This window comes from Malaclemys terrapin, chromosome 3, assembly GCF_027887155.1.
Source record: "Malaclemys terrapin pileata isolate rMalTer1 chromosome 3, rMalTer1.hap1, whole genome shotgun sequence".
Taxonomy (NCBI): domain Eukaryota; kingdom Metazoa; phylum Chordata; order Testudines; family Emydidae; genus Malaclemys; species Malaclemys terrapin.
The window spans coordinates 15,961,191-16,033,279 of NC_071507.1; the positions used below are offsets into that span (position 1 = coordinate 15,961,191).

A 72,089-nucleotide genomic window follows, 5' to 3' on the forward strand; every position below is an offset into this window, starting at 1 on the left:
CTCATTGCCATGAGAAGATGTTGAGGCCAAGAATGTTAGAAGATTCCAGAAAGGGATTGGATATTATTATAAACTAGACTATCCAGACTCCTCACAACTAATTATAACAGCTTTTGAAGAGATATTAAATCTCATGCTTCAGAGTTAATTCTATCTCTAACTATTAGAGATTAGGAAGAGACAGATTGAGGCAATTATCCCACATCTGCCTCCTGAGGGTTTCTTACACCTTCCTGAGAAGTACCTGGCACTGGCCACTAGGTGGACCTCAGGTTTGATTCAGTCTGGCAATTCCTATGTTCCTAAAAGGGTACAGAATTAAAGTAATGCAGTAGTTACCATCTACAAGTTACCACACTGAGCGTGGTATTAGAGACACTGTAGTCATTTCCCCATAGTTAAAAAGAGGAAAATGACTGTGATGGCTCAAATCCCTTTTAAATGGCAATCATTACACTGCACGTGGATGAGTGAAAGCTAAAACCTTTCGTAAAGGGAGTTCAGAAGAGAAGAGATTGCACTATATGGGCTCAGTCCCGCAAGGTGCTGCGCAGTCTGGCCTTGATCCAGCCATGTGCTTAAAGTTAAGCAAGAAAGTACTCCCAGTGACGACAACGGGACAACACACGTTTAAAGTTAAGCTTGAGCTCAAGTGCTTTGCTGTAGTAAGGCCAATGTGCTCCACACCTTGCAGGATTGAGCTCTCGGATATTCCCAGGACATCCAGTTCTCCGAATGATCACTACCTCTATCTCCTGGTATTGTCCTGAGAGACAGGAAAGCTAGCAAGTGGCTTGAATCAGCACATTCGGATCGGAATTTCCCTCAGGCTTCAGGGGTCTGTGGATCAGAGCTTTTGATTTCTGCACCTCTATGTAGGGCCCAATCGTGGAGTCAGCTGGAGCTGAGGTTCCTCAGCAACTTGCAGAATTGGGCCCATGAAGACAAAGTTGTCTGAGCCAGAAAGACTTTATCCTGCTTACTGTGACGGGGAAGAGACGTGATACAAAACTCAAGGGTGGGATCTTACTAGGACAAGAACAAAATGGAAGATGAATGTCTTCGGGGACTGCACAGAGCGAAATCCTGTCAAAGCTCCCACAGACTTCAAGTGTGGGGGTGGGGCAGCATTTCACCTATCTAGTCTCTGCTCAGCATGGTGTGTAGTTTTCCTCTTAGGGGATATTACGATGTGCTCACATTCAGGGGAGCATACATGCAGCTTTTTTTGCTTCTTCTCTGGAAGTACCCGGAGAGTTAGGTGCTGTTCTGAGTTAGGCTCAAAGGGCTGGATACTTCTCCCATTGACTCAGTCTGGCTTGAAGTGATTCATTATTCGGGGCAGGGAGGGAGGGAAGCAGTAATAGTTGCGCAGCTGATTGGTTTAAACTGTTGCTAGCCTAGTAAAGGAATACTGAGCACTAGCACATGGGAAGCGGGTGGGAGGATGTCAGGGATCAGGGTTGCTCACCGCCTAGGAGGCAGATGTCACATTGGAGAGACAGCGAACTGAAGCTGTTGTAACTGTGAGCTCCCAGCGAGTCTGGACTGTACTGATTCTGTCTTGTCTCTGAGCTGGGTGTGTGTAAGGAAAACATCTTCAAAGGGTGCCAGGAACTAGCTTGGTATTTGTTTCTCCCGCATGCGGTGTGGGGAACAACATTTTCCTGACAAGGATGTGCCGTTCCTCTGACAGGAAAGGAGGGAAGCTTGTGAAAGAAGTTACTGAAACGGCAGCTTGTTGTAGATCTAAGCAGAATAAGAAAGGTAAAAATAGTCGTGGAAAGATGGCTGTGTCTCAGTGGTCAGCTCCTGACAACCAGCATTCACCTAGTCCCAAAATGCAGAGGAGCCACCACCAGGCCTATGCCTTCAAAACCTTGGGGCCCAATCCTGCAATCAATTTGTGCAGGCAGATCCCAGCACTTTTGTAGGGTCCCCACCGACTTCACTGGGGCTCTCTGCAAGGGCAGGGGTCTGCCTATGCATCTCCAATTGCACAGGCTTTGTGCTGGCTCTGTGCCAGTAGTGCATAGTGAGCGAGTACAGTGCAATGTCCTCAGTGCAGTACGTCACACGTACTTCTCACCACTGTGGTTGGTAGTTTCCTTTTCTAACCAAAGATGTTTATTGCACCACTCCACTATTGAGGAGTTGATATTGTGGTTGATATCGTTATGGCAGGCACCAACAGGTGGCGCTGTTACACATTGTTTTCTAAGTTATTTTTCTCGGCATATGAGCAATTTTGACTCTTAGGAAGACAGGCTGTGGCGTGGTTATATTTGCTGAGTTTTGCGAAGAGGCAGCTTTGGGAGAGAGGGAGCGATGTGAGCAGCAGGAGAGTTGGCTGTCTGCCTTGGGCTCTGATTAGAGTCAATTGGCAAAGCTGAACTGAACCCTAGTGTTGGGCTAACATTCCTAAAGAAGGGATTGCCCTGCATGCTGTTGATCAATCTCATTTCAAGACTGGTGTATATGTGTAAATAAGACAGACTCTACCCAGACTCTGTCATGGATTTCTCCTCCACTGGGAGACAGCAAAAGCCCTGGTCTGCAAAGCCCTGGTCATCTGCTGCCACATGGCACAAGGTGAAACAGGTGTCTAAATGGGAGACAGATGTCAGAAGAAGGGGAAACAATATCAGGCAGGTATTTGGCAAGCTTGTCCATGTGGTGCTGCTAATGTACTTCACTAGTAAACTGCCCATCTGTTTTAGTGCTGGCCATCTCTTGAGCAGTCATTTGGTTAAGTGAGTGATTTGGGGCCCCAATCCCAAATTCAGGATTTCTCCTTCATTCTTACCACTTGGAAATCAAACCTACATAGTGCAGCATATCGGTTTTTCCTGCTTTGTCTTTTGTTCCCCCGGTAAACATACTTTACTTTCTCAATATTTTTCGGGTAAATATCTTCCTACTCTCTCTGCACTGGCTGGGAGCCTAGAGGTGTGGGCTGGAGGGAGAGGTAGGAGCCAGGACTTGCACAGACCGTGTTATTGGAGCTCTGCAAATTGTAGCATTAGTTTTTTGCAGGAAGGAGCCCAGGCATGGACCAAGGCCCCATTGTGCTAGGCACTATGCAAACAAGTTCACAGTCCAAGTATAAGACAGGAAACAACTCATGATTACAGAAAGAAGAGCACAAGGAAACATTCGGACAATATTGGTCAGCACGATAAGCAGTTTTCACGCTGGCCAGTGTAGTCTCATTGTTTCCTTGTGCTCCCACCACGTGTGTGTTGTACCCACCTGTTGTCTATAGTCTTACACTTTTGGGGGCGGGACTGTCTCTTTGATATGTCTGTATGGTGCCTTGCACAATGGGGCCCTGGCCTCTAAGTGCTATCATAATACATGTAATAATCATTATCATAATAATTTCCCCTATAGATCAAATAAACTCACAACAACGGTGAGCACTGGAAGTGGCCAGTTGCATTAGGATAGAATGAGACTAAACTTGTTCAGGTTGGAGCCATATTTAATTGTGGTCATTGGTGTGTACAATGTGCTCAAACCATATCTGAAAAGGATTCACCAATGGGAGGAAGTGTGAGCATCCACTAACCTGGCCTCGTTTCACTGGGCAGGGAGGACAGACCTTTTTAATAACGACTGAAGTACCAACTAAGTCCTTGCCTGAAATGAATTTGCAGCAGTGGACGTAGTCGGGTGTCACTGCTCAAGAGTGTGATATATACATTGTCATTTTCCACCCACCACTAATTGTTAGGCACGATTCCAAACAAATCTGACAGTCGAGGTTAATTGTGTGAAGACCAATCTAACAGGTCAACACAATAAAAACAGATGGCACTGGATATTGCAATGCAGCCACTTCTCTACTGCATCCTCCTAACAAGAATTTGCCCAGACTCTGTACACTTTGGTCTCATGCCACCTAGTGGCCTACCAAAGAATTACAATTTATCCTTACGCTTGTCGGACATTATTCCTTCCTTTTTGCATTTCAAGCATTTCCCTAGATCTATCTTGCATAGATTGTACTGTGCTTCACCACAAACACAGGGAGGTAGCACTTCAATAATTTACTATCCTCTTCTTATGACAGGTTTCAGAGTAGCAGCTGTCCCGTGTTAGTCTGTATCCGCAAAAAGAAGAACAGGAGTACTTGTGGCACCTTAGAGACTAACAAATGTATTAGAGCATAAGCTTTCGTGGACTACAGCCCTATTTATTCTGTTGGTGGAAGGGACAAGCTTTCGAGCTTCACAAAGCTCTTCCTCATAAGCTTGTCCCTTCCACCAAACGAAGGTGGGCCAATAAAAGATATGACCTCACTCACCTTGTCTCTCTGATATCCTGGGAGCAACATGGCTACAAGAGCACTGTATTCATATATAGCCGTTTTACAACTCAAGTCAACACAATTCTAATGACGGAACGCTTGCTGCCTCCTCAATGCAGGGGTGGTCCCTCTCCCATCAGCTTACAACAAAGGGATGGAATTCAGCACAAAATGTTCTTCTGAGTCTCAAGTGCCATTTTATTATAAAGCAAAGAGGAAAGCAGCTGGAAGTGTCTGTATCAATTATTTCTGAATGGCTGTATCAGTTACTTCTGGTGAATGATTAAGCAGTTAGAGAGGGGCACAGTCTAGCAGTCTGAAAGCATGGGACTGGCAGCCAGAAATGTCAGAGATCTAATCCTGGTTCTGATACTGGGTCAGATTCGCTGGCCCGTTAAACCTGCTCTGTGCCGCTCTGGCCGTGCGAAGCGGGCTTAAAACTGGCTTAATTGGCAACCTTGGGATTCTCCAAGGTAGGGAGATCCCTATGTTGCATAGAGTTCCCTGGCTGGCACCTACATAGGGGAGTGTGATTGGGGAAAGGGGGGCATGGCTGGGAAGCCACCATCTGATACTTGAGTGTAGGGTGACCAGATAGCAAGTGTGAAAAATCAGGATCTTTTTCAGGGGGGAGGGGGGAATGGTAATAGTTGCCTATATAAGACAAAGCCCCTAATATTGTGACGTTCCCGATAACATCAGGATGTCTGGTCCCCCTGGCAGGATGCCATGAGCCTACTCTGCCTTGCACCAGGAAGCAGGGTCAGCACTTACTGTCCCCAAGGTGGCAGAGCTATTAGAGTGGCTTAATGCCATCCTCCAGACTTGCACTGAGCATAGTTCAGCTAGTTTGGTGACTGTGGGCCATTAACTCTCTTTGGCCTTGGGCATGTGCCAAACCCTCCCTGCTTCAGGTTCTCCTGGAGATACACTGGAGATAGACAGGTAAGGAAGTACACTACCTTCCTCCTAGAAGGAAATGGGAAGATTAGCTAGCTAGAGAAGAGCTTTGAAAGCACAGGTGCTATGTATAATTCCTATTCAGGGCATCATTTTGCCATAGATCTTGCAAGAGATAGAATTTTCATGTTTGCAAAAGATCCGGTTTCATCTGGCTATTAGATAAGAACCATTAATACTTGGACAGATGATAATGCAGATCTGAAAAAGAACTAAAAACATGTTTTGATTAGAGATCTGTGCTATCAACCAAATGTGCTAGTGGTCTAGTGCCAGCAAAGACAGTGCTGGCAAGAACAGATTCTCCAAGTCCAACTGTTCCTATCTCTATGCTCTCATTGGTCAAGGGCTTTCTGGTCTTGGTTTAATGTGCTTTTCTTCGCCCAGTCAGCCTGCTCATTGGCGGCAGCTTTGGTTCTTTCCTCAGAGAAACGCAGCCATGGACCCCACTGTGGCCTCCTCCTCTTTCCCTTCGTTCCTACTACAGAACTCCCTAGGCTGGCTGAAGAGGAACTCACAGGCCACAGTCCTCTCAGTGTTTTTTCCCTAAGCTACCGTGATAACATCTTAGTACAGGACCAGCATCTCATGTACTGGTAACTTGGCAGAATATCTCAGACCAGACAGAAAAGGCTGAACATAGCTATGACAGCTCCTCTTCACATTCTCTTAAATATGTTGAGTTAGACTTTGCACAGGCACAAGAACTGCTAGATATCCAACATGCACAACGGGAAACCCATGCACATTAGAAGGGGTAGCCCTTGTAGAATCCTGCTAGGACACTTCCTTAGAGAGGAGATTGAGGGTGTAACAACAATGAGCCAGAGAGGTGAGTTGATGAAGTCCAGACTGGACTTCAGTTATGGATAGGGCCCTACCAAATTCATGAGCCATTTGGGTCAATTTCATGGTCATAAAATTTAAAAATCGTAAATTTAATGATTTCAGCTATTTCAATCTGAAATTTCACGGTGTTGTAATTGTAGGGGTCGTGACCCAAAAAGGAGTTACAGGGGGGTCACAAGGTTATTGTAGCGGGGCTTGCAGTACTGCTGCCCTTACTTCTGTGCTGCTGCTGGTGGCGGTGCTGCCTTCAGAGCTGGGCAGCTGGAGAGTGGCGGCTGCTGGCCAGGAGCCCAGCTGTGAAGGCAGAGCTGCTGCCAGCGGCACAGCAGAAGTAAGGATGGCATGGTATGGACCCCTCAGTCAGCAGCTGCTGCTCTCCGGCCACCCAGTTCTGAAGGCAGCAGTGCAGAAGTAAGGGTAGCAATACCGCAACCCCCCTGAAATAAACTTGTGATCCCCACTGCAACTCCCTTTTGGGTCAGGACCCCCAGTTTGAGAAACCCTGGTCTCCCCCCTGAAATCTGTATAGTATAGGGGAAAAGCACACAAAGGAACCGATTTCATGGTCCATGACCTGTTTTTCATGGCTGTGAATTTGGTAGGGGGGCCCTAGTTATGGACACGTAGTGCATGGATAAAGCTGCTGCTGACATCCCACCTAACAGCTAGTCTTGGTGTCCTTTCACCAACAGGACACTGCGTACAGGAGTTTGGTGCTATGGGGAAGTGCTGACTGATGGAATGTGTAAAAGCCTGTTCTCTTGTGAACTAAAACAGATTGTTCTCTGGGCCTACAGAAGCAAGACTAATTAGCCCACTGCACCACCTAGAGTAGCTAGCCAGTATTATTCGTTGTATTCTGTTCAGGATTTCTGTTGTCTGAAGACATAGCCAGAAAGGTAGCAGGAGATGAACCAACAAGGTGATAATTTCTGGGGGCTGGTACTGATGAAGGGAAAACAGATCAGCTCTAGTCACTGATCAGAGTACAACAGAAGCGCCAATTAGTGAAGTGCAGATTCTCAAAGGTATTTGGGTATCTAACTCTCTCGGGATTTCTCTCCACTAAATGGTGAAGACGGCTGAGGACTTCGACTGTATAAACCAGCCCCGGAAAGAAGATGCACACAGAACCCTCTGTCTACGTGGAACAAGGAGCACCACAAAGAAAATACCGTTTTGCGTTATATTTGTGCCTCTTTTCTCCCCGCATAGTGGCGTCTAACCCCCTCTCCAGGCTGACCAAGCATAAGAACGATGCTTCACCATCAGTAGGGCTTCCCCAAATTCCGCTCCCCCAAAAAAAAGGGATCAGAAAAAGTGCCCATGTTTAGTAAATACAATTTAGCTGTGATGGGATGGAGTTGCTGCCTGAAGTGATAAAACATAATGGATCACAATTGATCATGGGTGGAACAAGCTTCCATTTAAAACTATTAAAAGCGGTGAAATCCAGGCAGACTGGTGAGCAGAGGAGAGCACAGATGGGCTGAGCAGAGTATGTACTCACACCTCTCTCTCATTTACATGTCATGACTGGCGGAGGTGCCTGGAAAATTGTGCCTCGTTCTTTGGAACTCCTGTGGTGAAGGTGGGACGTCCTCTGCAGCAGACTTACAGAACAGGCCCTACTTCCCCTGCCTACTCTCTGTCTCTGCTCATATCCTCAGGTGCCAAGAACACAGTAACAAGATGGCCAGACTGGGGGGAGGGGGGCATATTCATGTGCCAGCACAGGGACAGAGTGGGCAGGGGGCAGCTTGCCACCTAGGGAGGCACCGCAGGAGCCAGTGTAGCCCCAGCACACATGGGGCCAGCCCTCAGGACAGCTGTAAATTGTGCCCTGCTTCCGTGGGGCCTATGGGGCTTTGCAGGGGCACAGAACTGCCCCGTCACGCTTCCTACTGCCCCCGACGTCCCCCCACCCTCCTCTGGTCTGTCCCAAGTGCCCAGGACTGCTGTATGCCTGGGCTAGGGAGAGGGCGCCAGTAGGAGGGAGACTTAGGCCTTCCCTTCAGCTGCCTTTGCCAGCCTAGCTGGCATAGAGGGGCCACAGGGCAACCATAACTCAGGCTTGCACCGTTAACTCTAAGGGCTGACTGTATAAGTTGCTATAGCCTGTAGGAGAGGGTAGTGCAGAGCCACACAAGGCCACTAGAGGGGGCACTGGGAGAAGCGGCTCCCCTCTTCCTGCATGGCTGACGTGTAGAGTAGGCTCAGGCATCCTCCACCCCTAGGTGAGCATGGCTGGAGCAAGGACTCACTTCTGCCAAACTCTTAGCACGAGAGGCTGCAGGGAGGAGATTTACTCCCCCCCCCCCCCGCCCCACATAAAGCCAGGCCCAGTCCAGCCCTTCATGACTGACCCACTTAGGAGCAGGTTGGGTTGAATATGGACAGGTTTGTGGATTGTAATTTTGGGCTAACCAGATTTTAATTCTACACGGAGCATTCCAGGGTCTGATTTCAGATGCCGCTGGACAGGAAGTACCCCGCCCATGCGTGCGAAGGCAAGAAGCTAAGACCCCTATTGTCATACTCAGGGGCCTAATCCTAGGCATCAAAACCCACATAGGCCCCTGAGGTGTGGCTTAGTATTGGAGCATTATAAGCTCCAATTAATGGGAGTCCCCATCAGCTGACTTTCAGAGGGGTGAGCCCAGGCAAGCCCACGTGGACACAAATGGGAATTGTGGCTGTTAGCAGCACCTCTGAAAAATCAGGCCACTTATTTAAGGGAGATTAGGCCCCACATTCAACTCTCTTGGTTCAACCGTGTCAGACATTTTCCTGCTAGGAGCTGGGCTTACAGGGATTCTCAGCACAGGGCCAGGCAGGGGAGGCTGGGAATTAGCTGGGAAGCAATGGCTCTGGGCTCAGTCTCTGGTGTTGCCCCCACAAGGGTCACAGCTGAAGGCTGCTGCTGTCCTGTGAGCTACTGAAGGCTGGTGCATGCAACTGAGGAGGCTGCTAGCAGTTGTTCAGGAAATGGACTCATAGGTAGGAGGGGAAAATGAAGTTGCCTCGGTATGAGGCCAGGAAAAGTAGCATGCGGCCAGCATTGATTCAGCCAGCTCTGCAACTAACGTGTGTCCCCAAAAGCCTGGCAATGAAAAACGGGTTAAGTCCATTCGGGCTACAGCCCTGCCCCATTGAAGTCTATGGCAAAGCTCCATTCACTTAACAATGGACAGTCAAGACAACTGTTTAGCAAGGGCAGTTAAACTTCTTTCAAGAAAATGTAAGACTCACCAGGAAGGGATTAATTACACCCTTGAACAAGACGGGGTAGCAGGGCCTCTCACCTCTGGGGTAACGCTTCACTTCGGGTCTGCACTGGGGAAGGGATATTTGGTATTTAAGCATAGAGGGCCCACTCCTTCCTGGTGCTAAGCAAGAGGTGCTCACTCAATTTCCATTGTTTAATGGGAGTGTAAGGGGCTCAGCTCCTGCCAAAATCAGGCCGTTGGGAAGGAGAGGCTAGACTAGAGGGAGGCGTTTTGGGGATTAACCCAGCAGCGCCACTAGGCAAAGAGCAGGTCACAGGTTCAGACTGCATCCACCTGCAGGATCGCAGCTAGACATGTGATCCATTGGTGACGGAGGCATACAACAATATAGCCCTGGGCAAACAAGAGAGCAGGGCAAGGCAGTGATGATTAAGTGGGTGTAGCTTTGTATTGCAGCATTATAAACTCCAGTTATAGGGAGTCCCCGTCAGCTGATGACGTGGCAGCTCCCTAGGAGTGCTTTAGATGGGTTTGCTGCCAAAGATTAGGTAGGAAAGAGGTGGAGGAGTTAGATTCACCGTCAGTGTATATGTTTCACCTTAACCCTTCAATTGCCCCCAAGTTATGGGCCTATCTGGAAAGGCCAATACCCCTGTGAATACGCGTCAGACGGTGCTGTCTGGATTGGTACCTGTACAGGGCCAGCATGAGGAGGTTGTGGATTTTTGCAGCCAGACAGAGAACATTAAAGGGCAAGGTTACAAGGCTGAATCACACCCACTTCAGGTGCCAGAGGCAGTCTGCCTAAGGAGTGCTGCGAGAAGCCGAAGCTCAGATGGGATGCTGAGGTACTTACATGGATTCTGTCCCCTCCGTCTCAGCAGTGCCGCATGCACTCTGAGCATCGGCCTCCTGCCATTAACTGCTGCAAAGGGGCAGGGGCGAGGCATTGGCCATGTTCCCCTACAGTCAGACCCCTCAGGAGTGTGGTCACCTCTGGCCATGCTAATTCACCCCCTTCTTGTCAGAGGGTGTAAGCACAGGTGTTCTGTCTTCCTTCCAGGTAGCTGCACAAACTGTGTAAGTGACCGTGCAGTCTAGTGTTGAATAGGGACTCAGGAGACCTGTGTTCTAGTCCTATCTCCGCCAGGGACCTGCTGTATGACCTTGGCCAAGTGGCCTCACCACTCTGTGCTTGTTTCCCCTGCCAGCCTTGTCTATGTAGAGTGTAAACGCTTTGGGTCAAGGACCGTCTCTCAGTGGGTTTGTGTACAGCACACTCTTGACTGGGGCCCCTAGGTGCTACTAGACTGTAAATGATACAAATCAAGTACTTGGAGAGGGGAAACTCTTAGAGACCTAGTCCTAAGACCAGGCTCCTACCGTGTGCACTGCACAGAAAGGGAGAATTAGCCCAGGGGATTCTACACTGCAAGAAAAGGTGGGTTGTGTTCTTAACATGGGCTAAGACAGCAGTGCAGACAGGGCCACTCAGCTTCTAACCAGGGATAGCAGCTCAAGTTCAAATCCATGCTTCCCTCTAGGCTTGAATGTGCGTGGCTATCCTGCGTAAAAAGCAGAGTGACCATGTCCTCGGTGCTATTTTAACTTGACTTAAGAACACACACACACACACACACACACACACACCTCCCCCCCGCAGGGTAGACACACCCCACGATTTAAAGGGGAAGTGTGAAACTATATAGGTAACCCGACTCCTTTACCATCTGATGGTGAGCTCTATGGCACAGAGTCAAGCCGTCCTTTGTAACGTAAATCGGGAGTTATTTCTATCAGAGCATAAGAAACCATTTCCCAGCCCCTTTAAATGAGATAGAAAAGGGAATGATGGATTGTGAAAAGCAGTTCTGCACTGTCAAGGTAATTGTGCCAGGAAAGATGTGATGATAAAATGCTTACAATTAGTTCCATCGGGGTGTGGGTTCCCTTCTCGGAATAAATCAATGACATGGATGCAATCATTAAAAATGCAGAATGCTTGTTGTTGCCCCCATTGCCAACACTCATCCTTTATTTGGAAAGAAGAGAGACAGTTATGACTCCCCAAATAAGCAGTCGGCACTGCTGCAATTCGCAAGTGGCAGGGTGCCATATGCCGCCTCTGCAGTTATTTGGGGAACTAGCAGCCACATATAGGCAGGAAGAAAACCAAAACAAGACATACAGCAATATAGGAGCGTCCTTGTTTGACTTCAAGAACCGCTTACAAGTGCAGTCCTGGGAGTAGTGAGGAAAGCAGCTAATATCTTATTTGTGAGGACAGTTCAAATCCCCACCAAGTTTACAAACGCCTGCAGGGGACCTGTCACTTCCATCTTAGTGGGCACAGGAATGAGAAAGTTCCCTGGGCTACAATATATTCCCAGCCTAGATACAGGAATTTGAGTATAACTCCCACTCGAGTTATTAGGACACACCCCTCCCTGCAATTGGACCGCATTGCTCTGTTAATACAGTACAATGTCAGTGGGTGAGAACACAACACCCATTTATAGTGAGTGGGGTTGTCCAGTCTGGATTTTAACCCTCCCTTTGCAGGGTGAGAGATACCATCCCTCTCACGGGGAACAGTTCATTTTTATGTGGTAGGCCAAAGTGAGGGCCTGAGAGTTACACCAGGGATGTAGCTGGCCCATTCTTTTGTATCAAAAACAGGGCCACCCAGAGGATTCAAGGAGCCTGGGGCAAAGCAATTTTGGGGGCCCCTTCCATAAAAAAAAGTTGCAATATTATAGAATACTATATTCTTGGGGGGCCCCTGTGGGTCTAGGGCCTGGGGCAGATTGCTCCACTTGCCCCCCCTCTGGGCAGCCCTGATCAAAAAGACACTTACACATTTCTCATTGACAAGACAGGCTCCTTGTTTGTCACACACTGCAAGAGCTGGCAAATGATATCTGTCTGATCAGGGATAGGTGGGAGGTAAACCAAGTGAGTGGATACAAATGCATGTTTTGTATTGGTATGAAACACCTTTTTTACCACATGTGGTCTCTGCACACATTGGCAGCTGGCGTGTGGCGCATGAGATCTTAGCTGATGACATTTAAATGGTTTTCATTTTCCCTCAGTTGTGCATTAAATGGAGTCGCAGAAAAATCTCACTGTTCAACCCCTTTGTTATCAACACATGGTGTAAAAATACCTTTCCATAAAACCATCCCTGATAAGGCCTGTGGTTTACACCTTAAGGAAAGAGGTCCTGTTTAACCCAGCCTTAGGTATGCAAGTCATTCATTTATGGTCTACCACCATTTTTCTGATAAACCCATTGTATCTTTCCATACTTTATTAATAATATTGATAAAATAAAAGCCAGGGTTCAGGTACACTTGACTGGATACATTTCAGAGAGAGGAATAATTACAAAGCTTCAGATTATTGGCATTATCCACCCTGACCACTTGGTTTTTTTTATCAAAGGCCTTTAAGCGCCTCAGGACATACACATTGAATAAACTATCAATCTTAATTAAGCCCATGCTCCAAGTATGTCACATGACTGGGATCTTCCCTTCATTCTCATATAGACAAGCACAACTTTGTCAGCTCAGGGCAATTAAACCCCAGGCTTCCCTATATGCTTGAACTCTAACCGTTAATGGAGTTAAAGGGGACCCAATCCTGTAAACAGGCATGCGCGTGAATAGCCTTATTCAATTCAATGACACTACTCCAGTGTATAAGAGTACTATGGTTAAGTGTGGGATCAGACCCTAAAATAGCATGTGTCCCCACTTCTACCGTCTATCACTACCCCAACAACATTAATCATTGAATATAATTAATAGCTTATAATCAGATCTGCACTCTATTGCTCATTCCAGCATCACCTGGAGGGGCTTTTGTTCGGTCTTTCCAATGAACCTGCTGAATTGATCCTCTAATAGTTTTGCCACAAAATCCAACACGACTAATTTCATCATTAATAACCTCATTCCTGCATCCCCGGTTTAACACAATACTGCCTAAAGCAGCTGGAGACTCTAAATACGTCTCCATTTCCCATTTCTTTTCAGTTAACCTAACTGCAGGTGGCAAGTAAAGAAAATGCCCCACGTAACTCCACTCACAATTCTATTGGCTTAATTCTGCACTTATCAGTATTAATGTTACAGGAACACCCAGAGGCCCTATTGTGCTATGCACTAAACGTGCACATGGTGAGAGACACACACTGGCCCAAAGAGCTTACACACAACACAGGCAGCAGCAAGGGAGGAATGAGACTTGCCCAACGTCACACAGTAAGTCAGTGGTAGAGTTGGCAATGGAATAGAACCCAGATCTCCTGACTCCTTGCCGACAGCCCTATCCACTAGACCACGCTGCCTCTCCAAATGCAGCAGCATGAGGAGGCCTTTTCTTTTCTTTTTTAAGCAAAGGGCCAAGTACATCTATAGGGTGAATATAAGAACATTAGCAAATTGCCTCCCCAAGCCCTTTCATGAAGCGTACAATAACCGAGCATGTCGCTGTCATTAGAATAATCAGCTGGAGCCACAGGGAAATTAAAATGTGACGTGTTCCATGAATTTCCTAAAGTAGAAATTACACTGAGGAGATCACTAACAGCAGACAAACAAGTTCCAACTGTCCAGTGCCGCAGAAGAGAAAGAGAAGAAACACCCGGTTCCCTGTACCCTCACCCCCAATCTGACAGCTCTCTTACTTTTACTGCTGCTCCTCATGTCCGATCAGTATCTCTTCTCTTTCACATCAGCCCTCTTGCCTCGCTGCACTCACTCTGCAAACAGATAAACACATGCAGAACATATCCGGCACCATCACATCATTCCATGTTCGCTGGAATCACAGTAACTCTCAGAAAATGTTGTAAAAAGAAGAACAGGAGTACTTGTGGCACCTTAGAGACTAACAAATTTATTAGAGCATAAGCTTTCGTGGACTACAGCCCACTTCTTCGGATGCATATAGAATGGAACATATAATGAGGAGATATATATACACACATACAGAGAGCATAAACAGGTGGGAGTTGTCTTACCAACTCTGAGAGGCCAATTAATTAAGAGAAAAAAAACTTTTGAAGTGATAATCAAGCTAGCCGAGTACAGACAGTGTGATAAGAAGTGTGAGAGTACTTACAAGGGGAGATACATTACAATCTACATATCACACAGACTATGCTGAGAGACTGTGTCACACACTCTCAAAGAAACTGCGAAACCACCTGATCAGCATCCTATACAGCAAACAGGGAAAGATTAAGAATGAGCTCTCAGAACTGGATACTCTCATAAGAAACCAACCTTCCACACAAACTTCCTCATGGATAGACTTTACAAAAAAAAGGGGAGATAGAGTCAACGTTTGTAATGGCTCAGCCATTCCCAGTCCTTATTCAAACCAGAGTTGATTGTGTCTAGTTTGCATATCAATTCTAGCTCAGCAGTCTCTCTTTGGAGTCTGTTTTTGAAGTTTTTCTGTTGTAATATAGCCACCCGCAGGTCTGTCACTGAATGACCAGACAGGTTAAAGTGTTCTCCCACTGGTTTTTGAGTATTTTGATTCCTGATGTCAGATTTGTGTCCATTAATTCTTTTGCGTAGAGACTGTCCGGTTTGGCCAATGTACATGGCAGAGGGGCATTGCTTGATATGCAAACTAGACACAATCAACTCCGGTTTGAATAAGGACAGAAAATGTTGTAGCAACACTCATGACTATTTCTGCATTTTACATTGTCCACTAGGTGACGCTATTTCCCACAGATCATCATAGGAAAACTACCTTTCCAGGGAAGGAAAAGGTAAAGTAGAACCTCAGAGTTACGAACATCTCGGGAATGGAGGTTGCTGGTAACTCTGAAATGTTCGTAACTCTGAACAAAACATTACGGTTGTTCTTTCAAACGTTTACAACTGAACATTGACTTAATACAGCTTTGAAACTTTACTATGCAGAAGAAAAATGCTGCTTTCCCTTTTATTGGTTTGTAGTTTACATTTAACACAGTACTGGACTGTATTTGCTTGTTTTTTGTCTTTGTTGCTGCCTGAGTGTGTACTTCTGATTCCAAATGAGGTGTGGGGTTGACTGGTGTTCATAACAACTCTGAGCTTCTACTGTATTTATATTCTCAGTAGCCTTTGAACTTCAGTAGACCCTCCCTTGTCTGAATAGAATGGGTTTCATGTCACTTATTTTGGGAAAGAGGGCTCAGAAGGAGTTTTCCATGTATGTGATTCACACTGGGGGCCATAGGCCATGGTAATAATAGGAGTTTTCAGTGGGATTCTACTTTATTTCAGGTCCCACAATGTTAAAATACACCAGGAAAAATATTTCAACTAAGACATCAGAACAACCTGCAGAGATACAGAACAAGCAGCATCACACGGTCAGAGGCACAGAGTAATTTACAGCCTGCCTGGAGGGACCAGGTATCCTGGTTTGCCCTGGGCTCTCCCTGCACTGAGGCTCCTGTCATAGCACAAGCATAGGGCCCAGTTCTGTGAAGTGCTACCTGGCCTCAACTCCCTGCAGGATTAGCATTAACTAGAGCTGCTTTCTAACCAGTACAGTTCTTATGTGCCTGTGCTGTCAGGGCCCCAGATACAGTCACTTCTGGGCTATTTTTAAAAATAAGACATATGCAGTGATGCCTTCTGGGTCCATCATTTAGCAGGGGGACACTGGTTAGATAGATGGAGGGTTTATTACCAGAACTAAAGGAGGAATATATTTAACAAGGAATCTCCCCAGTCTCCTAGCATAAGTTTAATGTAGTTTGTTTTAAAGTACAGTCAGTGCTTGTAAGACTGTCCATTTGTTAGCAGGGATGACTGAAGCCCGCTAGCCGCAGAACAGGTACAGCAGATGCAGCAGCTGCCAAACTACCGGGGGAAATGAACCTCAGCAAGTTCCCTTCAGACTCACTTCATGTTTAGATGTGAATCCAAAGCTTGTGGGAAGCGTCTGACTCTGCAGTTTTGGGCGGCAAGTCCTGGGGGAATCAGGGTTTCTTGCCAGATTACCAGACTTCTACTCCTGGCTGCAAATACCATGAGAACAGCCTTCCGTTCTACCACCAGCGTATTCTGGGCTTGGTTCAGCTGGAAAATTGAAGTGCAGTACAAAGCCAAAGCCAGACACACACACAAGTTACCCCTGTGAAGACATGCTGTGCGTTTGGTTCTGAGAATGGGTGAGGCAGGCGAGACAGGGCTGTTCTGTTACCCTTACTACACGCTTCCCTATTCCAACCATTAAAGGGACATCAGACCTGGCATAGTGCTATCACATAGGGTGAGGGGGTAATGCATTCTCCTTCTCCATTCAGTCCCAGGCCTTGCTCTTTAAACTGCTACCTTTGGTGCCAGTCAGTGCTCATTATGCTGGTGAAATATTTTGTTTGCCAAAGACCTGGCTTGAAACCACCATCAAGTACAGTTCCTATTGCAGACCAGCTTATGATACAAGAGCCCAGAACTGCCCTGGATTCAGCTCTGGCTCAAACACCAAACTATACACCTGCATTACAAATTCTACAACACCTGCCTTTGATGAAGTTTACCATTTATCCTGTTTTCCAGAAGCTCCTGGACCTTAAATGACTGATTCTAAAGAACCTCGCTTTGCATTAGAAAGAAGAAAATGTACCATGAGCTTGAAACACTCTATAAATATTTTTAAATTTCCCATTTGTTGCCTGATGCCCTCTTTGATAAGAGCCACATTTTTGTGGCTAAAATTCTCTTTAATGTCCCACACTACTAGAGAGCTGTCAGCTAAATAAAGGACAGTACTGCTTACAAATGACTCTGGGTAGTTAAAAGAATAAGTGAAGATGATATTACTTAGGGGTTGTTGCTGGTATTTATTAAAATCTTTTCTCAAATCATTATGATTTTCATTTGTGCATTTTCTCTCTTTGTCAGTTTTGTCAACTCTTGTTATTTTCTTACAAGTCCTTTGATATTTGGTGTTCTTAAAGCCCCAGCTCCTGGAGTCAGGTGATAACCTGAAAGCTGAGAATCTTGTGTATTTTCCTAAAGAGGCATTCCTCTAACCCTCATGGCTATGGAGAAAAGCATGAAAACACAACTCAGCTCAAAAAACAGAAGGCAAATAAAAAAAGACTAACTTTATTATGTTTTAAAATCCCATGTTAAAGCCCATCTTATGATTTGAGGGCCTGAATACTTGGCAATTGGCAATACTCATGTGTGCACACACAAATTGTATTGCACATCTCTAGGCAACTTACAGTACACACATTAAACATACAGACATAGCATAAATCACCTACAGTCGACAACTGTCAGCAGTACTAAAAGGATCCTTTACCCATCCCATCTAGAAAAGTGAGTAAACCAAGAAACTTTGCAAAGACCAGAAGCTGACGCTTCTTTTATGGACATGTGTAACGTTACTGACTTTGCTGGAGTTAGTTCTGTTGGTGTAAATCAGATCTTAGGGAAGAGTCTGGCCCAGGCTTGGAGCACATTAAGCAGGAAAGCTCTTGTGGCCATTAAAGATGGGTTCAAGCTACAAAATTCCGAATGGGATCTGAATTTCAAACCTTTCGAAGTCTGGGGAGGTGGGGGTGTTTTCAGATCTGGTGTTTGGATTCAGTCCATAGGTAGCAGTCAGCCACAAGATACTGCTGAGAGTTCAGATTGTAAACCCCGACCGAAGCGGAGAGCAGCTTGGTGCCTTGGAGCAGTGCTACATTCACACCTACATTTTCCGCTGAGGTGCAAGCCTTAATGGAAAAAACTGTTCCTACTTGAACTGTGGTCACACAAGCTTGCCTGGCCCTGCCTTATACTGTGAGCAAAGACACGTTTGATAGACAGGAGGAAACTAAGTATTCGGTCAGAGGTAGAGGAAAACATTTTTAGCAGATCCAAAGAGGTGTGACTGTGGTTCATCAGGCACGCCTTCTCGATCTGGGAGTTTCTCAAGAGTTATCTATCTCATGGGAGTTCAGCTTCCTTTTTATATATTTATACATATATAAATGCAGCTGCTAGCTGTGTGCATGGTAAGAAGAGACTTTAACTATGTAAATCAGTGAGCACGTCAGCTGGAAACAGACATGCTGTATCACTGACAGCCTGCCACACAGCAGCCACCATAACAGAGTGCTCTAGGCCCACCCTACACACACAGGGTCAGATCCTGCCTTCCTTGGGAAAAAAAAAAAAAAAAAGAGACTCCCAGTGGTGCCAATGAGAACTGAACTAGGCCTGAAGGCCCTGAGTTCACTAAGAGCTCAGTGTCTAATGTCACTGACTTCCACTGGTATGGGGGGTGCTCAGCTTTCAGATTCAGGTCCAAAAACTCAGCAGACATTTGTTCGTAATTTGGGGCCAAATCCTGAAGTTTCCACCTCAGGCACATTTTCCACGAAAGCCAAAGGGAGATTTTGCCTGAGTAACAATATCAGACTTTTGCCCTTGAAACACAGCTTTGCTAAGTTTGATGTAGCTAGAGCGGCTACAGGGATTGGATTGTAACATCAAGAATAGAACAGGTCTTTATTTGTAAAGAATTTCAGTGGAAAATATACATGATTATAACCAGTACAACCTATTTACACCGGCAGTCCTGAGAACATGCTGCCTGTCTTTTTGTGTAGTGATTTACACTAGTGCACAGTGGGTGAAAAGAGCTACTAGGCCAGAAAGGGAGTGGCTCACACTCACTTTGCACTGGTGTAAATGACTACACAAAGCGGAAGACAAGAGAGAATCAGAGCTGCAGCCTCAGGGATAACAGTGATAACATTGAGCCATTGGATAACACGCAGTCCCATTCTCCATTTGTCACCATGAAGCACCTTCCTGGAGGACAAAACAGGAAACTTGATTTTCCCCATCCAAAACATGAAAATTTCCCTTGCAGAGCTTTCCAACTTCTTCCATGGACTTCTCTTGGGCTTAGCTATGTGGGCACACCCGTCCATAGTCCTGCTAGATATCACATATACTAGTTAATTCCCCAAAGGCAAATTTTGCCTTTTGAAAGCTTTGTTAGGTCAGAAGGATTGTACGTAGGTGTGAAGAGATGAGTCATGGGGAAGCCTACCTGAAACTGGCTGTAGTTGTTTGGGAAGGGAGCCAGAATAGCTCCATGAAGAATAAGCTGGCTAATTTGTCTTGTTAAAGGCCTGCTAGCTCCTCGTTTGATGAGTATCAGTCAGGATTCAAATTACATTATGGCAAATCTGAAATGCTAGCTCTCGGTTTGTCAGACTCAGAAGCCATTCTTCCAGAAAATATTTGGGCACAAATGGCCCACGAGTTCTATAAAATGCCTGGCAATTCAAATCTCAAACAACCTAGAAGAGCTCTAGGCTTTAAATGTCAAGCCACTACTACAGCCAATGTAAACAAAATCTGGAGTGACAGGGGAAATACAGTTTTGTGGTTGGGAAGAATAGTCACAGTCAAAAATGAGTATTCTCCCAAGGGCATCTTACTTGTTTCAAAAATCGCTCTGTGATCATCCCAGATAAAACCCTAGGAGGAATACAGAGGCCATTGTTAGAATTTATATAGGATAAGAAAAGAACGAGTGAGTGCAGATATTTGTACAGACCCATTAAACAGGGTAGACTAGCTGTTCCAAATATTGGATTGGATGTGCTCTAATCCAGCCAATCAGTGGGGCTTTATTGAACAAGAAAATTGTGACAGAGGAAATATCGCTAGGCTACCATGGATTAATTGGGGAAAAAACAAATCACACTGCCTAGAAATTTACAATATCCTTTAGCAAAGACTACTCCATGGGATTGGAATACAAGTGATGGAGTCTCCCACTGAGTTCGATGGATGAGGTAGTCGTCACTTATTCTGGTTCCTGAAAAATGAGACCAAAGACCAATTTTGGACCTGTAGCCCATTCGCAAGCGCCACAAATGAAGACAATTGTAGATGGTGTGTTGCTTTTAGCCTCACAAGTGTCCTTTATTGAAGCAATCTGAGACAGAACTAGAGATAAGAAACTCTTTCCCCCGTCAGTGATATCCAGATCATATAATCCAAATCTTAACCCAAATAGCAGATTAGAAAGTTTTAAAGATTCGGAGAACCACGGAATACCTACGAATGGCCAGCTATTCAGTAAAGAAACTTTCTAACTTTTTTAGAGATCAGAACAAACTTTAGCTGGCTCACTATCTCACGGTACCAGTACTTTCAAGTTAGGCATTATGTTTCTCAACTTTGCAGGAAAGTTGTTTTATACAGAGAGTTAACTTCAATAGAAGCAGTGACATCTAGTCAATTAAAAAAATAACTAATTGATATCAATCTTTGCAGAGAGCTTTCCTAACAAAAAAAGTGTCCACATATGACATGCTAGGAAAAGGATCTCACTGGGGGAGGGATAGCTCAGTGGTTTGAGCATTAGCCTGCTAAGCCCAGGGTTGTGAGTTCAATCCTTGAGGGGGGCCACTTAGGGATCTAGGGCAAAATCAGTACTTGGTCCTGCTAGTGAAGGCAGGGGACTGGACTCAATGACCTTTCAAGGTCCCTTCCAGTTCTAGGAGATGGGATATCTCCATTAATAATAATAAAAAAAAAAAGACAGACAAATTATCCCAGATAAATGAATTGTGATCTGGAAAGAAGACCCGCAACCTTAGTCTGTAGCACAATGAAAACAAGTATGTAAGGTACCATTGAAATAGTATCTTACATGAGTCAGATTTAAAAAAACCATTCAATCTATATAAGTGGAGAAATTGTGGTGAAAGGGAAGATTTTATGCATGTACGGTGGACACGTCCAGTCATTAGAGTGAATTAGGACACAGTTTATAAACAAAATACCAAATGATCCTGTAGTAATCCTCCTGGGGCTTCCTTATGGAAATAGTCACCCGAAAGAAAGGAAGAACTAATCTCATCTGCTAGTAGCCGCGTGGCTATTCATAGCCTCCCATTAAAAAAAAAAAAAGAAGTCCAACTCTAGAGAATGGCTCAAAAATATGGGACGTTGTCATAAAATTAATATACCAATTATAAACCCAGCAGAATAGAGGACAAACAGCTACTTAGATATTTGCCTACCATTTATTCAGTACTCAGACAAAGCACACTCACCTGCAAAATAACCCAGCACACCTGTCCAACTTTTTAAATGATTAACATTTGACAGACATGTCTTCTTTGTTAAATGTGTAATTAGAGACATCATTCAATTTAAAAAGAGCACCAGAAACAGCATGTCATGGTTAATGTAAAGATGTTCACTCTAACGTGCTAATACCTGTTAAGTAGAGAGATCTGAATCGGATGGTTATATTACTGCATGTTTCTCCAAACAAAAGCTCTCTGTTGTAATGATTGATTGTCTCTGATATTTGCATGGCAAAGATTTTTAAACCTCTTAACTTTCTTAATAAATATATTGTTAATAAAAGCCAAGAAAATATTGCCCAGTGTTTGTACATGTTTAGGGAAAGAAGGAACTTTCACTCAAGCTGGTATTCAGACAGGAATACATTGGCCTTATTGTTCACAAATGAAAATAATAATAGGAATAACTGAGTCCTGTAAAAGTTTGTACATTTGATTTACTTTGCTAGAATTAACAACAATGAACACTATCCAATTTGCACGCAGTATGTTGAGCGGCGAGGTTTCTAATAAAGTCATTCAAAAGGTGAAGCAGCATGACAGACAGGCACTGAAACAGAATGTAGGGAATTAGGTCACATACCAGTTGGGTTGCAGCTAAGCGGTGCTCACAAGGCAGTGGAACGGTCAGCTAGAATCTAAAGGGGAGATGGAAGATGAGGTGCAGCTGAGGGGGGCAGGGAGGGAATGCTACTTCAGAATTGAGAGGTGAGACTGGATTTGTTAAGCATTAGATAAAGGGCCTGATCTTCAGCTGCAGTGAATCAGCACTGACTTCAGCGGCGCTCTGCCAATTTCCTGCTGCTAAGGATCTGGTTCAACCGCATCTTTACTTCTTTTCCCTACTTTGCTTTTTTGTGACTATAGCTGCTGGTAGCTAACCTTAAATCTGGGGTTTAGTCTCGCTCATAGGGGCCAAATCCTGCTCTCAGCTGTATGGATGCCTAATGAACACAAAGGAAGCTGAAATCAATGAGGTTGCACCAATGTAACTGAGAACAAAATTTTGCTGACTGTGCTATGTTAGTTAAGCATCTGTATTAAAAACCAATGTCGGTTTATACCTTCAATTCCACACATTTCCATGGGGAAAATGAAAACTGAAATGAAAAAACAGTGACCCCAGGACAAGTCTTTGTGATCTGGGGTTAATGAGTGGTTTGATTGCCAGGCATCATCTAGATCCTGCTCTAAAGCTGATCGAAGTACACAGGAGACTGTGTAAATGGTCAAGCTGACCCACAGACTGCACTTCATTTCAGCCTTACCAGCAAGCAGGGTGGGGGCTTCCTATGGATTGTGTACACAAGTTGACTTGGTTTTTTGTTACAGTGAACTTTGTATTTCTAATCAAGGATCCAATACAGCAAACAGGACACAAGATGCACAAAACTTTTACGGTATCCCCTTGCTCATCCTTCCAAGGGTGGAGTTTGGAGAGTAAATATTACCTCTCACACACAATTATAATGGGCCAGGAAGATGTACTGTAATGGAGAGACTAATGGGTATGTGCAGCATATTCAATTAGTGTAATTAGAGGAAGGGTGGTGTAGTGGTTAGGCACCTGAAATTCCCAGCCTACATCTTTCGCACCTCCTACCCCAGCCAGTCCTTCATGCCTGATGACCAGGAGGGGTGCCCTACACTTTATGAAGATCCACACCAGTGTTTCTCAGGCTGATACTCCTCCTCTCTGACATGTTTTGATGAGCAGCAAAAGAGTGAAGCCTAGATCCTAGGAGACAGGACCAGCCCTAAACCAAGTGAGACACCCCAGGCAAGGAGTCTCTTCACCACCCCCTCCCTTTGTTAAACTTTTGAATACCTTATTTTTTATTGCATTTGTAGCCCATTTCACAACTTTGATGCATGATAGAATATCAGGGTTGGAAGGGACCTCAGTAGGTCATCTAGTCCAACCCCCTGCTAAGAGCAGGACCAATCCCCAGACAGATTTTTACCCCAGCTCCCTAAATGGCTCTCTCAAGGATTGAACTCATAACTCTGGGTTTAGCAGGCTAATGCTCAAACCACTGAGCTATCCCTCCCCCTGCATGCCTGATTTATCTACAATTACACAATAAAATAAGGTTCACAATATTGCAGATGGGCTCTCACTTCACTTTGTTCTTATATCTCACTGACTAACTGGCAATGCCCTGCCCTTATATACCTGTGTTAAGGCTGTTTCCCCACTCTGAACTTTAGGGTACAAATGTGGGGGCCTGCATGAAAACTTCTAAGCTCAACTACCAGCTTAGCTCTGGTCCGCTGCCACCACTCCCAAGATGCTAATTCCCTTCCCTGCATAGCCTTGAGAGACTCTTCACCAATTCCCTGGTGATTACAGATCCAAACCCCTTGGATCTTAAAACAAGGAGAAATTACCCATCCCCCCTCCTTCCTTTCACCAACTCCTGGTGAATACAGATGCAACCCCCTTGGATCTAAAAACAAGGAAAAAATCAATCAGGGTCTTAAAAAGAAGGCTTTTAATTAAAGAAAAAAGGTAAAAATCATCTCTGTAAAATCAGTATGGAAAATAACTTTACAGGGTAATCAAACTTAAAGAGCTCAGAGGACCTCCCTCTAGCCTCAGGTTCAAAGTATAGCAAACAAAAGATAAACACTCTAGTAAAAGGTACATTTACAAGTTGAGAAAACAAAGGAAAACTAACACGCCTTGCCTGGCTATTTACTTACAAGTTTGAAATAGGAGAGACTTGTTTAGAAAGATGTGGAGAACCTGGATTGATGTCTGGTCCCTCTCAAACCCAAGAGCAAACGAACTCCCAAACAAAGAGAACAAACAAAAGCCTTCCCCCCCCGCCCCCAAGATTTGAAAGTATCTTGTCCCCTTATTGGTCCTTTGGGTCAGATGCCAGCCAGGTTACCTGAGCTTCTTAACCCTTTACAGGGAAAAGGATTTTGGAGTCTCTGGCCAGGAGGGATTTTATAGTACTGTACACAGGACAGCTATTACACCCTTCCCTTTATAGTTATGACAACCTGCAAGGGCATGGCTGACATTTTCAAAGAAAATGTAGTGCTCAGAAAGTCTGGAAGGTTCCATGAGATTCTAGGAGGTTAGTGAAAAATGAATCCACATACGGAACACCTGAAACATTTTACTTCAAACATTCTATTTTCCCTTTTGTTGCTAACAACAAAAAGAGCACCCCAAGCCCAGCACTCCCCCTAAATTCGTCCCTGCCAGGAGACCTGGGATCAATTCCCTGCTCTGCTACAAACTTCCACTGTCACATTGGGCAACTCCTGTGCCTCAGTTTGTCATCTGTAAAATGGGTATGGTAATACAGCCCTGCTTCACAGGGAAATTGGCAGGGTAAACGCATAAAAGATTGTGAGGTGCACAGATACATGGTGAAGTCCATATAGTGATGGGACTTAGCTTCTCAATGATGTGTGCATGACTGCCTCAACACATACAACATCACTGCTGGGGAAGATGTCTGAAGACATCTGAAAGGAGAAATAAAAAGGCAGTGTGTATTCCCTCAAAAAACATAAAAACCACATTAAAAGAACATTAAGGTTGCACAGTCAAGCACTCAAAAGTCAGGAAATGCCAGAATTAAGGTTAACTATGCAAACTTAATGCAGTCTCCTTGTGTGTATGAATTATGATACAGTCTAATTACATGATCACAACTCCCCCCACAACAGAACCCCTCTATCAGTACACAAGAAGAACTGTGCTCTCTTAATGAGCAGCTATTGAATATTTTGTTTTGTCTTCACTGTTCAATGTGTGGCCCACTGCTCGGAGGACAGAATGATTAGGTTCCTCATGGGCTTTTCTGTGGCACTTATCGTTGTAGTATGTGAGAGCTTCACAAACATTTATCTTTACAACAGCTCTGGGATGTGGGGGTGCTATTATCCCCCTCTGTAAAATGGGGAATTGAGGCAGAGAGATTATGGTCAAAAGAATCGGCTATTTTAGGGTGCCTAATTTGAGATGCCTCTGGCCTGATTTTGCAGGGCACTTGGTATTAAACAGCACTTTATATGTTTACAGCATAGCTCCCAGTGACTTCAGTTGCAGCTGTGAGTGCTCAGCACTTCTGTAGGTCAGGCCCTATGGTCTCACATCAGGGACCCAGGAAATGAGGAACACACAATTTGTAACCACTTTTGAAAAGTTTGATTTAAGTGATTTGTCCAGCATCACACTGGAACTCTATGGCAGAGAATCTAGTTTTCCAAGGCAGCATTCAATTGCCTGAACCACGAGACAATTCTTTCTCTTCTTGCCTCCCCTCCCTCCCTCCCTCATTCATGACACACCTTTCAAATTCTGCAGCAGATGAAGCAGGGATCTTACAGAAGAGAATCTCATTGACTACACAACTCTAATTCATGCTCAAAGCACAGTCCATCCTATGCACTAAGTGAGGCAGAGGTTCTGTTGAAAAATGAATAGTATGTGACTAAAGATTATCATACTGCAGATACACAAGGGGACTGAATTAAGGTTGTACAGGCAACCTTAACTCTGGCATTTCCTAACTTTCGAGTGTTTGACTTTACAACCTTAATAGTATACTTTTAACATTGTGAGAGATTTGGTAGTTTAAAAAACCAAACTGAACAACCAGAAATTCCTTCAGGTGGCATTATATTTATATCCAAAGGGTTATTAGCAGGGTGGGAACCTTTAGATCCAACACACAGTCCAGAGGCACCAATTTTCCAGTTTCCCTGGGGTGCTCGACCCCTACTCCGCCCCAGGCCCTGCCCACACTCTATCCCTTCTCCCAAGGCCCCACCCCACCTCTTCCTGCCCCCACTCCCCCTCCCTCAAGTATGCCCCATCCTCATCCCACCTATTCCTGCCCCCACTCCTTCCCCTCCCCCCCCACCACCTCCTGCACACCACTGAACAGCTGATCACTGGCAAGTGGGAGGCTCTGGGGGGCAGGGGGAGGAGTTGATTGGTAGGGCTGCTGGTGGGGGCTGAGCACCCACTATTTTTCCCCCGTTGGTGCTCCAGCCCCTGGGCACCCATGGAGTCAGCACCTAGGACACAGATCTCTGCCACTTCAGCTAAGGAGTAAATGATAGCAGAAGTGGGCTGTCATCCTCTATGTGGACCACAGGAGAGGGATGAGACTTCTGAGGAGTGAGTGGAGACAGACTGCCTAGAGGAGGAGAATGGAACGGGGTGAGAAGCCAGGGGTGGGGAACAGACAGGACTGGCAGAGGGACAGCTGGGAAGGGAGGTGGCAGAGGGGGGCAAGCTTGGAGGGCGGGGAGAAATGGGCAGAAGAGTCTGTGCTCTCTAGAGCCTGGAATGGAACCAAAGCTTCCTGAATCTCACCATTCCTCTGCTATCAGCAGATAACTGACATCCACTTTCAAAATCTCATCCCAGTCCCTGTCCCCTTGCCCTGCCAGTCCTAGTTTCATCCCACTGGACTCACAGTTCATCTCCCCATTGTCTCCCAGGCCCAGTCTCCTTGGCCAGCCTGTCCCAGTTCCACCCCACCTGTTGCTGTCCTTTCCCCCCCGCACCAAGTGCTTCATCTGATCTGTCTCTCTTCACCATCCTGGCCTCCACTTGCCACCCTTTCCCCCCCGCCATGTTCCCCATCAGTTCCCAGTCCCATTGTCCCCACCTCCTCCCGCACAGCTCCTTGTTAGTCTTTGCCTAGCCAGTTCCACTTTTAATCCTGCCCCTTAACTCATTGTTAGCTCTGTCTTTCCTTCTCTCCTTCCCTACTGGTTCTCAATCCCAGGCATCTTGCCCACCTAGTCTCAGTCTCCCCCCATCCCAACTCCCAGTCCCAGTTTTCCTCACCACCTCCAGTCCCAGGGGGAATCACTGAGAACACAAGTCTCCCTGTTCTCACATCAAGTTGTAATGTAACAAATACTCTATAAGTAGAATCTAAACAATCGGCCAAATCATCAGGAAGCTCGGACTGGGTCCAGCTATAGATGGCTGATCGCTACCTTCCTATGATGGGCCAGACCCAAACACCCCTGCACTTTGGTAAAGGTCAGATACAAACCTTGCAGCTTGGGTCCATCGCTTCATATTACATTCGTGTACTGGACAGCATTCAGGACTTGGATTCTATTTTCATATGCATTTGGGCTTATACATCCAAGCTAAGGTGGTACATTTCTGCTGTAGGGGACTAGTTGGGAATTAAAACTGTGCAGAGTTTGTAATCAGTAGAAAGCAAGAGAGGGTCCTGTGGCACCTTTGAGACTAACAGAAGTACTGGGAGCATAAGCTTTCGTGGGTAAGAACCTCACTTAGTCTCAAAGGTGCCACAGGACCCTCTCTTGCTTTTTACAGATTCAGACTAACACGGCTACCCCTCTGATACTTGTAATCAGTAGCTATCTTTCACAAAGAAATACCAGTGCAACGGGAAGAGACGACTAATTTAATTTGGGTGCATAACCTTGGTTCCCGGTCAGTCGTACCATTGAGCAGTCACCACCACAGAACGCGAGGCCACGGGCTCTGGCAGCAGCCCAGAGAGAGAGACAGCTCATTGTGAAGAGAGCTGAGGAGGGTGGCACAGTGAGTGGTTTCCATGGCAGCCTGTCTGATGCCAGACAGCATTTCCCCAGAGCAGTGGGAGGCTCAATGGCAGCGCTTGGGCAAGGAGAGGAAAAGCAGAGTCTGTCCGTTTGCGTTACTGGTGATTTTAAATATCGGAGAGAAGGAGAATTGAGAGGCAGGATTGGAGACAGAAGAGAAGGAGGCAGAAGTAAGACTCAAAAAACCCTGAAAGAAAGAAGGATGTGAAGAAAAGAATGATTCCCAGAGTCTGTTATTACAGGGAGGAAGAGCTCATGGTGCCTAATTCTCCTCACTTTCACCAGTGCAACTCCATCAGCATCACTGGAGTCCCTTCCGATTTACAGCCCGGTAAGGTCAGCATCAGAGCCAGGCCCCCGTGCACTCTTGGGAGGTGCCCGCATTTCTGTGGTGGGAGAAATGATTGTTGGGCGCAGAAGTGTTTGTAGATCACTGCTGTGCCTTTATTGCATGTTGTGCTACCCAGTAATACAGAGACCAGGGCAACCCCTGTGAACCAGGCCACAGGTGCTGTCAAATACATCTCTTATCACTTAGAGCTGCGTGGAGCAGGACCACTGAGATTTCAGCTTCAGAGTCAGTGAATTTGTTCCAAGTCCTTGAAGCCGAGGCCTCCATGGTCCTGCTCCATGCAGCCCTATAGGGAAACAGTTGGACTCGACCCTGGGGAAGCTCAGGTCCAGATTAAGACTAGGAAGCCAAAGAGCTCGACCTGTTCAGGTAATCCTTAAGGGCTGTAGGTATGGCTTTTAAACCACAGCCCACGGTCATGCTCTGGTAGCAACTCAAAAGGGCATCAGGGACGATGGGGGGAATTAGTCCCTCCCTGTGCCAGTGGTAGGGCTAGCCGCTTACATCTCCTCAGTTGTGGGGCTACTGGAGGCTGCTCTAACCTGCCCTCTGGCTGCCATACTCCTCATGGGCCTTGTGCGCTGAGGAATAACCAAGGCAAAAGGAAGCCCTAGCCCCTCCTCCTCAGCCCACAACACCCCCATCTGAATCCAGACTGCCCCTTGGTAGGGATTTAAACCCGGATATATTCCTCTTGGTTCTCTGTGAGATGGTACACCCAGTGCTCTCCTCTTTGCCATGTCCATGGAGCCTTTTCCCTAGCTAGTATTTCTGCTGCCCAGACCTTGAGTGCTCTGGGTGAAAGTGCTCACCAGCTCCTGTTCCTCCCATGTGGCAGCCAACCCCTTGGCAGTGCCTGGAGCCCAGCCCTGCCTAGTAGCTCATGTGGGCTTCTCTGGAGGACATGAAAGCAGCAGGGAGAGGGGAGAGCTCCCTCTTGCCTCCGCTTCTGGACTAATTAGCTGCACGCTGACTTGAGATCAATGCATATTCAGAGTTCTCTGTGTGGATATGAAAATGCAGGTCACTAGACGCAGTCCATCACTCTGCCTGTATTACGCAAGGGAAATCAGAATGCAAAGCAGCTCCATGGAATTGCTGTACTGTTAGAAGGGCACAAGGCACGAAGAGCCACCATGAGTTCTCTCCCCTTTGTTTCACTGAGTCTGTTACACATATTTAGGACTGAACTCTGTGCTGACTTGCACCCCATCCAGCCCCACACTCCTGACAGAACAGTTCCTCCCTCTGGAGACTGAGTCACACAGCTTCCTTCTGAATCACTGCTCACCCACTCCGCCTCTGCCTCCCCCTGCCGCACTGACCGCTCCAGCGGCTCTGTGACAGTGTGCTACCCACTGGGGCCCATCAGTCCCCCACTCAATCTACAGACTGCCGGATAGCGCCCCCGGACATCAGGCGACTCCATCAGGTTGAGTGGCAGCACTGCAATCCACCCTGCTCTTTGGGGTCCCCGTCTCAGGCCCTGACAGCAGTTTGGTTGTGTACACTCCCCGGCCCTCCCTTTCCTGAGTCCACTGCTCCTCACAGCAAAGCAAACCAGCATGCGGTGAGGTTCAGGCAGTAGCCCAGTGTGTGACCAGACTCCAGGGCTCTCACAGGCTCAGTTCTTGAAAGCTAGAAAGGCTATGAACAAACAGCCCCTAGATCCCTTCCCCCTTCAAATTAAAGCCTTTCGCATGGACTACAAAACAAATTCACAACAGGTTAGCTGGATTCCCTTAGGAGGTGTAGGCCTTCCCCCAGCCCAGCTACACAGCTGGCCATGGGTGAAGCTTCCTAGCTAGCCCCCTGCCTGCCTCTTCCGGCTGAGGACCTGCCCCCACTCACTGCTCTTGGTCTCCCCTCCCCACCCATTGCCCTGGCCGAAGTGGGGCAGGGGGAATAGAGCTTGGTCAGGGCCACGGGAGTGGGGCCTGAGAGCTCAGCTGGGACCACGGTGGAGCTCTCTGCCCTGGCTGGAGAGCCAAGCCCGGAGACCCTTCCCCCCTCCACCACAGCCCCACCCCATTCCACCCCCACTCTGCCTCTTCCCCCAGGAGGCCATGCCCCCCACTACTCTCCACCACCCCAAGACCAGAAAAGGTCTGTGCCCCCCACTCCAGCTCCGGAGCTGTGGCGAGGAGCGAGAGCTTCTCCAGCCCTGGGGCTGTGAGAGGAGGGAGATTTTTCAGGGGACCTCAAATCTGCAACTGTCCCACCCCCGCCCCATGGTGTGAGGTTCGGGGAGGCTTAGCCTCACCCAATCTCCACTGCGCACCGCCTATGCAGCTGGCTCCTATTTTCTCTGAAATGCTTCACAGGCCAACAGGCTCTCAAGTCATTCGCTGGCCCTGCTAACTAATCCTTGCCTCCCCAGTCTGGAGTTCCTGGGCTTTCTGACCCAGTAGCACACTTGTCTCTCCCAGGACAGAGGGGTAGCATACTCTGTCAGTATCCCTCATTACCCTCCCTCTCCAATATACACTCTGTGCTACCTCATCTCTCGCAGCAAGCAACACCTCAGTGCAGAGGACTCCCAATGAACCACCCTCCACGCAGCCCTCTGCCCACTCTCCATCTTTCTCCTGGCTGCCCCATTACCACCACCTCAAACTTAAATATGTCCCACAACACCCGTCTCATCTTTCATCCTCTCCCCACTTCTGCCAGCCACTCTGCCCATGCCGATGCTCTCTCCCTCCCCTGCAGCAGTGATCCATCTGGTGCAGTCAGTGCGTAATTTGTAAAGGAGGTGCCGCAGCTCAAAATAGCACTGTACCTGTGAGGTCATGCCTTGCATGCAAGTGTAGAATTGCCTGAATTACTAAATGCTGCTGACGGAGAGGTGCTGGAGCTAAACCCTGGCCCAAATGAAGCTCCTGGTACAGCATCCTGTCTGACAGTGACCAGCACCAGAGGAAGGTAGAGGGTTTTTTGCAGTGGACAATCATGGAACCCCAGGTGACATTTATTGTCTCTTATTAATTAGAGACTGGCTTCTGCCACAAAGTGTAACGGTTTATATCTAATATATTTATTATATTGAACATGACTGTGGATGTTCTCATTATCCATATGAATGTCACGTCTTGTTCTGAATCCTACAAAGCTCTTGGCCTCAATGAAATCTTGTGTCAATCAGTTCCACAGGTTCCTGTGAGTTGTGTAAACTAGACTACTTACTCAGTTTAAAGTGTGTTGCTGTTCACTGGCATTAGATGTCCCCTTGTCCTGTAACATAAGGGGTAGATTAGAGACTTAATTAAACTTCTGTCCGTTATTCACTATTTTATGTACCTCGACAACATTTCCTCTTATTAATCTGCTCTCTAAACTGAAGGAATGAGTTTCTCCAATAGAATTACTCCAGATTATACCAGTGTAACTGGGAGCAGAATGTCTTTACATTTATAAACCACACTGGTACTAACAAAATTTGTGCCAGACTAAAATGCTCACTTGGTTTTATGTTACAGCCCTTTTCCTCGTCCTTTCCGTGGTTTGTCTTCAGAGCATATGCTATTTGGGGCAAGGACCTCCCTTTCACATGAAGCAGGCAACCCTGCATTGATACAAGTATTCAAAAACGTCAAGTTTGTCTTAAAAATCCTCTCTCCTCCAGGCCTGGGTTTATGGCTGGGCACCCCAACCTGTATCAAGGGGAGCAAACTTGATAGCACTATGTGTAGGAAACTGTCCCAGGAGATCCTTCTGACAGTCTGTACCCTATGTTCACCCTTTTTACAAAAAATAAAAATTCTACAAAAAGCATGCCTTGTGAGGTATCATTTGAAAACTCAATTTGCTGGTCATTATTGTCCTGGTAAAATACGTGTGGCAACATTGTACGAACAATTATAAGATTCTACTGTATGACTTTACTGAGACATGCTCCAAGTTTAGAAAAGCAGGTACAGACCAGTTCCTCAGAGACAAAATGTTAGCCAGCACCTAAGCAGTGTCAGCATAATCAAATGGACTATCACCTGGTTACACAGCCATTCTTTGGCAGGAAGAAGGGTATGAGTGAGAAATGTATGTCTTGGCAAACAGATTTTGTCTCCTAAACCTCAGCTGGAGAGGATTTTCAAAGAGGAGGAAGAGGTATAAGAATGAGAAACAGAGGCTCCAAATGATCTCTCTCCTCCCTTTCTCTCTGCCTATGACATCTATGACCCCTGAAGGACAAGGAAAGGAGCATTGGACTGGGGGTGGAGTCCTGGCTGAAAGCATCCAGCCAGTAAGACTGCAAAAGAACATGTGGTGAGAGACATTGGGCTTTGAATTCATTGAGCCTGTTAAGTTAGATATTAGTTTGTGTTTTACCTTTTATTTTCTTGTAACCAAATTCTGACTTTTCTGCCTCCTTACTTGTAATCACTTAAAATCTTTTGTTCTGCAGTTAAACTTGTTTTATTGTTTTATCTAAACCAATGTGTTTGGATTGAAGTGTTTGGGAAACTATTTGAGATAATAAGGGATGTGCATATCATTTTCTATTAATGAAATGACAGACTGTCTATGCGCTTGTATTGTACTGGGCAGTACAAGACGCACATTTCTGGAGACAAGTCTGGGACTGGAATTGGTTGGTGTTGCTCAGGAGAGGCAGACTAAGAGCACTCTATACCTCAGCTAGAGGCTGTGCGTGAGCAGGCCAGAAATGGTTGCGCTCATAGCAAAGCAGTGTAAAAGTCACCCCAGGTTGGGGAATTGAGGCGAGGCAGCTGTTCAACTGTCCAGATTGTACCCTGGCAATATCACAATCCTCCCCTGCCCCCTCTCTCATGGATTTGTTGCAGAAGGGTGTGATCCAGCCCCTTGAAAAGCTGCATTTGCTGGTGAAGATGCAGTGCTCAAGCAGTGCATCAAGGTCACCTATTACCAAGTCATCCTGACTGTGAATGCTTGAGAGAGGAGATCTGATGCGACTGCACAGATGCAGTTTCAGACATAAGGTCTGAGCCCACTTCCCTCTCAGCAGGCCACTTCACGCAATAGCTAAACTGCCACCCCCAGTGTTTTACGGTGCATCTTAAAAACCCAGCACTTAGAGATCCACACTGGTAGCATGCAGCTATCTCACAGGCAGGGCCTTCTCCAGCCATCAAGGTCTCTTCCTAAGTTCCTCCTGCTGGAAACTTCTCCTCACCACTGCAGTCTCCTCTCTTTTAAAGGCTTTTCTTTCCAGGTTCTCTCTCAGCTGTTGCTAATGAGCCACTTCGTCACAACTGGGGTAATAGCCGTAAATAGGGAGAACAGCTGCAACAGCATGGGGTTTGTACACCCCATCCTACAGCATATTTAGGAATGACTCCCTCTCAGCACTAGGGTGGTTTGCCTGAGGGGTTACCTTTGCTGCGGGTAGGTGGTTGGTCTTGGAGACTTGTAATTGCCTGGATTTAATTTTTAACGAGATGGTGCTTTAGTGCTTTGTAGTAGACACCATACGAACAGATGAAATGTTTAAAAATCAGTAAAATACGAGGAACCTTTACATTCTGTTCCTTGTGATTAGCTAGCAAAAGGAGTTACAGGATGGTGACTCTCTGCCCACAACCAACCAACCAACACAACCCCACTTCTGTGCACTTACCCAGCGCCCCCCATGCCTAGGCATGTTGTGCCAGGTATCACAGCAGACATGGCATGCAAGCCACTCTTCTGAGAAGATGATATGCCATCTGTGAGTGCCAACTCCCTTGTCCAAAATGAAGGAACAGTGTGTGGGGTCAGGGAAGAGATGTGAAGGGGCGCGGAAAGGAGAAGGACCCATGGATATCCTTGTCCAAAGAAATTGGATATCAGATCTGGTGTAGGTGCTACTGGAATACTTGGACTGGGTTTGCCTTTTGACTCTGAATGGTGAGCTATTTTGGTATCTCGCCCGTTCCCAACACTTTCTCTTTATGCCCCTGTGTGTGTTTCTCTCTCTCTCACACGAACACCCAGCAGCACTAGATAGCCCTTCTGAAAACCACTCCTGCTGCCCTGTCCCTTCAAGATCAGAAATGGTGCAGCAGCAGTTCTTTAGGTAGGCTGGATTCTGCACCGTGACAATCTGCAGCTGGTGGGGAGAATGAACGTCGGACACAAAATTGCTCAGGCTCCGTCTCCTTGTAATTGGTTAGATAAAGGAACAGGGCCAGGTAACTAGAGCTCAAACAAACTTGAAACATGTTGCTGGTATAAACACATCTAGGTCTCTCCAAGATGTTCCTAGAAGCTGTTGGGAGTCATGGTAGCAACATCAGCAGCCTAAGAACCCAGAATAAGGAACTGCAAATCAGTTTCCATTGCACCTATTACATATGTGCTTAAACGTCAATCCCTCCGTTCCCATCCATTTCATGGTTCACACAGGCAGAGACATCCCTATGGCTGTGTGGACTCTCAGCACAGTGCGCTGACCAAAACGGCTTTCATTTGTCATAAAATGGAAATATCTATGCTCTTAGGGACCGAATGCAATGCAATGAATGCATAAATAATATTGGATGAACTCCAAATTGGAACCACTACATGTAGCCAATCCAGCAGGTACTCTGGAAACCTGTAGCTCCTCCCTTTGTGGCCAGTGGCCTGTCATCTCCTCTCAGAGTCCCTGATTTCAGAGTCCCCCCACTTGCTACTTTACCTGTTTCTGAGCCAACAGTTGGCGTGGTTTGTGAAAGTCACTCTGGCTCAGCACTTGTCTCTCTGCCCTGCAGAGTGACAAGCTCCCAGTGCCACTATCCAAGGCTCTCAGGGGGCCAGGCTGTGCCTTTGAGGGCATATGATGCAGAGATTCACCTCCCCAGGGGATGCTCTTAGGTGAAATATGCCTCAGGGAGCCCAATACCTGTCTGAGCCCCAGGCATACATTTCAAACAGTGCAGTTCCCCCTCCTCTCTGCAGCTCTGCTGTGGCCCTGCCTCCTTTGGTATATATCGTGTGCACCAAAGGAGCAGTGCCTTTGCTCCCGGCTAGGTCAGGAACTTTGATTGACCCTGGCTCTTTGGTAGGACGCAATGGAAAAGGCGGGAGAGGTAGGTTCCTGGTATCCTCTTCATCCAGCACATGCAGATTATCCAGGGCTAGGGAATAGCCGTCCTTGACCAAACACCTTCCGCTCTCAGGATTCAGAGCTGAGAGTTGTAGATCCTGGAGGAACACAGGGTTCTCTGTTCTTTCTCGCTCACGCTAATGGCAGTAACTTTTGTCAGGGGTCTCAAGTTCAGCTGCTCTGTGCATTCCAGTCTGAACTTTTTATCTTAGAATTATATAAGCACTGTTCTGTCTTGTTAACATATCTAACGTAACCATTACTTCCAATGCATGGTTGGTCCTATTTGCCTTGTGCACGGCCCAGAGCGAGCTACATTCATTCTCAATGAATAAAGTGTTACTTCTTAGAAAAGTCTCATGAAAGGTCCCCTGTAGAAGAATGCCTCGGTAAGAAGAGAAAAAACACGAATTTCCTACTCAGAACGTTGAGGGTCTGATCCAAAGAATTCCAGTGGGCTTGGATCAGGCCCTTTATCATCCTATTTTATGGCTCAAATCTGCTCCCACTGGAAGTTATGCTACTGACTCCATGGGGAGCAGGGTCAGGTCCTTAATTTATTTAAAGCATTTTTTCCCCATGTGTTCAACGGCTTCATGAGTCATGTCTGATCCCATAGCTCTTTGCAGAAATGCCTTTAAAAGGGTAAATTGAGTTAGTTGCCTGAGAAATCAATGTCTCTGCGGCATGCTGGGGAAATACATATTTGACTTTAAGCCATCTGTTTTCAAAGATGATGGGCCAACTACACCCTGAATATATCTAGATTCTATACACTGTACAGCACACGACTCCTTTTAATAATCATCATTTGCACTTTTGTCCAATGATCTCAAAGTGCTTTACAAAGGCAGACGAACGTTACTGCAGTTGTACAGATGGTGAAAACTGAGGCACAGAGAGGGTGAAGGCACATGAAAAGCCAGCACCAGATAAGCGTTTTAGGTGTTCTGGTTGCCATCCCACGCTCTAACTGCTAGGCTAGTTTGCTTCCCGTTTGGGAAGCCAAAGCCTGAAGTAATGCTATGAAATACCATGAAAATTGGCCAGGCATCACCAGAGGATACTTATTTGTACAGAACTGGGTTAGGATACTCTGCTTGGACAGAGGTTCTGGAATAGACTATTTCGCTTCATGGTGCTGCTTCAGATTAGCAAGGTTAAAATATTATATTGCTCTCCAGCAGCCACTTGATGTTTTAATACAGTTTCATTAGCACCAGGGGTAGCATCAAGCCAGGAATGAATTAGATCAAAACGCAACATCTCCAACTAAATCGGGATTGGTCCTGCTTTGAGCAGGGGGTTGGACTAGATGACCTCCTGAGATCCCTTCCAATCCTGATATTCTATGATCTCCTCCCTGCATCCAGCCTTGGCTGCAATGGTCTGGTTTTGGAGCCTGTCTGAAGATACTCCTGAATGCAGGCATTCTATGGCCCCAGATTACAGACCTATCAAGAAGAGATGATTGTCTAAGAAAGCAATGTGCACCAAATTGCAGTCTGGGAGTGGACTCAGGCAGGCATTTTCTGGCTGAGTATTTCTACTGATGCATGGAGTCAGAGAGAAGCTTGTCCCAATCTAAAAAGTTCCTTCTTGCTCATGGGAGCTCACAATTCTTCCTCGTCTAGGCATTTCTAACGTGCCCATAGTGTCTATACTGCCATCCACACAGCGATTTTCTTATCATGAACATCTATTTCCCGGTTGAGGATCTAGTGCATAGATATTACAGGAATGAGCACTTTAAAAATAGGTATAATAAGTGGTGCAGATTTAATCTGCAAAGGAGATGGATTTCTCTTGCAAAGGGCTTTACTACCTCTTTTTGATAGGACCTTCAGCCTAGGACTTATTCAGAAGGCCATGCAGTGGGACAGGAAGGGAAACTCTTCCACTGCATCCAAATGAACCTCAGTGAGTATGCATCTTTCTGCTACTGGCCATCTTTAGTTTCAGATTCCCCTAGAAACCTTGGCACTGCCTCAGCCTGTCATTCAGATAGGAATTTGTCACTGGTCTCCTGCCAATGGTAGCTTTGACATTGACCTTTTCACATACAGAACAAACTCGGATTCTTTGACTCTATTTTTAGGACAGGAGCTGTCCGACCACATGACTTTGTCAAGGAATGGAGTTTTGCTTCCTGCAAAACTGTGTGATAAAGAATTGGGAAAGGGTCTGGGGAGCAGGAAGTGATCTACTCTTCTATCGAGAGCAGGGGCGCTGAAACAATTTGTATAGTGGGGGTGCTGAGAGCCATTGAACCAAACTGCAAACCCTGTACATGAGTCCGCATCCCCTGTACCCCTAGTTCCAGCACTTATGATCCAAAAGGAGCGGATTCCTTGCAAACTTCTGAAGATAGAGCCTGTAGGAACAGGCCGACATGAACCCCTAACTCTGTATCAACCGTTGTCTCAGTGCTGGGGAAGCCTCTTCATTTTCCTGTCACCTCCTTAGAGGACCACCCATATGCTGAGCAGCCATAATGCTGGCTCCAGGCAGAGTATTAGCAAGAGCGTCCTGTCCTGGTATAAGTGATACTGAGACAGCTTTAGAGTGCGATGTTAAAATGCTGCTAGAAGGAGGTCAGGGAAGATCCATTCCTGGGCTAGCAAAGGCACCACCTCGGGGCTGGAAGGGAGCTGGCCTGCACCTCCACTGTGCGGGGGCTGCCAAGGTCAGTTCAGCCCCTGGCACAGGCTAGAGCAGCTTTGAGGAGTGCCCTTCTTCAGTGATCCCTATGGGCCTTTATAGGGGCTCAGAACTGCCCAGGTGCAGGTCCTCCTGTACGCATCCCCTCCTGAGCCCTGGACATGGACAGAATGCCCCGAGTGGGGGGCTGAGGCAGTGCAGAGCTAGCTCTGGACATCATGTGGGGCCCCCAGAGATGTGGGTATCCCCCAACAGGAGACACATCTGCCCTGCAGCCACGTTGTACCAGCCGAGTCAGATGCCACCACCTTCTTCTTCCTCCCACACCTGCCATTTCTCTGCACCAAGGAAGTGAGAGACTGGAACCCAAATGCAAGTGAGAGGAAGTGAGCGGGGGGGGGAGGGGGGAGACTTTGCACCCACACAGAATGAGCCACCTCTACTTTATAGGCAAAACAAGAAGTGGGATGAGCCAGCACAGAACATGCACCTCCAGATGTGTAGCTGTTGCCTGATCCTCCCCATGTGCACAGGTGTAACAGCAGAGCGCATGCCTTGACTTCCCTGCCATTCCCCCCCATTCACACTAGTGGGCAGGGAAGACCCCATGTGCTCACTTCCTTGGTCACCGCTGCAACATCTGAACTCAGATTCCCCTGGCGTGCTACTAGCATGGTTCCTCTCTGACCCTCAGGCTCATCTCTTCCTTTTCTGACCCCACAGCAAAGGACGCCCAAGTGACATGAAGGAGGTAAGCAGGATAGATGGATGCCCTCGGTCCAGAATGAATACAACACTGGTGCCACCTTGTTTGACCTTTGCTTTCTTTTGCCGAGGAATCTGCAGTGTGTCGTGGGCTTTTGTTTTACTCTTCTCCATTACTAACAGTTTTATACCTTTATGGTTCCTCCCTGTGGCTGTTTTCTTTCTTTGTGCAGTTTTATTCACTCAATTACTTTGTACCTAATCTGAAGCAGCTACAAACTGTTGCTTGAAATAAGACACTGCATGGGGTTTCCTCTTATAAACACTCGGTTATCCCTCAGACCCAAGTTTAACGGGGTCAGCACCCACCTCTTGTGAGCCCCTAGGCTGATGGTTCTCTCAGCAGGTCTTCAGCAGCTCAGCTCTCCGGCTGAGCCACACACACTGTCCCTCCTTCCAGGGTATACAGTCCAAATTCTTATCACTGCCCTGGTACGGGGCCATAGCCCTAAAGCTTCTCTCAGAGGCATTGCCTTCTTCAACCACCCAGCCGGGGCCCATCTCAGTACTGGTGGTGTTTCAGCAGACCTCCCTGGGCTCAGTCTTCAACCAGACCAGGGGGGCCTACCTCAGTACCCTCACTGGCATGGCCAGGTTCTGTGCTCAGTCCCGCTGGGCTTTAGCCTGCCTGCACTGACCTTCTGCTGGTCCTGCTGCTCTTCCCACCAGCCAGGCACCTGGTCTTCAGCAGCTTTCCCTGGGTTCCAGTCCTGCCTGCAGTGAGCACTCCACAGTGAGCTGTTCACGGTACTGTGCTGCTCTTCAAGCCAGCTAGTCACCCAGTCTTCACTCCTCAAGCTCTACACAGCAAGTGAGGTACTGCTTCTGCTGCTTATCTTATATAGGGCCTTTCTCAACCCTGATTGGTCTCTCCATCAGCCCCTCTGATTGGTTGTTCCTCTGCAGCCACTCTAGGTTGCCTGGAGGACTTCTCTCTGCTCTATTCTGGGGCAAGGTGTCACAGGACCGCAAGGCCTCCAGCAGGCACTTGAGCTACAATTTTCAAAAGCCCATTGCTGACAAAAGCCTAAGTCCCATTTTCTGCCCTCTCCAGCCACAGGGGCTCTAGGCACTGTAGCATCCCAATAGTAGCTGGTAAAGCCACAGCCTATGGGCTGATTCACTGTTTCCCTCCACCTATTCATAGATTCTAGGACTGGAGGGGACCTCGAGAGGTCATCGAGTCCAGTCCCCTGCCCTCATGGCAGGACCAAATACTGTCTAGACCATCTTTGATAGACATTTATCTAACCTACTCTTAAATATCTCCAGAGATGGAGATTCCACAACCTCCTTAGGCAGTTTATTCCAGTGTTTAACCACCCTGATGGTTAGGAACTTTTTCCTAATGTCCAACCTAAACCTCCCTTGCTGCAGTTTAAGCCCATTGCTTCTTGTTCTGTCCTTAGAGGCTAAGATGAACAAGTTTTCTCCCTCCTCCTTATGACACCCTTTGAGATACCTGAAAACTGCTATCATGTCCCCTCTCAAGCTTCTCTTTTCCAAACTAAACAAACCCAATTCTTTCAGCCTTCCTTCATAGGTCATGTTCTCTAGACCTTTAATCATTCTTGTTGCTCTTCTCTGGACCCTCCCCAATTTCTCCACATCTTTCTTGAAATGCGGTGCCCAGAACTGGCCACAATACTCCAGCTGAGGCCTAACCAGCGCAGAGTAGAGCGGAAGAATGACTTCTCGTGTCTTGCTCACAACATACCTGTTAATGCATCCCAGAATCACGTTTGCTTTTTTTGCATCAGCATCACACTGTTGACTCATATTTAGCTTGTGGTCCACTATGTAGTCATTTACTTCAGTGCCACAGAGGTGTAAAATGCCTCCAGATCCAAATGGTAACATTTTATACCCATTTTGCACTGCTGTAAGTGACAACAGTAAGGCCCCCGAGGGCTCTGAAGGGAACTCCAACATGTTTGTACTTAGCTCTGCTACTGCCATAAACATAAGAAAACACACTGTCCATAGCCGAGTGCACTGCCTGCACCCTCTGCCCCACTGCAGGATTGCTGCTTGAGCCCCTACAGTTGGCAGACACCCATGGGAGATCAAGTTTTGCTAGAGAAGGTTGCTGGACTGTCCCATCTTGCAAGATCAGTATGTGCCAGGGCCCCTCTCACAGCTGCAGTCCTATTTAAATCATCTCCCAGCTCTAAGCAAATAGTGCTTTGACTGGAGCTGCACATAATTTTCCCCTCTGGGAACAACCGGAGTGGTACTAAATAAAGCCAATTATATTAAGTGGGCTGCAAGGGGGCTGCTCACAGACAGGCCTGCAAAGCATTCCGTGCTGCTATGGGCAGGAGAGTATTCGGAATGCCTCCTGGCAGCTCATTTAGCGGGTCACAGAGCAGGAGTAAATCCGTCCCTTCAGTCAGCCCCTGTAGATGGAATTGCATCTTTGGAACCTGGGCTCTACCTAGCCAAAAGAAAGGAAAGAACCAACATTTGGTGCATGGCTGAGCCAGAAATGCTGGCTAATGAGCTGTCCCATCTGTTATCCGCATATGTGGAAGTCTGAACTGTCTGACAGTTTCACTCCACTTCTGCTGTAGCTCCACCTATACCAACACGCTTTCATTAACGGTGACCTGCAACGGGGAGACAGCACTGGGCTTGGGCATTCTTTGGCTACTTTATGATGAAAAGAGAGAGAGCAGGAAATGTTTATATACAAAAAAATCTGTTGGCTTTTACAGTAGGAATTTAAATCTCAGCTAACTCATATGGAAGAATGTAATGTCATTGGGCGTCACCAGGCTGTGCTTTTAAAGACGCAGGTTAGAGTGTCCCATTTAGATCTGCCCTGAGCAGTCCAGGAAGCAGACTGGGAGTTTATGGAACCTGCTTCCCTTCCTACGCTGCAATCCATGATATGCATAGTCTGTACAAGGGAATAAGGATTGATGACAATCTAGCCCAGTGTTACATATTCTATTTATCTGGCTGCATAGCAGTCAGATCTTCACCAGTAAAAGTTTCTCTCCTTATATCTTTGCCTAAGCCTATTTGAAGGTGTTGCTGCTGCCTATAGGTTAAACTCACACAAGCAAACAAAACAGCTCTTGGTGCCAAAAGATTACAGATCCTATGGCAACTGGCGAACTAGTGCAATTATACCACCGCGCACTACCAGGCACTCACTCGATGGCACAGAAGAGAAAATCTGGACTATTTTAGAATTAACTCCCTCATATAGTCATCATGAATCCAAGATGCCGAGGGAATCTCAGAGTCAAGCTCTAAAATTCACCCAACACAGCTTTTCTCTCCCTAAAACTGTTGTGACTTTAAAGTCCATTATCTTGGTTCCTTTCTGGCTGGAAGCAAATATCGGGTCCCGAAGGGTAGCTGGGACTCTCCCCTTCCCACTGATGTAAAGCCCCCATTTCTAGCCCTGCAGGGGCACATTGAGCTCTGCCCTGCAGGGGTCCTATCAAATGACTTCAGAGAAGTGTAGTCTGGCCCCCTTTTTGGCAATCTCCATATCAAGGCCATGGGACGTGGGGTCTCCCCTTTCACCCCCGAGGCAGGCCCTCCAGGTCAGGGTTGAGTGACACCTTGGCTGAGCAGAGTAGGGAAGTTACTGGGCTGCTGTCTGTGTTGTACTTGGTCTGGGCATTACCAGAGGACTTAGCTGCTAGTGCTGCCAGTCTAATGCCGTCCAGCTAAATTCACTCCCGCTGTTATAATAAAAGAGAATGACTTGCAGCCTCTGCTACCCTCCAGCTCAGTTAAACTGCAGTCAGTCCAGCTCATAGCCCAGGACGGTATTTGTGTTTTGAGGTTAACAGATAGTCCATTGCTGTGCTCTTTGACCCATTGCATGTTGTGCTATTTGTACTCTTTTACCCACAATCCTCCATTCCCTTCTTAGATACCAGTTTGGCCTTTGATGCATAATAGATAGTTTTCTTGTACAAAAGAAAAACCAAGGTCCCCATCCTGGAAACACTACTTAGACTGTGAGCTCTGTGGGCAGGGATCACATTTGTGTTCTGTGATTGTACAGCACCTAGCAGGATGGGGTCCTGGTCCATGACTGACAGTGTTAGATGCTACTGCAATAGCTCAGTGGTTTGAGCATTAGCCTGCTAAACCCAGGGCGTGAGTTCAATCCTTGAGGGGGCCATTTAGGGAACTGGGGTAAAAATCTGTCTGGAGATTTGGTCTTGCTCTGAGCAGGGGGTTGGATCAGATGACCTCCTGAGGTCCCTTACAACCCTGATAGTCTACGAATACAAGTCATCAACAACAATGTAGGCACAGGAGGTCAATGGGACTCCTTAACAGTATCACATTTCTCACATGCCTGGGGCCCTAATCCAGTAACAAGGTGACATCCTGCAAACACAGGGGACTCTACACAGATACAGGGATCTATCCATGCAGTGCTCTTTGGAGGCTCAGCGCCTTAGTATTTATAGGGTCAGGGAATAAACATTTAATAGCAGGTGTTTGTATAAATAGTTTATTAGCTGAAAATATAGATGTCCTGTAATTAGTTGCTTTATTGATTTAAAAAATGTGAAGGAATGGAAACAAAAAGTGCATCACAAAAATGTTATCCATTGTTCTAGTAAACAACATCACATATTCTAGTAAGTCTCATCTTTCTATCAGCACTACAGGATACACTGCATTTTACATCATCCATCCGAGGATCTCAACCTAGTTTATAACCATGAATGACATAAGCATTTGAGGGATTATAATAGGTGGGGAAACTGAGGCACAGCACTGTTGATTAATTTGGCCAAGCTCATGCTGGAAAGCCATGGCAGAGCTGGGACCAGAATCCAGATCTCCTGCCATACATTCATGTGCTTTAAGCATAAGAAATCCTTAAAAGTCATTTGAGTTAACCAAAAAGAACGAGGAGTACATGTGGCACCTTAGAGACTAACAAATTTATTTGGGCATATGCTTTCGTGGGCTAAAACCCACTTCATCGGATGCATGCAGTGGAAAATACAGTTGGAAGATATTTATACACAGAGAACAATGAAAAAATGGGTGTTGCCATACCAACTATAATGAGACTAATCAATTAAGGTGGGCTATTATCAGCAGGAGAAAAAAAACGTTTGTAGTGATAATCAGGATGGCCCATTTCCAACAGTTGACAAGAAGGTGTGAGTAACAATAATTAATCAGTAATTGTAACCACTCCAACACACTGGATGCAGAATGTTAAAACAGATGCTGCAAAAATAAAAATATAGCACTACTGCAGCTTTGTTCTTGCCATGTTGGGGAGAGCTAGAAAGGGGCGCAGTGGCTTGATTTTTAGAGGTGCTGAGCACCCACTGACTTCAATGGGACTTGCAGAGGTTCAGCACTGACAAAAACTAGGCCAAAGGTCTGGGCCAGTGAAGAAAGAGAGCCATTGGTTTATGCATTTAGGTCACCAGGGAGGGGTTGCTTATTTACAACCATTTTTTAAACCGGAAAAGATAACGTCTCTGTGCAAAAGTGCAAGTGTGGCACCTGTGTTCATGGGCCTGCCTCAGGCTGGACATACCTGAGTGCTACTGACCATTAATCCAGAAGTGCATTAGGCTTTGTCAGAGGGATCTGTTCATCTACTCCTCTGGTGTAAACTGAAAACACCATTTAATAAAACACATAGTGGTCTAGTGGTCAAATTAAAGGTGGTAGGGTAAGTGTAATCGATCAGAGTGGAAGGAGAGAGAGATCCTGAAAAAGAGAGAGGCCCTGAACGCTTATACGAAATCACTGTAACCGCCTTACTACCCTCTTTGTGTTGTTCATAGTTCCACATTTCAGAGATTGTCAAGGCACCAGGGGGAGTGGGTGTTGGGTGCCTGATTCCCATTCATGGCTTTGAAAATCTCCCCCTTGAGGTCTTCACTTTGGAAATATACTTCACAGTGTCATGGCTGGAGAATCTGATCGGTTGAGAGGCCTTTTACAATGTCTCCATATGACTATTCCCAGCCGAACAGCAAAGGTAACACAAGCCACCGCCAGCAACACAACTATAAAAGAAACAGAACGCCCTTGATTATGTGTCTGAGAGCAAATAAATGATGTCTCTTTTTACAAGAGTGGGGGTAACTGGGAGAAGGGCTACAACAACAGCAAAGGAGGAGAACTCCAAACAGGGCCCAATATCTCCCTTGAAGTATTTACACCATATCTTTACACTTACTGTGAGCAAACCCTGGAGCAGGGGTCGGCAACCTTTCAGAAGAGGTGTGCCGAGTCTTCATTCATTCACTCTAATTTAAGGTTTCACATGCCAGTAATACATTTTAACGTTGTTAGAAGGTCTCTTTCTATAAGTCTATATTATATAACTAAACTATTGTTGTATGTAAAGTAAATAAGGTTTTTAAAATGTTTAAGAAGCTTCATTTAAAATTAAATAAAATGCAGAGCCCCCTGGACCAGTGGCCAGGACCCGGGCAGTGTGAGTGCCACTGAAAATCAGCTCGCGTGCCGCCTTTGGCACCCGTGCCATCGGTTGCCTACCCCTGCCCTAGAGCCTGCCCCTCAGCCAGAATAAGGTCTTGTCACCACCTAGAAGTTTTGCTGGTTTAACTAAACTAGTATATCTATACCAGCAAAACCCTCTTAGTTTAGACGCAGTAATATCAGTCTAAAATGGCTTATACCAGCAGAGGCCTTGTCTCCACTAGAAAGGGTTTGCCTGTACAGGTATACTGGCAAACTTTCCTAATAGAAACACAACTTATATCAGCAAAAGAGTTCTTTTGCCAGTATACGTTATACCAGTTTCCTGAATGAAATAAGTTAAAAACACAGTTTTTGCCAGTATAGCTGTGCCTACAGTGGGACTTCTGCCAACACAGCTATGTAGGCCAGGGGGCGATTTCTTCACATTCCTATCTGACATAGCTTGCAAAACTTTAACCCAAGCTAGAGTTTATGCCGGTTCCCCAAGCTAGCATAAGCTCTATTGGTGGAAGCACATTTATATCACTACACCCTTAACTGACATAACTACACCAGTAACACTTTTTAAGCGTAGCCCCAGCCTGAGTGAAACGGGAGTGTGTGTAGGCTGGGGCTTGAGGAAATCAGAAGCAATCCTCCCCCCGGCCACAGAGTGGCAGCGGAGCTGCTTTCTGGCTGTTGCTACTACCACATCCTTTATGCCTGATGTGCCACCTCCACCTCGGTGAGTTGTGTAGGTGAGGCTCTGCCGGACCTGCCCTGCCCCCACCACCCCGTGGCTCTCCCCACCCCCAAACCCTCCTCAACAGCAGAGTAGAGGGAGCGCCTATGGAACAGAGGGGGCGCAGACATCCTGGGGCGGCTCTCCAAGTCCTATCCTACTTGCATTGTGGGAATGCACCAGTTCAGCTTCCCGCAGAAGGTAGTGAAGAGGTGGAGGGTGAAAGGAGGTGGAATCTGCCCCACTAACAAATGAACTGGAGTGATGTTGAGGGTTTACTTTCCACCCCAAGCACAGCAGACCCCAGGGCAATCACAGCAGTTAAAGGGTCTTGCCTAGCTTTACTCTCACTCTGCAAAATTAAAGACTTCTCATAAAACCCTAGTTGGTTTTTAAAGGTCCCCTTTAGCAAGAGGGATCTTCTCCCTGCACACAAAGATGCTGGGGGAATGACATGCTGGAAACATTCAGGAAAGATTGGTGCCCTCTTCTAGATAAAATGAGCTTAAACTTTACAAGGACCCACCTGTAAACACACTGTTGTCAGTTGGAGATGAAAGGGAGTAGTTCTTCCACACAATGCCGGTTAGTGCTACAATGACCACTGGGTAGACAGTCAGATTATACCGCACATACTTGTCAAGCACAAAGTTTTCCAGAGAAAACCTGGTAGGAAATAAAAGTGGCAAAAAAATGAACATCCTGTCAGTGGATTTCCCCCCCTTCTAGATAACTTTTTTAGGGAGCAGTTGGGAACAAGCGTGGAGTTTGCCAGGGCTGGATTAGACTATCTCGGTCGCTTCTCAGAGCCTAAGAAGAGCTCCATTATGGAGCGCGTGAAAAAAGGTGGGGGTTCCATTGAAACTGATAAAAACAAATAACAACATTCATTTTTGTCTGATTTTTTTTCATGGAAAGTTTCTATTTTTCGGTGGAAATTCCAATACTGAAAAAGTTTGGCTGAAAACCAAAACGTTTTGTTTCTGAAATGCTGCCGTGGTGCCTCCTGGGAGTTGTAGTTTGGATGACTCAAGTTCCCATTCTCTTCTATAGCCTGGGCTCCCTGGTCAGACTACATCTCCCATGAAGCACTGTGGCAGCATTTCCAAATCACAATATCTAGCCCAAACCCTGATATATTTCCATTTATTGGCTTTAGGGTTTTTTGACACTTTTTGTAGAAAATTTTGTTTAGTTGAAAAACTCAATTTTCTGTTGAAAAACAATTTTGACGGTAAATTTTCAACACGCCCCACTCCAGTATCTTGACAGAATTACCATTCTCCTCTTGTGTTCAGTCACTGAAGAAGCTGATAAGGCCCCTTCTCCTACACATGGCCCAGCGAATACCTAATCATAGTGTCTGAGAGTGATCCTGATGCGACTCACTAAGAGTCAAGAAATGAGCAGGATCCAGATGGCCAGAGATTTTTTTAGGGACAAATGGGAGCTTATCGGTGTCACCTACCATATTACTAGTTCAAAGGTCAGGATGGCCAGAGAGGTCGCAGTTGCAATCTTATTAGATATGTTCCCATTGAAGATCAGCACCACGGCAAAATTCAGCAGAGTGGCAATGGTGGTCCATGTTGCATATAGTGCAATTCCGTTTTGCACCTGTCATGTAGAATAATGATACACTGAGTGACGATGAGAAATAAACATTCTGTATACCTCGAAACCTGCCACCCCTCCATAACCCAATGGGTGGTTAAACTGGCACTGGTATGTTTAGGATGCAAGTAGGTGCAGAATGCAGGAAACCCACTCAGTAGGTACACTCCTAGCTTCACAGTGGCTCCATCAGCACTATTGCAGAGAGGGGTTTATGGGAAAAAGTACGGTTGGTGGCTCCACACCTATGCAGATCCTCAACCATACCCCTCCAGGGAGGGGATGTAACGCCCAGTGGCCAAGGCAGGCAAAGGGGTAGTCCAAAGCAGTAGGCAAGTGTGCACGGTAGTTGGGTAGCCAGCAGGTCAATCCATATCAGAGACTGTCCAGGCCAATAGTCAGAGTTCTACAGGAATCAGCCAGACGATCCGATGCAAGGGGCCAGGTCAGTGGGTTGGTGGGGGCAAGGTGGGGACAGGCAAGGTGGTCTCGGCAGCAGGTAGTGGTGTGTTGCTCAGACAGCTTCCTCTTCCTGTTGAGGCCTTTATGTAGTTCAAGTATCCACGGAGACTGCTGCCTGTCCAACTACTTAGGCCAGGGTGTGGGCATGGCTGCTGTGGGTCTCTTGGCCTTCAGCCCTTAGGCTATTGGTCAGGGGCTGCAGCTAAGGATGCTGCCTAAGGACCTTGTGGGCCTGGGTTCTATACTGGGCCCTGACAGGGTAGTACACCAGCTGCAGGATTGGTTGTATAGAGGCTGCACTACCTCGCCACAGCCTGGGTTGATGGAGTCCTTCCCTTACTGATAGGTGCAATTCTCCACCCTCATCCTTCATTGTGCCTGGGTTTGTAAATTCAGGCTTGTTCCATGGAGTGAAATTTGGGCCGTAAACAGCAATACATAATTCCTACTGAACCGTTCCTAAACACTGAGCCAAATGGATTCATCTTGTTGGTGTGATGCCTATAGTTCCAAATGCTGAATTCAGAGTTTACTCACTGTCTGTACCTGTATATGGATCATGAGCCCTGGAATCTGACTATAACAAGTTGTGGGGAGGCTGGAGCAGGAACGCATATTTGGGGTTGGTCAGGACTGTGATCTGGCAAGAGTCTCATTTTCACAGACTGCCTACTGCTGAGAAATCCTTCCTGGTCTCAGACTTGCATTCTCATCCAACCCACTTTTCCAACGCATGTTCCTAGTTAGAAATCAAGCAATCCGAGGGGAGGGTCAGAGACCACATTTCAGTCAGGGGAGGGGTTATGGTAGACCAGACAGCTAGGAGGTGTAGGGTTTCTTGGTTGGGAGGGTGGGTAATGAGGGGAGGTAGCAGGTATGGAGCTCTTTTCTGCTGTGGGGAGGTGGAGGGACGGCGGGAGGGAGGGAGGGAGGATCACATGTGGCTGAAGGTATTCAACTTCATTGCCTCTGTGTAATGTACTGAGCACGAATAGCCAATGTTCTAGGTTGGGGGAGCAATCACTTTCATCCAGAGCATGGAACAAAAGGAAAAGGCAGAAGAAAGAAACCCTGAAAAATATGTAGGGTTTTTCCACTCCATCTATACATTCTTAATAATGGTCTAATGGATTAAGGACTATTTTGGGGCAATCTGGACTGCCAGTCTATACGTGAAGCATCGTGAAACAGATGAGGGGCTTATCTTCCTCCTATTGACTCCCATGCTGTCCACAGATGGGGAACCAAGACCCAAGGGAAACCTGAAGGTATGTGCAAGGGGAGGGAGTTAGCACTGGGGTAGGAATCATAACGGCATTGTGCGTCTGAACTTTGCCACCTTCAGCCCTGCATGAACGTGGCGGTGTAGCTTTTCTATAAATAGCAGTGCTCACATATAGCATACCAGAATTCGGATGAGCCACAACTCTGCTTTGTGAGACTTTAGGAACCAAACGGCATGGATATGCAAGGACCGGTGTGAAATGAAGAGACCAACATAACAGGTAAAAGGGAGGACTGCCAGGAGAACCAGGGCTGGAATGAGATACCTAGGGGGCAAACACATGTGATACAGTATTTTAGCTAAATTGTATTACATATTAGCTCAATTGATGCCTCACCTCATAGCCTTACTCTTGGACTCATAATAACCCTTAATAGAGCTAATCATTACATGTAGCCTTTACTTAACCTATAGCTGTTTTACTTTGTTATACAATTCATGCTCGTATTTAGCAACTGCATTCTTCTAACAGCCAATGACTATGTGACTGCCGTGCTGTGCCCGTGAAATGACTAGGATCATAAAAATATCCAAAAGCCACAAGATTAACTGGCTGAATGAAGAGTGGTACAAGATGACCGATCCGAGCTTCCTTATATTGAAAATATGCAGGAATGGCAAGTTGGAAGAGATTTTAGATTTAGATATCACAGATCCAACTCATGGGCCAAAAGCAAAGATTACACAAAACAAACATGATATAAAAGCTACCTTTTGCCTAGTCCAAGTGTATTAAGACACAAAGCCTGATTCCCTGGCCTAGGCAGTTTTACACCGATGTGACTCAGTTTACTTCACAGAGGTTAAACAGGGGTGAAAATGGTGAAATGCAGCAGTGAATCAGGCCCAAGGAGAGGATTGCAAAAATCCCCTCTTCACAGTTCACTTACTCTCGGTCCCACAGGAATAGCCATCCAACATTAATGGCGTTGTTCAGTATCCACACCAGATAGAAGGATATTGGCAGTAAATCTGGCTCTGTGTAAACCCATCCGAGTTCATTCCTGCCAATGAAAAGCGGGCATTTGGAGAAAGCAGTACTGACTGTTAGGAAGATCAAGCATTGCAGGTCTGATTCTCCTCCCACTTACAGTGAAGTCCACTGAGGTGAAGGAAGTACTTTGTTTTACACCGGTGTCAGTAAGATCTGGCCTTGTGGCTTTACAAAGCATGCTTTCCATTTAATTCATTCATAATATCCCATGATATGTCACTACAGCAACTACATCTCAATTATGCAATATATACTACTGTTTGTGTCTGTGCGGATGGTTAACCTCAACGTCCTAGACTCATTTAGCACTCAGGCCTACTGAATCCTTGGCCTCTCCACTGAGGCTGGAAAAAACCTGTGCGGAGGTTGGTGTCAGTAATGGCAACATTTTGTGATCTGCATACCTGTCTAGCTAGGATTGAGAACACCAGTTCATTTCACATATGTCATCACATTGCTACCTGTAACGGTTTTTGCTCCCAACACGGTCTGGAACTGCAGAGCTGGGAGATTCATTCTCATTTACATTATGGCTCTGTTATATCACTGTCAGCAGAAAGGCGCTGCCATGAGAAGCAGGCCAATCAAGTTTTGTTACATGATTTCCCCACAGATCTTTGCTAGTCTGTTTAGCCTGCGTATTACTTGCCCACTCAAAAAGCTCCCCGGGGGCTAGTGTATGTAGTAAACTCAGATCTGTGTCCACAGACTCTTATACTGTGAGCATTGTGGAGACGACGCTGTGGCCCTTCTCCACCACGTCCTACATTAGTGTAACGCCAATGATTTCAATGGATTTGCTCCTGATTTAACTGCCGTGAGAATCAGACCCGGTGTGTTCTGGTGAAGCAGCATCATTTCCCAGCACTCCATTTGAGTAATATGGTGCACTGGTGCCAATCTCTGATCATGGTAATTCTGCTGCCCCCTTAGTGGGAAAGGCAGTGGTACTTAAATAGCTGTGTATCACAGAGATGGTTGGGGCAAGGGATTGTCGCAGATGGAGCACCCCATCTTCATTCAAATCCCACCTGTGGCCTCACTCTTTCCACCATGCCCACAAGCAGCAAGTCAAGGCTAATACTGAGACATACATAAAAACAATCCTCGCCAGTCCCTCCTCTGGACTGCCCGGTGTCCATCTTGTCTAGGTTGCAAGCACTTTGGGGCAGGTCCTGTCTGTATCTTATCCCACGCACATACAAATAATAAATATTCACATGGGATCAGAAGCAAAAGGCAAAAGACTGACAAGGATCCTCAACTCAGTGTCAGCTCAGCTATGGTGGTGTGTGAGGGAGACTCCTGCATTCAAGTGATATGGAGAAAAAATACCTTCTGCAGATTCCTGACAGTGCATAACCCAGCCAAGCAAACTGCCAGACGTAGATGACATTCCAGATGAGGAAGGCCCAGCCAGCCGGTGTGAAGTCAGTGTTGTACTTGTTTGAGATGTTTCCAACAGTATTTAGGAATACACCTGGAGCAATGAAGGTTATTGCAGGAAAACATGTTACTGCACACAGTTCTCCGCGCCCTCGCTCAGGCTTTACTCATTACATAAGCATACATCGGTGCGAGCTGATAGGACTCTCTTGTCAAAATGATTCCTGTGTTGAAATGGGTTTTTCTTTGCAAAATCACTGAAAACGTGACAATCATCGCTTACGAAGACCAGGTGTGACTTCGAGCAAGTTATACAATGAGAAAAGAATGATAGCGAAACAGAACCAGAAAAGCCAGTCAGACTTGAAAGCCAAAGCTGCGGGTGAGCCGCGATATGCAGAGCTGATGAACCCTGTTGGAGTTGGGAATTGGCGGCACTGATCTTTATAAACAAGCAGCAGTAACCGAAGACGCTCGTCCTTTCTTGCTGCCAAGTTGCTGGGGGCCTGGTATTGTATAGCCCTCACTTGGGAGAGGGGCAGAGGGGGCTTTCCTTGTACACCGCTCACATAGAGCCTGACCCATAGCCCACTGAAGTCAACAGAAACTAAACCAGGCAACTGCAGCCCCAGCAGTGGGAGGAAATCAGAGGGTGTTCCCTCCCTACTCCCCGGGGAGCTCATGGCATCCCCAGGGGGAGAGAGAGGAGGCAGGGTCACCACCTCCTACACGCCAGACAGTGTAGTTGGCTGGATGGAGGGATGGGAGGTTGTACCCTATAGCCCATCAAGGGGCCTAGAGTCTGCTGACTCTCTGCACCTGGGAAACGCCCCCCAGTATGCTCTGGGGAAAGGCAGCTCTAGGCCCATCTCTTACTATGGACTGTGCCTCGATGGGGGAAAAGACTGGGAAACAGCAGAGGGTAAAAAAGTGACAGAGTGAAAGAGGCAAAGCATGAGAATCTCTACCATTAGGTGCCTGACTAATGCACCTACTGACTCGGAGGAGGTCGTGCTTCAGAACACAAGCAGTCGTGTGTTTTGGGAGCGAGAGGTGTCTAATCAAATCAGAAACAGCTGCTAGTGTTACCTTTGAATGCCCCTGATCCAGCTCCAGCATTGAGCACCACCGCGGCTGTGTAAGTGGTCAGTGCCAGAAGCATTACGAAAATCTTCAATTTGTTGTGTGTAAACATCTGTAGGACAGAAAAGAAAAATCAGAACAGAAGGAAGCGGAGCAGACTTTAATCCCCTCATTCTTAGATTGTCGAAGGTGGCCCAGCCGGTTGCGGTGGTGGTGTAACATACATGCCTGATATAAGATGGTCCAAAAATGGGCTATACATGGCTGTAGATGGTGAAGTAAGGGGCTGTAACTTGCAGCAATTCCATGGGTATGGAAGGCAAATGTAACGTATCCCAGTTTGTTATTCCGGGGCAGGGGGAGGATGAGCACAAGTACTCCCATTACGTCAGTGGGACTACTCACGAGTGAAGGACTGGATGCCAAGTGAACGGAGAAACAGAGCAGGGGGCGGAGGAAGGGCAGCACATTCAGCAGACTAAAAAATTCAAATGGACCATCCGAGTATGGTCAGAGCACCAGCCTCCTCGACAGCATGGATCCATTTACTTAGAGGAGCAATGGAGGAAGGACATTATAGATTAGAAATGCCCAGGGACGTATTGGGAGTGTGTTTATGGACCAAACAACTAGCACACATCTGCAAATCTGTCTTCTTCACATCGCAATCGCATTTATACTGGCTCAGGCAAACCTGCCATTTCCCCCGCTTTTTTCTAGGTTTTTACACTACTTCAATCTTCTACTCTGGCTTCACAACAGTGTTTGTTTTTCTTCAGTGTAGCTTTTTAATGTTCATCTACTGACCTTAAAATCTGTGAGTCTATGAGTCTTTAATCCTACAAAGTAATCTTTTATTTTCATCATGGTATTACCTCTGCATCTACTGGCTAGAAATAAGATTTAAACTGCTTTGACAGCTCCCGGGTGTTTTATAGATTTTAAAACTTATACATCAATTTTGTAAAGAGGCATTTGAAAATATAACGGAGGTTTTCTCAAATAATATCTCACTTTCAGGAAAAATATTATGGCATCTATCAAAGTAAACGTCCATACTTTGGGCATATACTTTTTTTAATTCAAGTTTTCTGCATCAAATAAATGGCAGCACAGCAATTCCTTCTATACTGGATAGAAATAAAAAGTGAACAGTTCTGAGTTGATAAGGGTTAAAGTGGTGAATTCCAGGTCACACATGAATGGATAATTTTAGAGTTCTGTGCTTTGTTCCTGGATTTAACTACACCCAAATGCACCATCGGGAAGTGGGAGGGGAAACTTGCTTTTTCTCTGTTCAGTCCAAGTGTTTTTTTTTTCTTACGAGTTTCTTTTGGATCATTTTATTATCTATTTATTTCAATTAAAATCCTAGATTTCAAATATAGGGGAGATCATTTAAATAAAAGATGAAGATTCTGATTTGGATAATACCAGCATAAATCTGGAGTAATTCCCTTGACTTTACCGGAGTGCAAGGCAAGAGGTACATCCGGATTTCTGGATTTACAATGGTGTAACCGAGATCAAAATCCAGCACAAGCTCTCTCTACTAGCATATTTGGAAGAGGCCTTTGATTAGAGAGCACTGGGGAAATAAGTACTTGCTTGTGGAAATCTGGGAGGGAAATAATTTATGCCTTAGTGACATTTTCACAAACCACCTTTCTCCTACTGCCTCCCTTTGATTCATTGTTGACAATAAAGGTTTTCATTATTTTCCTAGCTGCAGATATAGGTCATGCATGTTGTTTAGAAGATGTAGAAATATTACTCACAGTGTTCCTCCCAATGCTGATTTTTGGGACGTCTTTCCACTGTGCTTCAGCTACTTTCCAAACTGGAGTCTTACTCTGCCTCTAGGAATTGTGCCTTCAGGCTTATGTAGAGAAGAATTTATACAACGTTAGGAAGATCAGCAGCATCTCCTCCTTGGAAAGTTAGTGGTTATTGAATGGACTCTTTGTTTTGCCCATTGTTTATTGTAGCCTCTGATTGGCTGAAGCATCTTGAAAGCAAAGCTTATACAACAGAAATGTGATAATTTAACTCAGACCTGTTATAACACCCAGAGTCCTGTTGCCTGTCTCGAAACTTGCTGATAGGGAAAATAACTGGTAAAGTGCATATTTGTAGACTCCCTCTTAGTTCATATTTTGCTGTCCCTGTGATATATGAATCTAACACTGTAATTCAGTGGAAAACAAACACTTACAGACTATTGTAGCTAAGGAGGATGATACGGTACATCAGGCAGCTCCATGTGTTATGTAAAGTGCAGGGGTTACTCCAAAACAGCATAGATTCCAGCACCATTTTAAAAACAGCTGCTTCTTTTTTTTAATTTAACCAAAAGATCTGTTTTTTAACGAGCACATTCATCTTCGCTGTCGCCCCTGCATTTCTGTTGCTATAAAAGTGTTGGATGGAACATAGTGTTCCTGCTGGAAAAAGAGATGGCTTGCCAGATTCCCTCCCTTCTTCAAGCAGGAACCACTGAGAGTGTTTCTTGTTTTATGGACTTATTAGCCAAAAAGAATAAAACTAGGGCATTTAAATAGCCTGAGTGACGCCCTGCAGGCTGAACTGTACAGTTGCAGCACAGAAGATGGGAAGGAGTAGTGCTGAGTACAGATGGTCAAGGATTTTCAAACAAAACGTTTTTTATCAGAAAACGTCGACATGTTCAAACAGAAACTGTTTGTGAGAACCCAAAAGGGTCACCTTCGAACATTTTGGAAAAGCATTTTGGAAAAAAACTAGAAATTGTCAAAATGTCCCGTTCTGGCATTTTACAAAGGAAAAGTTTCATTTTTCAACTCAAAACAACTTTTCATTTTGAAATTTTAAACATTTTAGACTAAAAAAAAAAGTTTAAAAAGATTTTAAAATGCCAAAATCTAAATGAAACATTTCAAAATGATCCAGATAACACATTTGCATCTGAAGAAGTGAGGTTCTTACCCACGAAAGCTTATGCTCCCAATACTTCTGTTAGTCTTAAAGGTGCCACAGGACCCTCTGTTGCTTTTTACATTTGCATTGACACAAATGGATTTTTTTTTTCAGATTATCAGTTTGTGGATGTTTTTCAAGATTTTGACTTTTCGCCCTGTTTTGGAATGAGGGGGGAAAAAATCCAAATCTTGAATTCTTTGTGCTCTCCCCCATACTGTCCACCCAACTAAGAGCCAGCCAGATTTGGCCCTGATTAAATACTACAGACCCAGTTCTAGCATCCCTTCTCATGCTGAGTCAGGGTGGCAGAATCAGACCCTATATGATTCGGAGAACTCCCATGAAGCACATCAATTCTATAGGAGACAAAAGCATTAAGGAAATAAAGATCTGGGAAAATTCAGCAAAACACCTGGATTTTGGTGAGACTGAGAGTAATTAGAATGAGAAAACAATCAGACCGTCCAAATACTTAGCATTGGGAAAGCTCTTGACTTCTTCAACCCCCGCATGCAAATATCTACTCCTTACCCACTAGGTTTAAGCATGATTTGTTAGTGCAGGACATATCAGTGAAGGAGAGTTGGCATCCTCCAGGTCATTTGCTTACAATCTCTGTGGATTTTATATCCTCTCAATAATACAGTGTGAAACTAACCAGATCCAGTAAAATCCACTGGTTATTTATGGCTAGGTGCTGCTTGCCCCTTATGCATTGGGGAAGGTGTGGGGTCTTCCTCCCCATGCACAGCCTGTGTAAGGGTCAGGCAGAATGGCAGTGCCCAGTGCTTTTGGGAGGGCAGGGAGAGCTCCATCCCTGCTGCTTCAGGGTGCCCACGGTGCTCTGAGTCTAAAGGAAACAGGCAGGGAGGTTGAGGGACATGGCTCCACCCTTCCCACACACTGGCCAGTGGAGTTAGCTGGCAGGGATGGCAAGCAGTAAGCTATACCCACAAAGGGTGCAGCAACAGGCATGTAGACTCAGGAGTCTCCAGAGGAGGCATGTCTCTGTGCTGGCTCATACCTGCACAGGGCAACCTTATCCTTCGCTGCAGGAACTAGAGACCACAATGACTTTGATGACACTTGGCATACCAAGAGCATTGGCCAAAATGCACCTCCCAAGCTGTGGCATGATACAACATTCCCTGCTGACATCGGTGCGACTCTGGGGCAGCCCAGGAGCGTGATGCAGCTAGGCAAGGCAAGAGTACATCCAGATTTCTGTTCAGTCATCACTTCCATATACACTGGGACCAGCAGTAACAACTTGTCAGGCTCTATGTGCCAAGCTAGCCTGAGCGCTCCACTACCCTGAAATTAATCTCTTGATGCCAGGAGTATGATTCTTCTGGCCTGAATTCCAGCGTTGGCAATACCACATGCAAGCAGAGTCATGGAGTTTGATTTACAACCTACACGGGGAGGAACTGGAGAGCTTTTTAGCTAGAGATCTCCCGAGAACGAGTTTGCTCTGGGGGCTGACTCCACCCTTCCCCAGTATAAATACGTTCAGTTGCCACTGTACATAATATGCTCAAAATATGCTTCTTGGGGAGGGATTTTGTTCTCAGTGACTTTACAGAAGCCACTAGCGCTACCAATGACAACTCACTCCAGCCAGACACCGACTGTGAGTGTGAGGAGAATTTTTTCTCTCCAAGAAGGAGACGAGAGTACTCTATTTGGTTATACATCTTTGCATTTATTTATATATACCTATTTGTTTGGTTATACATCTGGAGCACCGTATAATTGAAACACACTTGGTCCCAATCAGCCAGCCATCCACTGCTCCAGCCAAACCAAACCAAACGGACAAAGGAAACAGAATAAAAAAGGACATAGGGCTGAACAAGGAAGAGAGAGATGAGCGGATGTGAAAAGCAGGTCCATGTGCCAAGCCCTGAATGCAGACGCCGGGGGAGAGGACTCTGGCAGACATACTACAGAAGGGGTGCCCGGGACAGGATCCCTGAACCAAGCAGGGACTGTCCCTGCCTTGCCCCAGCTTGTACCTCAGGACAACTTGACCAGTTGCAATGGCCTTAAGGACTTTGTGGAGAGGCAATTACTCGGGTACCTTAGGACTTGATCATTGAGGGCTATAAGCAAAGCCTTGAACTAAATTCATTTGTGGCCTAATGCAGCAGTTCTCAAATTTTAGCAACCCGAGGACCCCCATTTTGATTTTAAATTTTTCACAGACCCCAAGCTCCCCATCCAGCCCCAGACCCCGCCCCCACTCCACCCTTCCCCCAAGGCCCACCAACACCCCACCTTTTCCTGACCCTGCTTCACCCCTGTCCCTCCTCTTCCCCACCTCTTTCCGGCCCATTCCCCTGAGCGCACTCCACCCCTGCTCCTCCCCTACCCTCCCAGCGCCTCCGGCACACCGCTGAACAGCTGTTCCCTGTTGTGCAGGAGGCGCTGGGAGGGAGGGGGAGGAGTTGAGGGTGGGAGGGGGAGCAGTTGATCAGAGCGGCCTGAGGACCCCCTGAAGTACCCTCGTAGACCCCCAGGGTTCTGAGGACCCCAGTTTGTGAAACTCTGGCCTCATGAATACCCCTGCTGTGTGACCTTAAGCAAGTCATTTTCCCTCTTGGTGTCTCAGTTTCTCCAACTATAAAATGGAGATAATAATACTGACCTGCTTTTGTAAAGTGCTTTGAGGTCTACTGATGAAAAGAGCTGCATTACTGTTGCCAGTGCAAATCACTGAAGGTGGGGATTGATGACTGTCTTCTTCCTATGAAGGGTAGCTGCTCTCTGCAACTGGTGAAGCTTCCAGGTGAAAGTCAAGTATAAACCCCAAGTAGGAGTGAAGGACAATGACGTGATGGCCATATGAATGACAGGGGTGAGATCTGCATTGGGAAGCAAAAGACAGAGAAGTCTGAAATGGGGCCATGGTGACCTTGAGGTTCCAACCTGCTTCACAACTGGCAGCCTCACCCTCTGAACCCTGGGGGGCGAGGGGGAACGCAAACCACAAGTCCCTTCCAGTACTTTCCCTGACCTGTCGTCATTATCTCGCTCATATCTATAGACACAACTGTATCTAACACAAGCCAAAATGGCTGCCCAGCAATCCTGCAATGGTTGCGTGAGATGGAATTTTAAAATGCCGAGCATCTAGCACTGTGGAGGAGTGTTATATAAACGGAAATGAATGAATGGTAATAAACATTACCCTTAGCAGTCTTTGCAAGATCAGGAATTAGCTTGTAACACCTTTGGGGCATGGACCTTAGCTTAATAGCAGTTACCATTTATTAATTATCAAGATTATTATTATGGTAGTGCCCCAACCAAAATCAGGGCCCCATTGTGCTAGGCACTGTACATACACTGAGACGCACTGGGAGGCGCAATTGCAATACGTGTAGGTATACCCAAGCTAGCTTTGATCAAACCAGCTTGTTAAAAACATTACAGTGTAGCCCCTGGCAGCCCGGGCTAGATACCTGAGTACAATCCTGCCCAGGAACCTAGGTACACATGCTGGTGGCTAGCCCATGCTGCTGCCTATGCCAGTTTTTAGTGAACTACCTTGGGTATGCCTACATCCGCTGTCCTGATTGCAGGGTAGCCACACCGGTACTGAGATAGACTTCCTCTTTCAAAGAGCTCACAATCTAAATAGACAAAGGCCAGGAGGCAAAACGGTCACCGAGAAGTGAAATGATTTGCCTGAGGTCACCCAGCAGGTCACTGAAGAGCCAAGTCTCTTGACTCCAGTCCATGTTGCCTTTACCAGTACCTTCCATAAGGAACCTACCACATTGTCTGTGCTGTAACAAACCCCACTTTTTAGTAGTAATAACCCCACCCACACCATCTCGGGTGGATTTGACTTGGCAACTGAGACTGAGGAAAGTCTTTGTAGGCCATAATCAAGCTCCTAAGCCATCTAGTCTCCCAGTCCTGTTTACTTCTCCAAATAAAAATCAAGTGAGTCCCCATAATATTGTCCCATTTATTGCAGGGAATAACGTGCTAAATGCACAGAAACTTGCTCTGGCCTTTTCTGATTTAAAAATTCCCTCCAGATGCTTTACATCAGGACATACTTAGAGCGGCACCAAAAAGTCAGTGACTTCACTGGAAATCATTTTCAGTAAAACTTTGGAAATGTTGCGAATTCCATATACTAATCCTCTAACAACAGCTCGGCATCTTAATCCTGCGCTGGGCTAATCTGGGTGCCTTCAATGCCATGGATTAACATCTTTGTACTGCCGCATGGGAGGGGATTTGAGTTGGTGCACCGGCAAGGGCAGCACGCCAAGAGTATCTGGGTTATCGAGCCAGTTTGTCTGGTTTTGAAGGCAAGAGCATCTGCTTTTTATTGTTGAAGACGGGGATCTGTCCATCTTTTGGCAGCTGTGTCTCTGGGAATAAATTTTTTTGGGGAAAAGACTAATAAATTAATGAGATTGCAATGCTTAGTTTACCTCAACAGACTTTGAAGCAGTTGACTTGATAAAATTCATTGACTGATCCCTATCAAATCTTTTGCTTGAGCTCTGGATTAAAAGAGGCTAATTTGAATGTCTAAGTAAATCAAAACTCTTCCATTCCTTGTCTCTCTCTCCCTGTAAAAACAACGGTGCTTTGCCAACCACAAGGCTGGACATCATGAGAGGCAAACAATCGAAAAAACATTTTGCATATGTTCTCATTTACTGGTTGTCTGTTGGTAAATTAGTCCAGTTCCAGCCAATAAGGGAGAACTTGTTTGATGCTTGTCCTATCAGTGACAGCAGCATTGAGGAACATGAGTACAGCAGCTGGCAGTTGGACAGTGTTGACATGCAGTATATATAAATGTGTTTTTCATCCTAATAAAAACATCTTTTAAGATTAAGGTTGCAAAATCAAGCACTCAAAAGTAAAAAATGCTAGAATTAAGGCTGCCTGTGCAACCTTAATTCAGCTGCCTTGTGTGAATGCATTATGATACAGTTTTTAACTGCATACTATTTTTGACAGTATCCCTTCCTCACTCAGTGCAAAGGATGGACAGTGCTCACTAAAGGGGTAGCTTTAATAGTTCTTTTAATCCTCATCATTCAGAGTGTCGCCCCAGGTCTACTTAACATACACCAGCCAAACCCTGCTTTGAATACAGAATTATTAATTTCCACTATGGCATCTGAGTGTTTCACAAACATTAATTTATTTCCACAACACCCCTGTGAGGTGAGAATATTATCCCCATTTTAAAGATGGGGAACTGAGGCACAGAGCGCTTAAACTATCAAGTTTCCACTAATTTTGGGTGCCCAACTTGAGAAGCCTAGGGCCTGGTTTTTCAGGCTATTTAGTATTTGTACAGCACTTTATATGTTCTAAGTACAGCTCTCAGTGATGTCATTTGAAGCGGTGAGTGCTTGACTCTGCAACATTAGTGTTTTCTTAATACAGGTTTGGGGTTTTGGTGGGGAGAGGGAGTTGAATGTAACTGCCTAAGTTTAAAAAAAAAACCCTGAAAAAATAGAAATTCCATCATGTTGAAGGCTATTGACTCCTACATGGATCATCAGTAAGGTTGGAACCTTGAGATCCACAGCACAAATCTCTACTACTTGAGCTACTGGTAGCAGTAATAGGTTGTTATCCTCTATGTGGCTCAACTAAAGCAAGGGGATGAGACACATTTTGCCAGTGGGTTTCACAGCTCTTTACAGACAGTAGAGGCATGATGAGACTCAGGACTCCCTCCTGGGTTAAGTTCCAGGTTCTGGAAGGCAGTGTTCTCTATTGGTTACAGCTCCTTTTGCCCCACTCCTCCCTTTTTGGCCCCCCTTCTGACCCTGTTCCCCAGCATGTCTCCCCCAGCCTTCTGTCCCACCCTTCTTTGCTTCTACCCCCTTGTTCCCATCCTACTGTCCCGCACCCTGCAATCCCTGGCCCTTTCTGCTTAGTTCAGATGGAATCTTCAGAGGGGTGCCAGCTTCTAACAGTATGTGCATGTGTGAACTGTGATTTTCACAGGCTTATAACCTGCTAAAATTATTGGGCAGATTTTCACACAGAGACAGCAAAAGGAACATCCCTGGTACTACCAAATTTCAAGCCCTTACACCAAAGGATGGAGGCACTGGAGCGTCTCAGTGAAATGGTTGTAAGAATACTTTAACAAGGGCGAAACAACGTATTTTTTCCCTAACCTTGTTCTCAGAAGTAGCTAAATCATTTGCGCTGTAACTTTCCAGAAAAATTCAGCCCAAGGCAGATACCCAGCATGGAAAATTTCAGCCTGAATGGTTAAAATCTGACTATGTTATAAGCAACTGAAACTAGGAGCTTACAGTGGGAAGTGTCAGGCAATCCTAACTATAGGCATCATTGCCAGTGCTGCCTATAAGCTTTGTGTGTGTGTGCGCGCGCGCGTGTGCATGTGCACACGTGTGTGTGTGTGTGCGCCCATGTTGTCTCTCTCTCCCCCCCAAAAACACAAACACATTGCAATCTCCTACATTTTTAAAAGTGGCTGATGATTTTAGGTGCCTTAGTTTTTGAATACCCAACTTGAGACACTTTAAAAAAGAGTTCTGATTTTCCGAAAGTGCTGAGCAACCCCTCATGAACACCAAGCCCCTTTGAGGTGCCTCAAACTGCCCCCCCCCCAAACTGAGACAACGAATCACTTTTGAACATTGCCTTTACAAAAGCCTTGAGGCCTTATTTTCAGAATGCAGAGCACCTGCTATGTCAGCTGAAGCCAGTGGTGGCGCCAGTGCTCAGCACCTCTGACAATCAGATGTAAGTATCACTATAAAGGTCAGTGACTATAATCCAGAGCAGCAATGCAGGATTTTCTACAGAGGTTTAGAGAATTGATTGGGTTGTGTGCGATGGAGCGTTTGTGTGGAGTGGCACAATTGGGGATTCAGAGAAGTGCAAGGTGGAGAGGACTGAATACATCATCCCGTCCCCTTCCCTGCTGGTGCAGAATCATTCCCTCCAGTGCAATTTTAAAGCTATCATGGACACAGAAAGAGAAAGATTATTATTATTATTGCACAGTGGGCAACCTGCAGCCTGTGATTTGCCATTGTTTCACAGAGATTTCCAGTGCTACGTGGCCCAGCAGAGCTCCTACATACCGTAGGCAATGAATAGCATACCCCCTTTGAATGGCTGCCACCACACAACTGGGAGTGATGGAGAATCACAGCTAGCGCTGGCTGTGATAAAAAGACTGTAGCTTAATGACCACATCAGCTCTATCTGTGAGACCAGACCCCTCCTTACCCCACTCCCCAAGAATGTGGAAAGATGATATAGAAGTGTGGCTTTCTGCTGTTAAAGCAGGGAAATGTGTTGTTAACAGTATGATAGAGCATATTCCTACTGGAAAGAAAAAATTGTGCATTCACTCTCCATAAGAAGACGTTTCTTTTAGGTGTCTGTGGACCATTTAAGCAACAGCTGTCTTGTCTTTTCAACTAACCTGACCTATCCTTTGATGAGTGTAGGCTAAATTCTGCTCTTTGATACGGTTAAGTACTGTAATACTGCTTGTAATGAAAACAAAGTGTAAGGCCTAGATCCTTTATTCATTGTGATCAATGGAGTATCTGCCATCTCTGGAATGATTTATACAGATGTAATCTGTACATCTCATTAGGGATTTCAATAGTTCTGAAAAAAGTGCAAGCAGGGAAAGCTACCAAGCCAGACAAACACCCTCAAATCATGCAAGTGTCTTCCAAGGACAGGCTCCCGTCTCATTTGGATGGATTTATGTGCAAGGAGACATGGCACAGAAATGAAAAACGTCGGGTTTTTTTGCAATCCATCATGGAACAGAGCATGGAAGTATACAAGGAGGTTGCTGCTTTGACTGCAAGAAACCGCTGTAAACATGATCACTTTAAACAACTCTTAACATTCTTAACCATTTCACTACTGGTTAATGTCCTTGGTAAAGTTCATTGGGAAACTACATTGCCAGGGCTACTGCATGTACCAGGTACATCTCACAATAATACCTGACACCATCTTCTAATTCTAGCCCCCTCTAACACTACCTCAAAATAAAAGGAGAAAATTAATAAAATATTTCTTTAAAAAAAAAAACCTATCTCCAGCAGAGTTTTGACCAGAAAAGAGAACAGCCAGAAACTCCAAGTCCACCAGGGACTTCACTCTTGCTATTGATTTTACATGGAAGACACTCAGATACCATGGTGATGGGCAGCAGTATAAAACTCTCAGATAGATAGATCAGAGCATTCTATTGCAAACCATCAGTACACCCTGCCCTGGGCTGCCATAGGAGAGATGCTGGAGTTGAGCACCAGTAAAGAAGTGGTAACATTTTCCCCTATGCCTGGTGGTGGTGCTCTATGCAGCCATGTGGGATGGAGAATTGAGTTTGAATCACATATTCTCAGCCTCATGCTCCCTGTGTTTGCAGTACAACAGATACATCACACAGAGCCTGAGAGGGAAGCAGAAACAACTGTAGGTGCCAGTTGATTAAAGAAGAAAGTTAACAGGCTTCGGAGAGGAAACTCTCCCTGTGCAAGAAGGATGGAGGTTGCATCCTGGTTGGAGAACGTGGGGGGATCTTCAGACCTTTCGCAGAGATATGGAGCTCCCAACCCAAAGACACAATTTATCATTGCAGTTAATAATATCATTTCAGTGTTCAGGAGATACCAATTTGCAGACTGTGAGAGCAGTGACCCAAAACTTCCCATCAACATCACTAACAAGAAAAACTGTCTAATTAGGAATTTTTATTTGTGACATTGGTGTAAATAACAGGCCTAGAAAAAATGAGACACACTGACCTAAAAACAGCAGGCCTGACTCCAGGTGTATGTCCTCTGCAATCATGGACTTGCACTAGTGTGGGAACAAACCCAAGCATGGCAGTGGGCGAGCCCCATTCCTTTGGCTTGCTGTGGTTTGATGCATATTGATGTCTCCCTTTGTGCTCCTGTCTCTCTTAGAACATCAATTGATTTGGTCACGTAATACTGACTATAGAACTCTCCCTGGGATAGTCCTGCCTATATTTACAACACCGAAGATTGGATAGCTGACAGCTCATGGATCCGATCCTTCTCCCATTGATGGTAATGGCAACACTCCCATTGACAGTACACTTCCCACAGATTCTCAGGGGGATGATGCCAGGGAGCCAGCTTACAGAACTATTTGTGACCCGTTTTCGAAACAAGTTGGGTGTACAGATTATTCCAAACACTGCAGCTTGTGTGGGTCAAACCTTGCTGAAGATTTGGTCCATGGTTCTTAGGAACACTTATCAATGCAGAGTTTTTGTCTTGACCCAGTCATCCCTTTAAGCCAGTCACTAGGGTGAGTTTGTTTCAGTCTCTGAAGAAAACATTCAACCCTATCTAGTCCTGTCTGGCTGTCAATTGTTTTCATGTCTCACTGGATAAAATAGGCCTAATTTTTCCACTGTCTGGCACCCTCTGTAGTCATTGAAACAATGCAGTGCGGGGCCTTATGAAAAGCTATTGGCAAAAGCAGGCTGGGCCAGAGGCCAAGGTACTGAACTGGGGGTCAGGAGACCCGGATTCTATTCCTGGCTCTGCTGGTTGGTCAAGTCGCTTCCCTTCCTCTCGCTTATCTATTTAGATATTAAGCTTTTGTGCAAAGAGGCTAACAAATGCCACAGACTCAGAATGGGTTCATGTGGCACAGGTGCAGATGGTTACACAAAGGGCAAAGCAGTGAGGAATCCCACTCCCTATTTCCTTCTGGTTTGTTCTGCTGCTTCCAAATCATTCATCAAGTTTCTTTCTGCGCCACACGACCCTTACTGATGCACACACGAAACCCTGCCTGGGCCAGAGTCACCGTTGTTTACACCAGTGCAAGATGGGTGTAAAATGTAGCCAGCTCAGAACAGTGGTATCTTACTCCACCTTTGCACAAGGTGCAGGCCAGTGGAGAATCAGGCCTCCTGACTTTTTCTAGCTATTGACTCCATACTATTCGTCTTCCTTCACTTCTTTCTCTTGTTTCTTCTCATCCATCTCCTCTCACTTCACTTCTCTCACTATCCCTTCTCCTGGTCCCGTCGGTGCTTCTCTTTGTTACTTAACACAGCTTTTAAGAGGACACAGAAGCATGTTTCTCCTCCATTACAAAACTAACAGCGTACTATGCAACCTGAACATTCATTCAAGGACTGGCAAAATCAAGCTGGCCTCTTCATTTTAGGTCTTGAGCGTTACAAGAGTGCTGCACGTCTGTATACATATACTGTAGTTAGTTAAAAGATGAGGCACCAGTCGGTGGTGCCCAAGAATAGAACCTGAGTTTTGTAGGGCCAGTTAAACTTGTTGAGCACTATGTATGGCTGTCTCCGTGCAGCTCTTCATGTCAGTTCTCAAGACCGGGGGCATATCCTGCTATTCATATGTGTAGAATTTCCATTTATATCTTTGGAATGACAGGTACGGCACTGCTGCATTCTGGGGATCTCTGACCTCCTTCAGGCCTGGTAGCTGGTGTATTTTGCTCTTCTAATGATCAGCCACGAAAACTGTTTTACTGATATTGACTTCCTATCAAACACAACATTCAGAACCCTTACTTACAACTGCCTTCTGTGCCATCATTGTCAATGTAACTAATGTGCTCCCTCTTCCACTGTGAGCATACACTGGGCAAAGGCTGATGTGATGATCAGAGTGTCAGCAGAAAGGGACATCTACTGACGGTGCTAACGAGCATTATCACAGCCAGGAGTACAGCTGCCCTCTTGCTTTGAAAGACTCCCTGAGCTGTAGGGTGATGAGCAATCCCCAATGACAGTCACTTTGTGCAATGAAAATTGATTCTGTTTATGAAAGAATTTTATTTTAACCTGATTTTTCTCGGTGAAATATGTGAAAGGAGCCATGGTTGATGGTTCCTACCTGAGACTACCATTGTGATCACATCACAGGAGCAGGGTGCCACAAGCTCACCTGAACAGAGGTGTTGCTTGTTACATCATTCCAGAACAAACCACTAACTCACCTCTACCTGCTGCACCAGCTAATGTTCCACCTAGGCTTGCAGAGAGCAAACTTTGCATCGCAGCTTCCTGTGCAAACCATAGCCTGGATCATTCCCTCCTGTGATCAAGCCCAAGGAAGTGGCTCTTGGGGAGGATGTCTCAATGAGAATTCCCTCATGGAGAACTGTTCACGTCATTCTGTCAGGGGGACCTTGCAACCCCTACCCATGGAAGAGGCCACAGGGCCTGCCCCCAAACCTGGCAGATCCCCAGTAATCCATGAGACCAGCTCCATTGGCGTCACATTACTGGGGGCTGTCCCAACTGCCGCTCCTCCTGCGACCTGATTGACGGGGCTCTGCTAAGAAGCTAGCACAGCTTAGGGTTGTATTATCTATCCTAGGAGTCTCTGCAGAGCCAAAGGAGAATGACGTCCATCCGCTACCCCTCCCCAGCCTGCTCAGTCTCCTCTCCTTCTCCACTCGCTCCCGATGGAGCCTGAGGAGGTATTGCTCATGCTTAATACCATGCTGACCTCACCTGTGCACCTCCCACCGCCTCCTCTTCCTCTGGGCATGTGGCTTAGCCAGCGGGGAGAAAGCCGGCTGGCAGGTATATGCTAGATTGCCATCAGGATTCCCATAGGTTTCTGCAGCTGTGGATCCCAACCAGGCCTACACAGGCACCTTGGGCCAGGCAAGGTAGGGAAAGAGGCAGGTTGCAGAGCAAGAGGCACAAGGATGCTGCCAAGCTGTGGCCATAGACCAGTAACTTTCCAGAAAGAGCATAGACGAGAGAAGCACCCAACACTGCACACACAACAGAGTTACTAGGGTAACAGTAGCTGCAGGGGGAAGTGAGGCAAGAGCAGCTAGATGGAACAGGGTATGACAAATGCACCTACGCACTGGAGGAGAACAACAAGTTTACTGAAAGGGCAAATAATATAGAACACCCGTCTCCCTGTCCCATACAACATGAGTTATTGGCTAACTAAAGGCTTGCCTGATGCTTCTGACCAGAACCACACAGTGCTAGATCTCTAGCAGGACAAGTGGAGTATCACACAGTAGCTGGTCCTTGTGAGTAGGTCAGGCCCAGGGCCCCTGTGTCTGAGCAGGTGGGACCAACTGAGCCAACTAAAGGTTTCAGGGTTACTCAGGAGTTCTAAAGGCCTGTCAGAGGGCCGGCCGGAAGAGGAGGAATGGCTGGGGGCAGGCTGTGCCTGTGGAGAAGGCCTGCTGTGGAATGGAGCTTACGCCTGTGGTGGGTCCCTGAAACAAGGGACCAGGTGCTCAGGGAGGTAGCCCTGGGGCTGGTGTTCCAAAAGGGAAACAGAGCTGGCTGGGACTGGGAAGCTGCTAGAACAAAGGATGAGCTGAGGAACTCTTTTTGTCTGTTCATGTTCTAATGTTTGGATAAGTACACTTATTTAAAGGAGACTGAGCATGGCAGTGAGTGTTTGTTAAGCTGGGGAGAAGCCCTGCTGTGTCACATATGGTGAAGACTGTGGACATGTTGGTTGGCCCCTAATACAAGGAGGCAGGGGTGCTGGAACAAGGGTGGCGAGGGGACCATGTCCCTCCCACTTTTTACCTGCCGTAAGGGTGAGCGACAGGGGCGGAGGAGGTGGAGAGGAGCAAGAGGGGGGCGGGGATTTGGGGGAAGAGATGGTGCAGAGGCTTGGGGAGAAGGGGTGATGTGAGGGCAGGCCCTTGGAGGAAATGGGCAGTGTGAGGGCAGGGCCTCAGGGGGCTGGGGCGGCATGAAGGCAGAGGGGAAGGAGTGGGGTGGGGCCTTAGGTGTAAACGGGGGGTGGGGCCATGGTTCGGGCACCAGTGGCCCCCCACACTTTTAGGGACTTTCTGTCGCACCTGCAAGGATCTTAGGTGCTCTGTGAAGAAAGGGAAAGCAGAGGCAGGATACTGCAGAATGACCTGTGGCCATGAGGGGTGGTGGCCATCATAATTACAGGGACATTACAATGAGTGCTGCTGGGTAGCTGCAGTGCACCTACCCTTGGCATGACTCCTTGTTATTCCGGGGAGTTGGGCTCTATTCTCAGTTCCCTGAGTTGCTGTACTTTCTTGGGCAAAGGACTTAATTAACTTCTCCCTTCTTCAGCTTTCCCATCTTTTAAACGGTGATAATGATACTTACCCATCTTTGTAAAGAGCTAATGTTTAGTGATCTATGAATAAAAAGCTCTAAGTAGCAAATGTTGTTGTTGTTGTTTATAATACCACGGTTCTCCCTGCATCTGTAGATGTGCCCCTATACTGGGAGCATTGTGTTTCATATATGAGACAGAAAAAAGAGGGACCTAGGCATCTAAATACCTTTTGAGGGTCTGGGCCTAACTCCCGTTGGGGGAATTTATGGCCAGGATCCTCAAAGGGCCATAATTATTCTGCCATGTTATCCAACAGTACATTCACCAGGACCTCACATTCAGCATGTTATTCACTTTATGTAGATTCTGTAAAGATTATTAGTATAGCAATGATAATTGAGGCCGCAAAGCAGATTTGTCACAACATGCTAGTAATCAAAGACATCACAAAAGATTCTATTTTTAACTAAGAATCTTAGTAACTTATAGTACCACGTTCTGATGATGCAATAAATGATCAGATTCAATACCCAGACAGATAGGACCAAATGTTCCAAAAGCACTAAGGGTCTTTTCATTAATCTTTGCGTTGTCTTCAGTGCTTATTGGATAAGGTCCAATGCAGCTAAAACAGTATCCTTTGTTGGCGTGGAGGAATTGCCCAGTCAACAAATATATGACCCGAAATTCAGCCCTGATCTAAGTAGAAGCAACTTCCATAGCTTTGATTTAAGGATATGAGAAACTCTTATGAGTTTCTGCACAATTGGAATCTCCATAATTTTGTTTCAAGGAGATTACACATTCTAAGGATGTCATCAATGGGATTTAAGAGTTTGGTTCAAAGAACTTTAAACCTTCCTAGACACACCCAGAGTAGTCACTATAGTCTACAAAGGAATAGCTTTCATTCAGGGAGGTTGCAAACTCCATGAGTATATTCTGCATATTAGTAAAATGCATCGGCTAAATAGTTCTGGCTGAAGCAATGTATACATTTTATAGACAGACACGTGACACAATATGGGAAATCTGGGAGCCAAATGGCTCCCACTCAAGAAATAAAGGCACTTGCAATGATAAAGCATTTAGTGTCGCCAGTGGGCTGTATAAGGCAGCGGAGTGTATCCCTTACAATATGCACAGGCCTATTCAACAGTCCTTGTAAATGCCATCGAAGTAAACATGGAGTTTACAAGGTCTGCAGGCATTGGCTATGAAACTTAGGAAGTCAACACATGTTGCCTATGGATCTGAAAATGTCTAAAAGTTATCATTTTGATCCTGAGCACAATGGGCCCCTCGTGACTTTTACAGGGTTGGTCTTGCATACTTTGAAAGCTCTGCTGTGTTTATGACTATAGTTCAAAGACACTCTCAAAAGAGATGATCAGTTCTACAAGATCAATATCTCCTATTCAAGAAACATACAAGATCCAGAGAGGGGGGAAAGTGACAAAATAGATACCTAGCGAATTTAAACAACAAATAGTTCCAAGAAAATCATGATGTGCTCATGGACATTCCATGAGCAAAAAAAAAATACTGAATTCTTTAAATCAGTGTTTCCCAAACTTGGGACACCGCTTGTGTAGGGAAAGCCCCTGGCGGGCCAGGCCAGTTTGTTTACCTGCCGCGTCCGCAGGTTTGGCTGATTGCGGCTCCCACTGGCCGCGGTTCGCCGCTCCAGGCCAATGGGAGCTACTGGAAGCGGCACGGGCCGAGGGACGTACTGGCCGTAGGGCTTTCCCTACACAAGCGGCGTCCCAAGTTTGGGAAAAAATGATTTAAATAAATGTGTGAATTATTAATGCAGCTCTACTTAAAAACTCTAGCATCATACCTAGACAAGCTTTCAGTTCCCATGTAGCCTCTGCAAGTAAATTTAAAAAAGCACCCCTAAGGAAATTCTAAGGTAAAAAAATGAAGATGACAATAACTATAATACCATTAAAGCTGTAAAATAAAGATCTATTAATTCAAAGCATTATAAGAAGCTGCAGTTATGTAAACAAGTATTTAAAAGTGAAAACATTTGTAGCTAAGTTTCTACAAACACCTTAATACCAAGCCCATGACCGCAATCAGCTGCTTTGCGAGGGAGTTTTTAGAACGGGAGGAGGAGAGATAGATATCCCTGATTAACATTCTCTAAAAAATTAAGGCAGTAAACACACACACACACACACACACAATACAAATAACAAAGCAAAACAAAAAACCAAAATCCAACAACAAAGAAAGCTACAGGAGTAAAGACAATGCAGGCAGAAGTCCAGCAAAAGAGTGGGCTTTGTGATGACAGGGAAAACGGCATGGTGACTTGCCTGCCAGGTCCAAAGGTTGCAGATCTCTCGAGACATCTGGACAGGCCCATGTGTAGTACTGGGGAGGAGCCAGTGGTCATGGGTACATGTAGGTACCAGTGACATAAAGAAAGGTAGGAGAGACATCCTGGAGGCCAAATTTAGGCTGCTAGGTCCTCCATGGTAGCATTAACTGAAATGCTGCCAGTTCCACGCGCAGGGCCAGTTAGATAAGCAGAACTGATGGGTCTCAATGAGTGGATGAGACGATGGTGTAGGGAGGGGTTTAGCTCTATTGGGAATTGGGAAACCTTTTGAGAAAGCAGGAGCCTATACAGGGGGGATGGGCTCCACCTAAACCGAAACAGAATCAGATTGATGGCATGTAAAATTAAAAAGGTCGTAGAGCAGTTTTTAAACTAAGGGCTAGGGGAAAGCCAATGGATGCAGAGGAGTCCATGGTTTGGACAGAGACATCTCTAGGGGAGGATCTATTAAAGGGGATTCTCAATATCCTAGTAAGGAGAAGATAGGGTGACCAGACAACAAATGTGAAAAATCGGGACGGGGTGGAGGGTAATAGGAGCCTATATAAGAAAAAGACCCAAAAATCGGGACTGTCCCTATAAAATTGGGACATCTGATCACCCTAGGAGGAGATGATGAAAGATAATAAAGTACAGGTAGGATCTGACGACAAACAATCAAATGAAAAAAAGGCCCATTCAATTACATCATGTAATGGCAGACAGTTACAAAGTGACAAATTTTATAAATGCTTGTATACAAATGCTAGAAGTCT

General features: G+C 46.1%; 1 protein-coding gene across 1 annotated transcript; it reads right to left on the reverse strand.

Moving 5' to 3' along the window:
- Positions 1 to 43,383: 43,383 nt before the first annotated feature.
- Positions 43,384 to 53,156, reverse strand: LOC128834339 (uncharacterized). Its single transcript, XM_054022971.1, has 8 exons — positions 53,136 to 53,156; positions 52,918 to 53,023; positions 51,778 to 51,922; positions 50,339 to 50,452; positions 49,569 to 49,713; positions 47,556 to 47,704; positions 46,614 to 46,753; positions 43,384 to 44,924 (listed from the first exon to the last, which is right to left on the reverse strand). The coding sequence occupies exons 2-8, from the start codon at positions 53,021 to 53,023 to the stop codon at positions 44,812 to 44,814; spliced, it is 912 nt and encodes a 303-aa protein (XP_053878946.1). The 5' UTR covers positions 53,136 to 53,156; the 3' UTR covers positions 43,384 to 44,811.
- Between the last annotated feature and the right edge of the window lie 18,933 nt (positions 53,157 to 72,089).

What these genes read in the sequence shown, in the direction of transcription:
- LOC128834339 (XM_054022971.1), bottom strand. Translation starts at nt 53,023, where the DNA reads ATGTTTACACACAACAAATTGAAGATTTTCGTAATGCTTCTGGCACTG. An exon ending in TGTGGCTCATCCGAATTCTG is followed by an intron (nt 47,705 to 49,568) that starts GTATGCTATATG and finishes TCTACATGACAG; the next exon opens with GTGCAAAACGGAATTGCACT. An exon ending in TGACAACAGTGTGTTTACAG is followed by an intron (nt 44,925 to 46,613) that starts GTGGGTCCTTGT and finishes TTTCTTTTATAG; the next exon opens with TTGTGTTGCTGGCGGTGGCT.